The 72089-nt window shown below is 39.8% G+C and overlaps 4 protein-coding genes across 11 annotated transcripts; 1 reads left to right on the top strand and 3 right to left on the bottom strand.

Moving 5' to 3' along the window:
- Positions 1 to 1860: 1860 nt before the first annotated feature.
- On the bottom strand, positions 1861 to 21218 carry LOC311507452 (uncharacterized protein). 5 transcript variants are annotated; one of them, XR_014699725.1, is made up of 4 exons: positions 21184 to 21212; positions 20620 to 20681; positions 11503 to 13843; positions 8657 to 10560 (listed from the first exon to the last, which is right to left on the bottom strand). XR_014699725.1 is itself a non-coding variant. In XM_084571789.1 (3 exons), the coding sequence occupies exons 2-3, from the start codon at positions 20628 to 20630 to the stop codon at positions 2358 to 2360; spliced, it is 1617 nt and encodes a 538-aa protein (XP_084427915.1). In that variant the 5' UTR covers positions 20631 to 20681; positions 21184 to 21211; the 3' UTR covers positions 1861 to 2357. The 5 variants fall into 5 exon arrangements, 2 of the variants coding, with proteins under 2 accessions (XP_084427915.1, XP_084427914.1); XR_014699726.1 differs by lacking the exon at positions 21184 to 21212 and adding an exon at positions 14987 to 15185 and having other exon boundaries at positions 20620 to 20686; XR_014699727.1 differs by lacking the exons at positions 20620 to 20681; positions 21184 to 21212 and adding an exon at positions 14987 to 15310 and having other exon boundaries at positions 11503 to 12345; positions 12410 to 13843.
- An 8757-nt stretch (positions 21219 to 29975) lies between these two features.
- LOC311507757 (uncharacterized protein) lies at positions 29976 to 39106 on the top strand. Of its 2 annotated transcripts, XM_084572242.1 has the most exons (4): positions 29976 to 29994; positions 33484 to 33519; positions 34012 to 35619; positions 36610 to 39106. In XM_084572242.1, exons 2-4 carry the CDS (start codon positions 33509 to 33511, stop codon positions 38189 to 38191), a joined length of 3201 nt encoding a protein of 1066 aa, XP_084428368.1. In that variant the 5' UTR covers positions 29976 to 29994; positions 33484 to 33508; the 3' UTR covers positions 38192 to 39106. The 2 variants fall into 2 exon arrangements, with proteins under 2 accessions (XP_084428368.1, XP_084428367.1); XM_084572241.1 differs by lacking the exon at positions 29976 to 29994 and having other exon boundaries at positions 32979 to 33519.
- Positions 39107 to 49781: 10675 nt separating this feature from the next.
- LOC311507453 (uncharacterized protein) lies at positions 49782 to 55439 on the bottom strand. The gene is made up of 3 exons (XM_084571790.1): positions 55365 to 55439; positions 55132 to 55281; positions 49782 to 53199 (listed from the first exon to the last, which is right to left on the bottom strand). Exons 2-3 carry the CDS (start codon positions 55179 to 55181, stop codon positions 51615 to 51617), a joined length of 1635 nt encoding a protein of 544 aa, XP_084427916.1. The 5' UTR covers positions 55182 to 55281; positions 55365 to 55439; the 3' UTR covers positions 49782 to 51614.
- A 92-nt stretch (positions 55440 to 55531) lies between these two features.
- Positions 55532 to 61223, bottom strand: LOC311507451 (NLR family CARD domain-containing protein 3-like). 3 transcript variants are annotated; one of them, XM_084571787.1, is made up of 4 exons: positions 60570 to 61223; positions 59944 to 60048; positions 58292 to 58617; positions 55532 to 58061 (listed from the first exon to the last, which is right to left on the bottom strand). In XM_084571787.1, exons 3-4 carry the CDS (start codon positions 58563 to 58565, stop codon positions 56224 to 56226), a joined length of 2112 nt encoding a protein of 703 aa, XP_084427913.1. In that variant the 5' UTR covers positions 58566 to 58617; positions 59944 to 60048; positions 60570 to 61223; the 3' UTR covers positions 55532 to 56223. The 3 variants fall into 3 exon arrangements, with proteins under 3 accessions (XP_084427913.1, XP_084427911.1, XP_084427912.1); XM_084571785.1 differs by lacking the exon at positions 59944 to 60048; XM_084571786.1 differs by lacking the exon at positions 60570 to 61223 and having other exon boundaries at positions 59944 to 60256.
- Positions 61224 to 72089: the final 10866 nt, after the last annotated feature.

Below are 72089 nucleotides of genomic sequence, written 5' to 3'. Positions count from 1 at the left end.
TATAAAAACCTCTTCTTCTGCAATGATATCAGTTCAAAAACAACATATCTCAGCTGATAATACAGTTTTTTCAATCGCTAACAACATGTTTTGAAGTCCACTGTTGAAGAAAAAAAACAATCCAAGTCTAGTTCCAAGTTTGTTGAAGTGGTGCAAGTTTATTGGAGTTCCAGGTCATGGTGAGCCTACCGACACAGAGTGGGTCTGAGACCGGAGACTGACCCTGAATGTAGGGACAGAGCACAGATACACCCTGTCCCCAGATGTGGTTGCATATTGGTCAGTCGAGGGCAACTTTACACAGGAGGGTAAACTCAGCGGAGGGGCAGAGGTGGCTCCCAGACGTGGTCAGAACAAAAGGACAAAAGGACAAAGGAGTGACACTCAGGTAGTATGATCAGGAAACTCTGATCAGCAGGGGAGCAGAGGCAGGAGAGATCAACATATGGCTGGAATTGCCCCAGACGTGTCAATTTCAATGTCCCATCAAAGTTTACTTCTTCACCACCCAAGACTGGTACGTCTCTTCCTTCCACCCTATTCACCGTTCCTCAACCCCATAAAGGAGTTGTTTTCTGCATGGAGGTAGAAGGTTTATGACCGTCAGCCACATGACCAAATGTCCCTCCTTGAAGCCATGGATGCTGGCTGCAGGGACATCACAGATGATGATTGCCAAGGGTGGATCCGACATACCAAGCGGTTTTATCCCAGGTGCATCACCTTGGATAATATCAGATGCGATGTTGATGAAAACATGTGGCCAACCCGTGAAGATCGCAAAGATTAGATACAGTAATTTTATGCTTTTTTTAGTCCCCCCTCCCCCCCCCCCTTTTTATTTTATCTGGGCTTTTTCCTGTTGTATTTTTTGTTCAGAATGCTCTTGTGTGTTTCATGGATATTTTGTTGCTGTACTGTAAGCAATACTGTAAAACTTTTTATGTTCTATCATACTGTAAACAGTATTTCTACTGTGCCTCCTGTAGTAAACAGTAAAGGAAAAAAAAATGATTTGCTTTTTACTGGAATGCTTTTGAATGTGAACAATACATGTGGACATACAGTTCCCAACCAAGAAATTTAGTGTAAACAGGTCCTGTAACAGTGGATTGCATGTTTTGCATGCAAATACCTGTAAAACTGAAGCATAAAAGTCTATGCAGTTTTTGTAATGTCACCAATAGCCAGTATTTTGAAACCTGGTGTACTTTGATTCACTGCATGTACCTTGTGAAGTGAAAACAAGTGTCATTCTTTGACAGAATAATTTCATTTTGAGTCATATTTCCAGTGTTTTGGTATAAAGTTGGTGTGTGCAGAGAAAGATGTGTTCTATTTTGAAATGAAGAGTTAGTATAAATTTAACAAAATGTGTTTTTGACAAGAAAATTATCCATTTGGCCAATTGTGTTTTGTAGGCGTGAATTTGTGTTAAGAGTTTAGAAAAAATATCTTTAGTATGGGTAAGCGCTTGTTAGCGATTGAAAAAAACTGTAAACAATGAGGACATGATAAACACACTGGCGAACACTGGAATGAAACTTGAATATACTGAATGAAACTCTGAATATATGGTATGAAACTTTGAATATATGGAATGAACCTTTGAATATATGGAGTGAAACTTTGAACATATTGAAAGTTTTACTCCATATATTCATTCAATATATTCAAAGTTTCATTCAATAAGTTTCATTCCATATATTCAAAGGTTCATTCCATATATTAAAAGTTTCATTCCATACATTCAGAGTTTCATTCAATATATTCAAAGATTAATTTCGTGAATGGCATGCCATATATATATATATATATATATATATATATATATATATATATATATATATATATATAGATAGAAATATTCCAACTAGTCATTCCAACTAGTCATTTCAGCATGAACACATGAATAATCCAAGGTATCAATCAAATCAATCAGGACTGTTCTCTTCAAAAACACTGAAGTATTAAAGTTGGATGGAGCTCCAGCACAGCAGAAGATTTCTCCACTGTGTCTGAGTTCAGTGTGAGTAACATCCTCTGTACAAACTGATTAGAATGACAACAACAAGCCAGTAATATGAGATACAATCATATCACACTGATAGAACATTTTCCTCATGGAATACTTTTACTGTTGATACATGAAGTACATTTACTGAGAACTGATAACACTACTAATATGTTGGTGTTGTTACTTTGACTGAAGTCAATGATCTGAATACTTCCTCCACCATGTTTCTGATTGGAAATATGAACTGAATATTACACTGAACACAGTCACAGTGAAACAACTGATTCATGTTTAAAGAGAGTCGACAGCAGAAACATCACAATCATGATGTTCATCTACATCAATGAGTCTTTAACTTATTTTCCAGATCCTGTTTACTCTTCATGTATCTCAGAGCTGCTCTGGTTCTTTCATCCACTCTGTTTTTCATCTCCTCCAGTTTCTGGACCTTCTCTCTGTCTCCCCTCTCCTTCATCTTCTGAATCAGGAAGTCCAAGTGGACATGAGTGGACACTGAGTCAACATTCAGGGCGATCTGCTCCAGTTTGACAACATGTTGGTAGGCCTCATCCAGGAACAGGGACTTGTCTGATGTCAGTTGGTTCATTTCTTTCTCAAGATTTTCCACAAGGCTCAACTTCTTCTGACTCTCTGATTCATTCTTCTCATACTTCTGTTTTATTTCTTCTTCAGTTTTCCTAACTCTCCTCATCTTGGTCACATAGATCCACTTTTCTTTCACATGATCTGATACAGGACACTTGTTGGTACATGAAGTACAGCGACCTCCTCTCATCACCTCACAGTGTCTAGGTTTCCAGGCAATTGTACATCCAGGATAGTGACAGTTCTCCTCACAGACATTACAGCAGGTAGCTCCTTCATAAAACACCAACCCCCACATCCCACCACCAATAGTTACTTTATCTTTGTAGACCTCATCAACTTCTACAGTGAACTTTTTATTCCTCTTCAACTCTTCTCCATGTTTCTTCAGAGCTTCTTGAATCTGTTTGATCTCTGTCTGTTTCAGTTCAGTCAGGTTGATTCTCTCTTCCAGGTTTTGGATGCAGGCTGTCAGTCTGATACGTTCATTCAGAACATCCACAGTTTTCTCCAGTTTCTGAGGTTCAGTTTTTTCCAGAAAAGCTGTGAACTCTCTCATTCCTCTCATTGATATTTGATCAGCACCTTCCAGATTTTCTTCTTCTTCTGTTCTGTCTTCATGCTGACAGTTATTAAACAGGAAGTAAACAGGTTGATTCTTCTCATTTTTAGCACATTTAATTTTTGCAGCTCCAAGAGCTTCAAGAGCGTTTTTAGGTTTTCTTCCATCTGAGTGTGTGATGAGAGCTACGATGTTTTTCTCCAGATCTTTTCCAAACAGAGAAACCACTGAATCAAAGATGTACATCAGTCGATCACTGAGTCGATTATCACTGGCCTTCATCACCAGACCCACTGCATTAACTTCATGAACTCCATCCTCTGATCTAAACAAGTCAAATAATCTTTGACTGATGGTGGCATCATCTTTGATCCCTTTAGTGCTATTAAATCCAGGAGTATCGATGATGGTCAGAGAGTAGGGCAGAGTTTTATCTTCAAAACCAAAGATCTTGTACACGATTACATCTGATGTCTGACTTTCTGATTGTCTTCTTTTCTCGTCCTCTATGATCTGAAACCACACTTCATCCTCAAACTTCACTCCCATGGTGTAGTTGACCAGAGAGTTGATCAGAGTAGATTTTCCTGATCCTGTTTCACCAACTAGTAAGATGGTTTTATTGGTCTTATTCACATTTCTTTCTCCAACAGTCATTCTAGTCAGAGTTCCAATCTTCTCTTTCTTTGGTTTCAGCTGATAGACAGAAGGAGATCCTGGAGAGATCAGAGTACTTCTGGAGATGACGTCCCGATACCTTAATGAGATTTTAGAATTCCTGTGGAAGAAAAATTTAATTTTAAGAAATATTTATTCAGCACATTAGAAATATATACCTATTTACACATGCGTGTGCATGAAAACAATGTGTGGTTTGTTTGTTGGGAGTTTTCTTTTTGTGTATATTTTATTGCATATGACTGTGTATATGTGAGCTGGAATATCTTTTTGATTAAAGAGCAGGTATCAGGGTGTCTCCAGAGGAAACCATTGTATCCTATGATGTAACCTCCCTCTTCACGTGTATCCCCACCAGAGAAGCCACAAGAGTAGTAAGGGAAAGACTACAAAAGGATGACACTCCTTGGCTGGTAGGACCACCCTCACCCCAGACCAACTCTGCGTGTTGCTCGATTCTATTTCCAGTTTAATGGAGGATTCTACAGGCAATAACACGGCTGTGCTATGGGGTCACCAGTGTCACCTATTGTGGCCAATCTCTACATGGAGGAGGTCGAGACCAGAGCCCTGAACTCTTTCACAAGAAACACCCCCACCCATTGGTTCAGGTACGTGGACGACACTTGGGTTAAAATCAAGACGCAGGAAGCGGAGTCTTTCACACAGCACATCAATGCAGTGGACAGTAACATCAAGTTCACTCGGGAGGACATCAGCAGAGGTACTTTGGCTTTCCTGGACTGTCTGGTGCATGTGGACGAAGACCGAAGCCTCAACATTGAAGTGTATAGAAAACCCACCCACACTGATCAGCACTTATTATTTGATTCCCACCACCCCCTGGAACACAAACTAGGGGTCATCAGAACACTCCAGCACTGAGCACAGACTGTACCCACAAGACTAGATGGTAAGGAGAAGGAGCAAACATTAAACGGGCACTTAAGACATGTGGATATCCCAAATGGGCCTTTGTAAAAGGCTCAAAAAGATACCCCAAAAAGGACAGAGAGGAGGAGAACAACAAAAGGAAGAACATCGTCATCCCCTACGTGGCTGGAGTGTCCGAGAAACTCAGGAGAATTTTCAGAAATCACCGTATTCCAGTTTATTTCAAACGAGGAAACACACTTAGGCAAAGACTGGTCCACCCAAAAGACAAAACACCCAGGCAGAAACAGAGTAATGTGGTGTACGCTGTTCAGTGCAGTGAGGAGTGTACAGATTTATACATTGGGGAAACTAAACAACCCATCCATAAACGCATGTACCAGCACAGGAGAGCCAGCTGATCAGGAAACGATTCAGCGGTCCACCTACACCTGAAGGACAAAGGACACTCTTTTGAAGATTACAACGTCCAAATCTTAGCCAGAGAAGACCGATGGTTTGAAAGAGGAGTAAAGGAAGCCATCTATGTCAGACTGGAAAAACCTTCACTAAAAAGAGGAGGTGGACTGAGATTTAATCTGACATCTATTTACAATACAGTTTTAACTTCTGTCCCCAAGAAGTTTCAATCTCATTCACACCTTGACACTGGAGCCTCAGACGGACAAGAGTCGTTAGAGAACCATTCATAGGGAAGAGGACGGGGACAAAAACAGTCCCCCCTCAACAACAGGTAAGTACCCAGTCGTTAATGGAAATTAGCTGCAACGGTTTCTGGTTATTAGTTCCCTTTTTTTTTTTAACCTTTTTTGGATATAACAGGTATCAGAGTATTATTAGGGGTCCATGCAAACGAAGTTGCAGGAACCCTATTGATTTAGTTGCAATTGTTCTTGTTCTTCTTCTTCTTATAATGATTTATCTTTTTCTGCATAGCTAAAAGTGTCTGTTCAGGACAAACTACGAGGCGAAAGGTATCAAACCGGGTAACTTGGTAGAAGTCCTGGCATGTCACTTGGCCAAGGTGTCAATACACATGCCTACAGCGAGGTGGTGCTACAACAAGCCAATTTACGTTTTGCCTGATATCTCGAGAACCGTGTGCCCTCGAAACAAAATTCTTTCTCCCTCTGATTCTTTATATAGTCCTGGTTCTAATGGACTAGGCCACGCCCATTTTGGGGTACCATTTTTTCCCGCCATTTTGAAAAAATTGCACTTAAAATTAAATTCAACTCCTCCTAGCCCGTTCATCCAATTCTCACCAATCTTGGCATGTGTCATTTATGGACAAAGATAATGAAAAGTTCTCAAAAGAACTTTATCAGGGTTATTGATTACAAAGTTATTGGATAATTAGTTTTCATGGCGTGTAACAGTATAACTCCAAAGCTAATATTTTGTGAAGTATATACCCAAACTTAATCAAACTTCATATCATTGATAATAATATGATTCTGTACAAGCACTCCAACTTTTGTGACCCTTGGTCTCTAGGGGGCGCTACAAAAGCAACATTTCAATATCTCAAAACTGCAATACCTTCATGAAATGTTTCATACACAATCTGTTACGTATTGTGTAGACACCCATCAAGTTGTGTGACATCACGTCTGCAGGGGGAACTACAGGTGACACAGAAACATTTCATCTGACTTTAATGCATAAATATTAGCAACCATCGTTATTAGTAAAACCACACCACATTTGTAGTTGAGTTTTGAATCTGCTTCTCTTTTTCAGATGATCCAGTGAAGACACTCTGAGCAAACTGATTTCATGAAGCAGAGATTTTATTCAGGATTCACAGAAAACTGCTTCAACCAGGAGACGATTGAATGTGAAGAACAGAATATAGTGAATTTAAAAATCAACAACATAAAATGATCGAAATGTTTCCTCTCAGTCTGAGTCATCTGAAATATTCCAACTAGTCATTCCAGCATGAACACATGAATAATCCAAGGTATCAATCAGATCAAAGAACATCAGATTTCAGGACTGTTCTCTTCAAAAACACTGAAGTATTAAAGTTGGATGGAGCTCCAGCACAGCAGAAGATTTCTCCACTGTGTCTGAGTTCAGTGTGAGTAACATCCTCTGTACAAACTGATTAGAATGACAACAACAAGCCAGTAATATGAGATACAATCATATCACACTGATAGAACATTTTCCTCATGGAATACTTTTACTGTTGATACATGAACTACATTTACTGAGAACTGATAACACTACTAATATGTTGGTGTTGTTACTTTGACTGAAGTCAATGATCTGAATACTTCCTCCACCATGTTTCTGATTGGAAATATGAACTGAATATTACACTGAACACAATCACAATGAAACAACTGATTCATGTTTAAAGAGAGTCGACAGCAGAAACATCACAATCATGTTGTTCATCTACATCAATGAGTCTTTAACTTATTTTCCAGATCCTGTTTACTCTTCATGTATCTCAGAGCTGCTCTGGTTCCTTCATCCACTCTGTTTTTCATCTCCTCCAGTTTCTGGACCTTCTCTCTGTCTCTCCTCTCCTTCATCTTCTCCATCAAGAAGTCCAAGTGGACATGAGTGGACACTGAGTCAACATTCAGGGCGATCTCCTCCAGTTTAACAACATGTTGGTAGGCCTTATCCAGGAACTGGGACTTCTCTGATGTCAGTTGGCTCATTTCTTTCTCAACATTTTCCAAAAGACTCAACTTCTTCTGACTTTCTGATTTATTCTTCTCATACTTCTGTTTCATTTCTTCTTCAGTTTTCCTAACTTTCCTTGTCTTGGTCACATAGATCCAGTTTTCCTTCACGTGATCTGATGCAGGACACTTGTTGGTACAAACAGTACAGCGACCTCCTCTCATCATTTCACAGTGTCTAGGTTTCCTGGCCATTGTGCATCCAGGATAGTGACAGTTCTCCTCACAGACAGTACAGCAGGTAGCTCCTTCATAAAACGCCAACCCACACATCCCACCACCAATAGGTTCTTTTTCTTTGTAGACCTCACCAACTTCTACAGTGAACTTTTCATTCATCTTCATCTCTTCTCCATGTTTCTTCATCTCTTCTTGAATCTGTTTGATCTCTGTCTGTTTCTGTTCAGTCTTCTTGATTCTCTCTTCCAGGTTTTGGATGCAGGCTGTCAGTCTGATACGTTCCTTCAGAACATCCACAGTTTTCTTCAGTTTCTGAGGTTCAGTTTTTTCCAGAAAAGCTGTGAACTCTCTCATTCCTCTCACTGATATTTGATCAGCACCTTCCAGGTATTCTCTTTCTTCTGTTCTGTCTTCATGCTGACAGTTATTAAACAGGAAGTGAACAGGTTGATTCTTCTCATTTTTGGCACATTTAACTTTTGCAGCTTCAAGAGCTTCAAGAGCGTTTTTAGGTTTTCTTCCATCTGAGTGTGTGATGAGAGCTAAGATGTTTTTCTCCAGGTTTTTTCCAAACAGAGACGTCACTGAATCAAAGACGTACATCAGTCGATCACTGAGTCTGTTATCACTGGCCTTCATCACCAGACCCACTGCATTAACTTCATGAACTCCATCCTCTGTTCTAAACAAGTCAAATAATCTTTGACTCACCATTACATCATCTCTGATTCCTGTGGTGTTATTATATCCAGGAGTATCGATGATGGTCAGAGAGTAGGGCAGAGTTTTATCTTCAAAACCAAAGATCTCGTACACGATCACATCTGATGTGTGACTTTCTGATTGTCTTCTTTTCTCGTCCTCTATGATCTGAAACCACACTTCATCCTCAAACTTCACTCCCATGGTGTAGTTGACCAGAGAGTTGATCAGAGCTGATTTTCCTGATCCTGTTTCACCAACTAGTAAGATGGTTTTATTGGTCTTGTTCACATTTCTTTCTCCAACAGTCATTCTAGTCAAAGTTCCAATCTTCTCTTTCTTTGGTTTCAGCTGGTAGACAGAAGGAGATCCTGGAGAGATCAGAATACTTCTGGAGATGATGTCCTGATACCCTGAAGAGACTTTAGATTTCCTGTGGAAGAAAATTGTATTAATTCAGCACATGAGTAATATATACCTATTTACACATGCGCGTGCATGAAAATGAAGTGTGGTTTGTTTGTTGTGTGTTTTTGTTTTGTGTGTATTTTTTGCTTGTGAGTGTGAGCTGGAATATCTTCTGGATTAAAGGACAAGTAGCAGAGGATTATTATTATTATTATTATTAGTATAACCAGATCATCCTGGAGTTAAGTGCGTATACGGAAACATTCTCGTCAGAATCTTGGCCCAACATGTATCATTTTGGAATCAGTTTGTTTTTAATGGAAGTAATTTCTAGGAATGTTCTTCAGTTTATTTTAAATATACACAAACAAAATAAACAGCACATACCGTTTTTCTTGCACACCCATGTAAAACTAAAACCCGTATAAAATACTCATATTTAAACATAGTGTACAGATTTCCAACTTTCTCATAAAAGTATTTCTAATCACTAATTATAGCAAAAGTGCACTTTTTAAATGTTGCAGTTGGGTAGAGCAATCCGTTCTCTATATGCTGCATGAAAACAATAAAAAAGAAATGTGGCAAAAATATTAGACCTCGATAGTAATCTATTTTGCAGTAAATGTAACCTCAGACAAACTGCAGCATTTTGATTTAGTTTGGAGTCTTCAAAGATAAAAAGTTGATAAGAACAGACTCTCAGCCACACCAACTTACTAATATGAATTAATGAAAATATTCATGTTATCATTTATGAACTGAGTTTTGGAAAAGTCCACACATGTTGGTCTATTTGGTTACAAAGTTGAAGTCATGGAGACAGGGCACTAACTACTGGAGAAGTTGTAATTTAATCCAACACAGATTTCCAGTCTGCATTAAATGTTGGAAATATGACAAAATTAAAATAAGAAACCTTGAGCAGAACCCAGCTCATATGGTGAAAAAATCTGCTTGAAGCTGGATGGCTAGAGACAGGAAAAGAGAAAGAAGAGTGTTGGAGATGAGAGCACCAAGAAGAATGAGATGAATTCATGAATTCATCTGGTTAAAGCATACAGGCAACATACTGTATAAACACGATACAATCAAGAGTACAAGATAGAAAGTGTATAAAATACAAAGTATATTACTTGGGAGTTGATAATGGATAAAAAAAAGTAAAAAAAGAATAGTGCCAGCATTGAAAGTAGGTGAAAATGCTCCGAGGTGAACGTGTATTCAAATGAAAAATTAAAGAGATAACAAAGTCAGCTGACCTGATTTTCTCGGGCAGATCATCCCACAGCCATGGATACCCTGTCCATTTTTGTTTTTAGTTGGGCCCCTCTAACAGATGGTATACCTCTGCCCGAGGATCTCAAGATACGTACTGGTATATGTGGTCCTAAAAGTCAGTGATATAGCTGGGGGCATGGCAATGAAGACTTTTAAAAGTAATCAGTAAAATCAATTATTCATATGATCCCTTTCCATGGTTCTAGTAAAAGCCTAAAATCAAGGGAGTGATTTAATATTCAGACAGGCAAAAGTACTATTACAGTAACCGAGGCGTGATGAAATGAAAGCAAGTAAAATAGTCTCTATGTCTTTAAAAAATAAAATGCTATACAGACTAGCATATGAAAATGCTTTTCATTGCTTGAGAGGGTAAAATGGGACAGATTTTCAAAATGTCCAAAAGTGCCATAAAGTAGGCTTTCTTTCATAACTGTGTTCAAATGCAGTATAATGCACCTCTACACACTATAATAATGCTCTCAATCTAGAGCATTTACATTTTAGTCATCTGTTCAAAAATGTCACTGTTATTAGCAGTGTTTGGAATAACGCCGTTTAAAGTAACGGCGTTAGGTAACGCCGTCATTTTTTCAGTAACGGGGTAATCTAACTAATTACTTTTCTCGTCGTTACAACGCCGTTAACGTTACTGGACGTTAAATGCGGTGCGTTACTATACATCGATTGAATAAACTGTGTAATCCGAACGCACCCCTGGCTCACCGCTAGTGAGGAGGTGGGTTAATAACGAGGTAAGCGATTATGATTGGCTAAGGCAGAGTCATGTTTCATGGTAGCCAATCAGAGCCAGTGGTTTTACACACATGACAGCACACGCGCCACACACACACAACAGCTAAACAGAGATTCGATGAAGCAGCAGAGACGGCGAGTCAGGAGCAATCCGATGAAAAGTTGGCATTTTCAAGGTGGAGATATAAGCACTACTTCAATAAATAAAAAAATTAATTGTGGTCAAAGGGAGGAACGTGCATGTAATGTGTACATTATGTCCAGGAGCAAAGACTTTCTCGACATCCGTTGTAAGCAACTCTAATTTAATGAAGCATCTCACAACGACACACGCATCTACAAAGCTAGTGGCCAAAAACACAGATACCTCCACCACAGACGATAGCTCGCCGTCTAAACCCTACCGAAATATAAATATTATAAAAATAAATTTAATATAAATATAATTATAAAATATATATATAAATATCAAAAGTTATGTACAAACACCTGTCTGTTCTAGTCATTTCAACTGACTTGTGAAAACTGCTCAAAAAAATCCTAATTCTTTGACATATAGCAACTTTTTTTTTTAACAGTAACGCAAATAGTTACTTTCCCTGGTAACGAGTTACTTTTATTATAGAGTAATTCAGTTACTAACTCAGTTACTTTTTGGAACAAGTAGTGAGTAACTATAACTAATTACTTTTTTAAAGTAACGTTCCCAACACTGGTTATTAGTAAAACTACACCACATTTGTAGTTGAGTTTGGAATCTGCTTCTCTTTCTCAGATGATCCAGTGAAGACACTCTGAGCAAACTGATTTCATGAAGCAGAGATTTTATTCAGGATTCACAGAAAACTGCTTCAATCAGGAGACGATTGAATGTGAAGAACAGAATATAGTGAATTAAAAATCAGAACAACATAAAATGATCTGAATGTTTCCACTCAGCCTGAGTCATCTGAAATATTCCAAATAGTCATTAAAGCATGAACACATGAATAATCCAAGGTATCAATCAAATCAAAGAACATCAGATTTCAGGACTGTTCTCTTCAAAAACACTGAAGTATTAAAGTTGGATGGAGCTCCAGCACAGCAGAAGATTTCTCCACTGTGTCTGAGTTCAGTGTGAGTGACATCCTCTGTACAAACTGATTAGAATGACAACAACAAGCCAGTAACATGAGATACAATCATATCACACTGATAGAACATTTTCCTCATGGAATACTTTTACTGTTGATACATGAACTACATTTACTGAGAACTGATAACACTACTAATATGTTGGTGTTGTTACTTTGACTGAAGTCAATGATCTGAATACTTCCTCCACCATGTTTCTGATTGGAAATATGAACTGAATATTACACTGAACGCAATCACAATGAAACAGCTGATTCATGTTTAAAGAGAGTCGACAGCAGAAACATCACAATCATGTTGTTCATCTACATCAATGAGTCTTTAACTTATTTTCCCAGATCCAGTTTTCCCCACAGATACTGCAGAGCTGCTATAGTTCCTTCATCCACTCTGTTTTTCATCTTCTCCAGTTTACGGACCTTCTCTCTGTCTCCTCTCTCCTTCATCTTGTCAATCAGGAAGTCCAAGTGGACATGAGTGGACACTGAGTCAACATTCAGGGCAATCTGCTCCAGTTTGACAACATGTTGGTAGGCCTCATCCAGGAGCTGGTATTTCTCTGATGTCAGTTGGTTTATTTGCTTTTCAAGATTTTCCACAAGGCTCAACTTCTTCTGACTTTCTGATTTATTCTTCTCATACTTCTGTTTAATCTCTGCTCTAGTTCTATGGACTCTTCTTATCTTGGTCACATATTTCCAATTTTCCTTCACATGATCTGATGCAGGACACTTGTTGGTACAAACACTACAGCGTCCTCCTTTTAAAACCTCACAGTTTTCAGGTTTCCAGGCCACTGTGCATCCAGGATAGTGACAGTTCTCCTCACAGACAGTACAACAGACAGCTCTATTGAAAAATGCCAGCCTCTTCTTACCACCATCAATGGTTTGTCTTTCTTTGTAGACCTCATCAACTTCTACAGTGAACTTTTCATTCTTCTTCATCTCTTCTTCATGTTTCTTCAGAGCTTCCTGAATCCGTATGATCTTCATCTCTTTTAATTCAGTCCTCTTGATTCTCTCTTCCAGGTTATGGATGCAGGCTGTCAGTCTGATACGTTCCTTCAGAACATCCACAGTTCTCTTCAGTTTCTGAGGTTCAGTTTTTTCCAGAAAAGCTGTGAACTCTCTCATTCCTTTTACTGTTATTTGATAAGCACCTTCCAGATATTCTTCTTCTTCTGTTCTGTCTTCATCCTGGCAGTTGTTAAACTGGAAGTAAACAGGTTGATTCTTCTGATTTTTGGCACATTTAATGTTTGCATCTTCAAGAGCTTCAAGAGCGTTTCTAGGTTTTCTTCCATCTGAGTGTGTCATGAGAGCTACGATGTTTTTCTCCAGATCTTTTCCAAACAGAGACGTCACTGAATTAAAGATGTATGACAGTCGATCATTCAGTCGATTATCACTGGCCTTCATCACCAGACCCACTGCATTAATTTCATGAACTCCATCCTCTGATCTAAACAAGTCAAAAAGTCTTTGACTAATGATGAGATCTTCTTCAATCCCTCTGGTGTCTCCATATCCAGGAGTATCGATGATGGTCAGAGAGTAGGGCAGAGTTTTATCTTCAAAACCAAAGATCTCGTACACGATCACATCTGATGTCTGACTTTCTGATTGACTTCTTTTATCATCCTCTACGATCTGAAACCAGACTTCATCCTTAAACCTCACTCCCATGGTGTAGTTGACCAGAGAGTTGACCAGAGCTGATTTTCCTGCTCCTGATTCACCAACTAGTAAGATGGTTCTATTGGTCTTGTTCACATTTTTTTTACCAACAGTCAGTCTCGTTAGAGTTCCAATCTTCTCTTCTTTTGGTTTCAGCTGGTAGACAGAAGGAGATCCTGAACGGACCAGAATACTTTTGGAGATGATGTCCTGATATTTTGATGAGACCTTAGTGAACCTGCAGAAAAAGTTTAGATTTTACGCAGTGAAACTTTCTGCACATAATTTTCACAATCATTGTGAAAGGACGATATAAAACATAAAGAAAAGACTAAACATTCCAGTGTTAACTTTATTTTTCAAGCTCATTCAATGTTTACATTGACTTACATCTTCAACAGCTTCTTCCCTGCCACAGTCATACTGATGGCAAAACAATAACTACTGAACTTGTGCAAAAAATAACCAGACACTACCTCACTTTAATTACATGTGCAATAGCTGACTTAATATTATTATCTCTGTACAATGTGCAATCTGTTCTGTAGTTCCCTGATAAATGTGCAATAGTCCATCAGTGCAATATTCCCAATACTCTCTCTCTCTCTCTCTCTCTCCTCTCTCTCCTCCCCCTCACCTACGCCTCGCATTCCTAGAACCAGTCTAACCAGTTTATCTATTATTTATTACTCTGTCACCAACATTGCCCTCTCACCTTCATACTTGTTTATTGTAATATTACAGTTGCAGAGTGCTTCTATATTTTGTATTTATATTTTTTGTTGTATATTCATTCATTCATTCATTCATCTTCTATACCCGTTTAGTCCTGTTAAGGGTCACGGGGGTCTGCTGGAGCCTATCCCAGCTGTCATCGGACGAGAGGCAGGGGTACACCCTGGACAGGTCGCCAGTCCATCTCAGGGCCACACACAGAGACAGACAACCATTCACACTCACATTCACACCTACGGCCAATTTAGAATCACCAATTAACCTAATGAGCATGTCTTTGGACGGTGGGAGGAAGCCGGAGTACCCGGAGAGAACCCACGCAGACACAGGGAGAACATGCAAACTCCACACAGAAAGGCCAGCCGGCCCATGGATTCGAACCGGTGACCTTCTTGCTGTGAGGCTTTTTGTTGTATAGTGATTTCTATATTTATACTTCTCTTTTTAACTAAACTGTTGACTCTGTAAGAGCCCTGCACAAGAATTCCAATGTGCCTGGACTGTTGGTTTATGCACAAATGGCCAAATAAAGAACCTTGAACCCTTGAACCTTACATAGGTTTTAAAGGTAGGTTTTTAAAATCCATTAATACTTAACTATAAAATGAATGGTTTATACGACAGCCATAACATGATTACCACTCACAGGTAGTCATCATGTCCAATATTCGCCTGCAGCAAGAATACCAGTTCAGCTTCAACTTGCAGTTCCATGCAATGGCTAGTTGTAACATTGGATTAATTCGCCCAGACATGTTAGTGAAGAAGAAGGGGAAGAAGAAGAAAAAGAAGAAGGACAAGAAGAAGAAGAGCGAGTTGTTCAGGGCCACCTACAAGTTGATGCCCTAGAACAGAAATATACACCAATCAGCCACAACATTAAAACAAAACAAGCGGAGAAGTGAACAACTTTGCACATCCAAATAGCAACGGTAAGGGCTCAGTGTTATGACCCGGCTCGAGAGGCGCAACATAAAGTGAAGACACATGATGGAGTTACAAAAACAATGGTTTATTTCATCTACTTCTTCTTCTTCAGTAACTGCTTGTCCTGTGGAGAGTCCCCCCCCCCCCCCCCCCCCCGACCCTTCACAGGACACGCGATTACAGAAGATGAATGAATGAACTTTATAATAACTGCACACTATGACGCATTAGTAGACACTTAATTCACCATTTATAAAGCATTACTCCTACATCAATAGCTGTTAGTAAGGAGTTTATAAATGGAACTATAAAAGCTTAATTTATAAGCATCTCTTAGTTATCTAATTGGGAATCTTCAGTTTTAAATGCAGATTGTATCTAAATTTTGCCATGCTGAAAGATTTTATATGGGATTTTGGCACTCTGTGAATCACTTATGACACTAAATTTTAACAGTATTTACCCCTATAAGAAACCTTGTGACTACACCAAAATATTTTGTTATTTTCAAAATCAACAAAGTAAAACACTTTTGAGTAACATATTGCTCATTTAGTTTTTCTTGCTTATTTTGTTCTATTTTTGTCAGTTTTATATGAGACTGCAGATGCCTATTTTTTCATTGTATGTTAAATTTTAAGTTGAAAGTTAAGTTGTCCAAATAGCTCTTTAAAAAGCCTCCAATTGATTCAAAATGCCGCAGCAAGAGCATTGACAGGAATTAACCAGAGAGATCATATTACTCCAGTTTTAGCTTCTCTTCACTGGCTCCCTTTAAAGTCTAGAATAGAATTTAAAATCCTCCTCCTTACATACAAGGCCCTTAAAGGCCTAGCTCCATCGTATCTTAAAGACCTCATTGTACCATATCATCCCAACAGATCACTTCGGTCTGAAAGTGCAGGCCTACTTGTGGTTCCTAGAATTTCAAAAAGTAGAATGGGAGGCAGAGCTTTCAGCTATCAGGCTCCTCTCCTGTGGAACCAGCTCCCAGTTTGGGTTCGGGAGGCAGAGACTCTCTCTATTTTTAAGGTCAGGCTTAAGACTTTCCTTTTTGATAAAGCTTATAGTTAGGGCTGGACTAAACCATCCCTTAGTTATGCTGCCATAGGCCTAGGCTGCTGGGGGACAATGCACCAAACACATGTCCTCCTTCTTTCTTCTCTCTCCTCTCTCTCATCCTCCACTTTCTTTTCTCTGGCACAGAGTTCTTGTCCTCTAATTTCCTATCTACTACTAGTCATGCAATTCTGTGCTATTACTATGTAGAATGTTTACTGCTGTGTTTACTTCCTGTTACCTGAGCCTTTAAAAATGCTTTATAAGGCATAAATAGTTCTCATTTTTTAGGTCATGAAAATAGTTTACTAACAATCAATAAACGGCATATCCAAAAAACATTCAAATTTGAATGTTTTTTGGATATGCCATGACCTGGATGACTGAGAACCTTCACAGACAATAAATGGTGTATAACTACATTAATTAATTAACTATTAATTAAAGTAGGAATAGATTTATTCATTCATTTATAAACTATTTATTAACACACTTGTGTATAACTATTAGTATATGTGTCAATAATAAAATACATAAATGTATATTTAAATAGTTTGTTAATCCTTTACTTACGCTTTGTAAATGGTGTTACAGACCACAGATAACTCCTTAATAACCAGTTTGTAAATACTTTAATACTGAATTTATAAATGATAAAAAATTATAATCATTACTAAAGTACGAAAACATAATTATTAAACACGTTATAGAGATGGTTATAAATGAGGAATTGAGCATTTGTAGCTCCATTTATAAACTGCTTACTAATGCCTATTAATGTCGGAGTAATGCTAAAATTAGAGTTTACTAATGCTTTACTAATACTTCATTGTGTGCAGTTATTATAAAGTGTTTTATTATAATACAATACAGCATGACCAAACCTACAACACTGATATTCTCATCAACAAAGGTTTTAAGAAGGCTACAATAGGTTCTATTGATAAACGTATATCTGGAATTTAATGCAGTAAATTAAACAATATCATATTCCTTTCATTTTAAAATCCTCTGATGATGCTCACAAACAAATGCCTCTCTGTTTCTAAAAGGTAACTGGAAAAAGATATACAAATATTATTACAAAATATACTCACCTGACAGTTCATTAGGTACACCAGTGAAAACTAATGTATTCTAATGTAAGCACTAAATCATCTCTTCATGAAGGCTAAAGTATTTAGCACTAGCTTCACAATGATTCAGCTGAACAGGTCAATGTTCCAGGTAAAGTTTGAAGAATGATTATGGTGACAAGCATATTTTATGAGAAGATAGGAGATGTAGTTGTATGACTGAAACCAAATTAATTAGGCCTACCTCAGAATTTCATGTTTGTACATGATGTTTGTGTCCATACTGAGAATAGTTTAATACAGTTCATTTGTTTTTCACTGAAGCCTCCAGAGTAAATCTGTCCTTCTTACATAACAAAATTCAGATAAAAAATAAATTTTAAAACTTAATGAAGCACACCTCATACAAAGTATGTAAATCAGGCCAAATTAATGAAATTTCATTACTACAGTGAAACAACATTGGAATACGTTCCTATATTCCAGAATATTAGAATGAATGTTTTCATCTTAACTGTGTGTTAACATTGAAGCCATTGTTGTTTTTGTTAAAGTCGAGACAACAGAGTAAACATTGTTTAAAATATCTAAAAATATAAACTTACCAGATCATGTGTTGTACAGTTGAGTCTATCATGAGCAGGAAGTATGAAAGTGATCCTCAGGGTTATAGCTGACATTGCCTGATATTTTCAGGATCATTTGTAAAAACAGCGGAACTTCGTCAGGCATTCCATTGGTAGTGTGAACGCAATGTGTTCTGTGTCTCATTAACATCACTTATGCTCAGCAGGAGTGCTCTTGCGTTAGTGGAGTTTTGCCTCCATTCAGAAAAAAAACACTCATCCACTATTAGAAATGATCACATGAATAAGTGATGTGTGGCTCTGTGAAAGGCTCTGTTCATTAGTAATGAGAGCCTTTTAAAAGATTCTGAGAACCAAACTAAACAAGAAACAAATCTGAACTAGAATTAGCAAATAAAAATATTTAATATGAGTTCACGAGTGTGATCCTGTCATTAAATAGCATAATGGCATGTGATTAATTAATGATGCGTCATGTTGCTGTATGAAGAGCCATGTGTGGTTAAGTTATGTATTTTCTCAATCTCCGATGTCTTTATTTACTTTTATTACCAGAGATTATGGTACATGTAGAAACTTCCACGTCCACTTGTGTGACTGGGGAAAAGCTGGGTCTGCCAACTGAGTAGGAGATAGGACTCAAATATTTACAGATCACCAGTAGCGCCCCCTATAGACCGTATTACACGGAACTTGGTGGGCTTGTAAGGAGCCATCCACAGATTAATATTGTCAAATTTCAAGCAGTTTACTGTGGTGGTTTGTGAGATATAAACATGTAGTTGTTGTAGCGCCCCGTACAGCCCGAATTTCACAAAGCTTGGCATGATTGTAGCATATTGTAATGACAGTTTCATGAAGTTCATGAATTTCATGAAGTTAGGTACTGCAGTTTTTGAGATATTGAAATGTTGCTTTTGTAGCGCCCCCTAGAGACCAAGGGTCACAAAAGTTGGGGTGCTTGTGCAGAATCATTTATTATTATTATATTATATATTATTATTATCAATGATATTAAGTTTGATTAAGTTTGGGTATATACTTCACAAAATATTAGCTTTGGAGTTATACTGTTACACGCCATATAAAAACTAATTATCCATTAACTTTGTAATCAATAACCCTGCTATAGTTCTTTTGAAGAATTTTCATTATCTTTGTCCATAAATGACACATCCCACGTTTGGTGAGAATTAGATGAACGGGCTAGGAGGAGTTGATTTTGATTTGAGGTGTAATTTTTTTAAAATGGCAGGACAAAATGGCATGCAGAAATGGGTGTGGCCTAGTCCATTAGAACCAGGACTATGTAAGGAATCAGTGGGGGAAATCATTTTGTTTCTAGGGCACACGGTTCTCGAGATATGCAAAACGTAAATTGGCTTACTATAGCGGCACCTAGCTGTAGGCATGTGTATTGACACATTGGCAAAGTGACATGATAGGACTTCTACCAAGTTACCAGGTTTGATGCCTTTTGCTCTTGCAGTTTGTCCTGGGCAGACACTTTTAGGGAAGCAGAACAATAAGGCGAATAATAATAAAAATCACAAGAAAATCAATAAGGATCCTGCAACTTTGTTGCATGGACCCCTAATGAATTGCATGCAACCATCACTCTGAATGTCTTTTTATAGGTGCGTTGTCTCACAAGTGATTTGCACTGTCTGTATTGTATTGTTTATCTGTACACTTTCTCTCATTGTCTGCATAAAACTGCACACATGCTCTTTATGCTCAGACCCTGAGTCCTATGACTTCATGTAGGATCATCCTCTCATCTAACTACGTACTGCACCTGCTATATATGGTTAAAATGACAATAAAAACCTCCTTGGCCTTTATGTCAGTTAGATTTCAACTGTTCAAAGGTTCACCAGTGGCTGAAATTGGCAAAAAAATAAAACAAATGGTATTGTCATGGTAAGTGTAAATTTCTGAAGTGTTAAGTCTAACACATGTAATTAAACAGTTTTAATGAACTCATCCAGCTTCAGCTGTGTTGCACTTCAGGCTATTGGAGTTATTTTTGTCTAGTCTTCCAGTTCTTCTCCTAACGTGTTACAATATTGAACCAAAATCATTTTATACTGAACAGATTAAAACACATTACAACATCATATGTATTATAGGCCATCAACGGTAAGGAATCACCTGAACAAGTCAGAAAGCAGATGTGAAACTTCATAAAGATGGAGAGGTATAATCATCAGTAGCTACAGAACATAAGCAGAAACAAAGCTAGAGCAGTGGTTAAGAGGTACAGGAGGAGGTAGAGTATGTGTAGAAGGCATCTCATTGAATTATTCTCTGAAAAAGTTCTGCAAAAATGGTCCAATTAGCTTAAAAATGAACATTAAAAGGAGTTGGTCCCTTGACCTGACCTTTACAGCAGGATTTAGAAAGGACCACTTAACAACTGTGAGACTGTTACAGACCAACATGACACTGAACAAACGGGTTGTGTGTTGAAATGCCAAGAACTAAAAACAACAAACAAACAAAAAAAATGTATGATTGTGATCATCTCCTGTTATTTCCACAATATTTGATGTGAATCATATATGTGATTCTTATTTCTAATTATATACTACAACTGATTATAGTTGTGTAAGTGTTGCATGACTCACGCTGCTGACATGATGATGAAGTGATCAGCTGATGAACGATGAATTGGTGGAGATGAGGAGGTCTGGTTAAAAACATGCAAACAGTGAATTATATTTACATTCCTCTGTAACGAAGTTAAGTTACACAGTGAAATGACATCGTTGTATCTACATAGTTTAGCAACGAGCAATTAAAAAACTTTAAATATTGTCGATCACACTCCCACACATTTGCTAAATAGACAGTAATGTATTTTATAAGAAACATGATTGCTGCAAGAACCTGGAACCACAACAGATTCACATGTTCAGGTTGAGGAAGCTCCTGTCATGGAACAACAACTTCAATTTAGATAATGTCATAGTTACTGAAAGAGAGACACATAAATAAATGACTAATAATTTCATTGTCCCTTACTTCTATTAAAAGAATGTCCAAACTCATCCTGCAGCTGTTGTTTCATTGCAATGTTGGTGAACATGTATTAACCACACACATTTAAATGAAAATATCATTAAAAGATCTCTACAGAGTTGACAGTCCTGACTGTGAATGTTTCCTCATTCCTCTTTCTAAGATCTTACCTGGTGTCAGGAAACTCTGTGATGCTGACGAGTCAGAAAGAGCAGAGAGGAGTCAGAGCTCAGAGGTTTTATTCTCTATCAGCCGAGGGGGCGGAGCCTCTGTGGTCACATGACCTCACTGAAATCCTTCCTGCTTTATATAATCAACACATCTTAGGAGAAATATCTTTGAAACATTTGATTATGAACTGAGTGTAGAACAGAGTAAGAGGTTTTAAAACAATGACTTAACTCTGTTGGAGAATCAGCTTGTGTTTTTAGTGTAGTTTGATCTTCTACAAAATATAAAAAAAAGTTCATAGTTCAACTACTGTAACTGTGACAGTTAGAATCATGACAGCTGAGATAGTCAGTGACATCAACATCACTGTAACTGACTCTTTGTAATAAGGTTGTAATAATCTACTTTCTATTTTACACAATTAGGATTAGTTTGAAATAAATTATTTAATTCTTTTGCAATAACGTTTTACATATAATTACATAGAAGTTTCTATGTAGATACAGAGACTGAATGTATGTCTGAGGTTTGTTTTATGTTCTACATTATATTTATAATAAGGCCTGAATTTTATATAAAATTAGATTTACAAAATAAAATTATTTTGAAATGTTCTATCAGTGGAAATAATAAAAACATGATGAGTTTGGTGACGGTAAAACAGTAAACTATTATTATCAGATATTTGAAATGAAAGATATCTACCCTCTGTGGTGGTCAGGTGTCTTAGCATCAGCATCTTGACCAGCTGCATCACCGTGTGATTACAGCCTGCAGAGAGTGATGAAGACTGCTGAGAGGATCACCGGGACTACACTCCCGTCTCTGCAGAGCATCTACCATGATAGAGTCCATCACTAAGGACCCCACCCACCTCCAACATGGACTGTTCACACTTCTAGCCTCACAACCCTAGCCCAGTTTGCACATCGATAGTTTATATTTTGTATTATATGTATCTTTTCTATTTTATTTCTAAGGTATTTTATATTGTTAGGCATTTGGGTGGACGGCAAAACAAGAATTTCATTGTACAGGGAAACATGACAATAAACTCTTTGAATCTTGAATCTTTATAATGTTGTCCTTATTTAACTTTCTGATCTGTGTTCACCTGAAAGAGAAACCATCACAAGTTATTTCAGGACAGCTCAGTGGAGAATGTACAATCTGTTCCCATACTTCAGTGGCATAGACAAACACCACCATTAGGTGTATTTCCTGTTAAACAACATATTCGAAACAGGGATCGTTTCTGTCACGCCTTCCAAAATCAAAAGCAAAAACTGCTTCACAAAATACAAACACAGATTGATGCCAACAATGACAAACAGAAATTAAGGCCCAATAGCTGAATTGAAAATAAGATAAATGATGAATAAGATCAACAGTCCACCATACTGAAATGAAATGTTGTGCAGCTAAACGGTAAAATGCCAGTGATCAGCTGATATGATCTGCAGATGTTCGGGCCTGATATTCTGGATGAAAAACACCATTGGTTAGCCTTCACTTGCTGGGGACGTGTTGATAATGTCTCTATTCTGAATAATGCCAAGATGACCAATAGAACATGAAGTATATGAATGTTGTGAATGTTGCTAGGGCAGCCACGACCAGCAGAGCAAAAAGATTGGCAGCATGTGTATCAACTTAGATAGAACCAACGTCAGTTATACACTGCCTGGCCAAAAAAAAAAAAGGTCACACACTCCTTTATCTTTGATTCCAGCACATTCTCTGTATCATTGTTTCTATAATCTTCTCCAATGTCACCAGATTTATTTCCATCCAGTGTTTCATTCATTTTTCACCAAGATCTTGTATTGATGATGGAGAGTCTGACCACTGCACAAAGCCTTCTCCAGCACATCCCAAAGATTCTCAATGGGGTTCAGGTCTGGACTCTGTGGTGGCCAATCCATGTGTGAAAATGATGTCTCATGCTCCCTGAACCACTCTTTCACAATCTGAGTCCCATGAATCCTGGCATTGTCATCTTGGAATATGATACATTGATGGAATAACCTGGTCATTCAGTATATTCAGGTAGTCAGTTGACCTCATTCTTTGGACACATAATGTTGCTGAACCTAGACCTGAGCAACTGCAGCAACCCCAGATCATAGCACTGCCCCCACAGGCTTGTACAGTAGACACTAGGCATGATGGGTGCATCACTTCATCTGCCTCTCTTCTTACCCTGATGCTTCTCCACTATCCTTCCAGTTTTTAATAATGCCTTGGACAGTTCTTAACCCAGTTTTAGTAGTTTCTACAATCTCCTTAGATGTTTTCTCTGCTTGATGCATGCCAATGATTTGACCCTTCTCAAACAGACGACCACAGGATGTGTCTTTAGACATGGTTGTTGAAGACATGAGAAGCTCATTGCATCAGTTGGGCTTAAATAACTTGTTGTCAGCTGAAAGATAATCACCCATGCAGTAATTATCCAATAGGAGGCTTCTACCTGTTTGATTAGTTAAATCCAGGTGGAGACTTTCTTTTTGGCCAGGCGATGTATGCATGACTTACCAATTCATTAGAGCTTCAGAAATCTTTTATTTTCAAGGACAGCACTGATTTGTGAGCAAAGGAAGGACGTATAAGCAGAATATTCCTATTAGCCATGGTATTGAAGGGAGAGGCTGAGTTGCACTGACTGAGGATGTTGGAATAAATCTAAACAAAGTGGACAATAAGAAGATTATCTTCTTCTGTAACCACTTGCAGCTGTTGATTTTGGAGACGGTAAAATAATAAACTATTATTATCAAATATTTGAAATGAAAGATATTTACCCTCAGGGCGGCACAGTGGTGTGGTGGTCAGCAGTGATGGTTCCTTTCTGTGTGGAGTCTGCATGTTCTCCCTGTATCTGCGTGGGTTCTCTCCAGGTTCTCCAGCTTCCTCCCACCGTCCAAAGACATGCTGGTTAGGTTCATTGGTGATTCTAAATTGGCCGTAGATATGATTGTCAATGGTTGTCGGTCTCTCTCTCGTCCAAGGACCATGAACTCACTTGATAGAATTAAGTCAGGCTGGCAAATAGTACTCAAGTCTCTTACTGATGGTCACTGTTGTATACTTGTATTTTGTACTTGTAGTTATTGTTCTAGTGATCCTCTGCAGTTATACATATCAATAACAGCGTCAATGTGTTGGTGAAAAGATTCCTGTTCTCAGGGTGGACTCTTTGTCTTTGTTGAAGACATTTCATGGTGTTTATCTGTCTTTATCATCTGATCTCTGTCTATCATGGTTTGTGCCACTTAACAATGAAATAAAGTCTGTTGAGCAGGTAGAACTACATTGTACCACTGTGTCAACATCATTGTTGAGGGTGTGAAAGGGTACAAACTGTATCTACAGTATCAAGGATTATCAAGATGGAGCCTATCACAGCTGTCATTGGTCTAGAGTACTTGCAGCTGTTGATTTTGGTGACGGTAAAATAGTAAACTATTATTATCAGATATTTTAAATGAAAGATATTTACCCTCTGCGGTGGTCAGGAGTCTTTGTTTGTAATGTTGTCCTTATTTAACTGTCTGAGCTGTGTTCACCTGAAACAGAAACCATCACAGGTTACTTCAGGACAGCTCAGTGAAGAATGTACAATCTGTTGCCATACTTCAGTGGCATAGACAAACAAAGTCATCAGTTGTTTTTCATGTTAAACAACATGTTTGTAACAAGGATCGTTTCTGTCACACCTTCCAAAATCAAAAGCACAAACTGCTTGATGTGTGATGTTATCATATTTGATTCTGTCTGACTGACAGAGGGTGAGGCCATGTTCAGTGGGTTACAATCCAGACAAAAATACCTCAAATTACTACTGTAGAAACCTTATTTTCAAAACTGAAATAAAAACCCATGAGACCAAACAGAAATCAACATCACTGAAGACTTAACAAAAATGCAAACACACATCTATATGAAGGGCTGTTAGGGACAATATTCTGAATAAAATGCTCTCATACACACATGTGAAAAGTAATGGCCATCAACATAATAATCTATTAGTGTAGGAGTTAAATTGTGGTTGCTGTCGCCCACAACATAGACACATGGCACTGAGTTAAATACTGAAGGAATGAACTCCTTATATCTAGTTACAGCATCATCAGATAAACATCTACTGTAATGAAATGTCTTTTCAGTTCCTGTGTAATCCATTATTGTAAATTCAAATGTTATCATGAGATGATCAGACAAAAGACAGTTATGAGTAAATACTCATTTTCCTATTCTTCTGTTGTACCAATGAATTTATGCTGATTTGTATAAGGTTCTATGAATAACTCCTGTTTCTTGACTTAAAGAATCTGGGAGCAGACAGAACATTTATGGAGTTTTGCTAACCTCTTAACCGAACAGACCAACAGACCATAGTGAGCTAAAACAATCTTCAAGCAGTAACAGCGCATAGCACAGGAACAAGAAACCTTGCTTCCCTCCCCTGGGTCTCCTCATGATAATGGCGGCCTGGAGGATTCACAGTGAACTTAGTTGATAGAATAAAGTCAGGCTGGCAGATTATACTCAAGTCTCTCTGTGTGACTACAATGATCTAGGAGCTATGTGTGTGTGTGTGTGTGTGTGTGTGTGTGTGTGTGTGTGTGTGTGTGTGTGTGTTTGGAGAGAGAAAAATGTTTTCTTGGAAATAGGCTAATAGTCAGAATGTCTAAACCATAAATTAAGATGCTATGAATCAAGGTTACTATTAAAAAACATATTTTGAGGTAAATATTTAATTGTGCCAAATGGTGAAACAAGTATTTAATTGATATACAGTGTTGCTGTTTTGATGAAACACTAAAAGATGTTTAAGCTGTTGGGGCACTGGATGCATTGGTTGAAGTGTTTCTGCCAAAAATATTTTTCGTTGGGTTAATGATATTACTGAAATCTGGGTTTGTGAGTGTTTTCTACTGAGACTGTCTTACTAACGGTCACTGTTAAATTTTGTACTTGTAGTTATTGTTAGGGGTCCATGCGACGAGTTGCAGGGTCCTTGTTGTTTTTCTTCCGATATTTCTTCTTCTTCTTCTATTTCGCCTTAATGTTCTGCGTGGCTAAAAGTGTCTGCCCAGGACAAACTGCAGGATGAAAGGCATCAAACCTGGTAACTTGGTAGAAGTCCTATCATGTCACTTTGCCAAGGTGTCAATACACATGCCTGCAGCTAGGTGGCGCTATAATAAATCAATATACGTTTTGGCTCATATCTCTAGAACCGTGTGTCCTAGAAACAAAATTCTTTCTCCCTCTGATTCCTTATATAGCCCTGGTTCTAATGGACTAGGCCACGCCTATTTCCGCCTGCCATTTGTTTTTTTCCCGCCATTTTGAAAAGATTACACCTCAAATCAAAATCAACTCCTCCGCCTGTTCATCCAGTTCTCACCAAACTTGGCATGTATCATTTATGGACAAAGATAATGAAAAGTTCTCTAAAGAACTGTAGCAGAGTTATTGATTACAAAGTTAATGGATAATTAGTTTTTATGACGTGGAACAGTATAACTCCGAAGCTAATATTTTGTGATGTATATACCCAAACTCAATCAAACTTCATATCATTGATAATAACATGATTCTGTACAAGCACCCCAACTTTTGTGACCCTTGGTCTCTAGGGGGCGCTACAAAAGCAACATTTCAATATCTCAAAAACTGCAATAGCTAACTTCATGCAATTTGGCATACACAATCTGTAACATATTCTGTAGATGCCCATCAAGTTGGGTGACATTACGTCTACAGGGGGCACTACAGGTGACACAGAAACATTTCATATGTCTTTAAGGCCTATAACTTTTGAAGTAATTACCCAATCCTTATGCAACTTAGCAACCATCATTATAATATTCTTGCGTACAATCATGCCAAGTTTCTTGTAATTCGGGCTGTAGGGGGCGCTACAACGACTACATGTTTATATCTCACAAACCACCACAGTAAACATATACAAGCCCACCAAATGTCGTTGCTTTCGACCCTCCTGACGCTCATTCACTTCTCAGCCAAAGGATTCCTCCACAGACACTTTGCCTCCTTTCAGGCCGTGTCCGACCCACTTATGCCTCTGCGTCCCGCTCGGGGACGACTTCGCCACGGCATGGATCATAAAGGGGTCCATGCTCTACTTGTAGTTATCCTCTGCAGTTATACATAGCAATAACAGCGTCAATGTGTTGGTGAAAAGATTCCTGTTCTCAGGGTGGACTCTTTTTCTTTGTTGAAGACATTTCATGGTGTTTATCTGTCTTCATCATCTGATCTCTGTCTACCATGGTTTGTGCCACTTAACAATGAAATAAAGTCTGTTGAGCAGGTAGAAACTACATTGTACCACTGTGTCAACATCATTGTTGAGGGTGTGAAAGGGTACAAACTGTATCTGCAGTATCAAGGATTATCAAGATACTTACTGAACAAATGATAATACAACTGATTTTATCTTACCAAACGTATTAAGTTGAGGTCAGATATAGAGTCTGCTGTACATTAGACTTCTGCTGATCAGACCAACATTCTGCTGCAAAGTCTTTCATTCATTCATTCATTCATTCATTCATTCATCTTCTGTAACCTCTTGTCCTGTGAAGGGTCATGGGGGTCTGGAGCCTATCCCAGCTGTCATTGGTCTAGAGGTGGGGTCCATCCTGGACAGGTCTCCAGTCTATCCCAGCTGTCATTGGTCTAGAGGGGGGGTCCACCCTGGACAGGTCTCCAGTCTATCACAGGGCTAACACAGAGAGGCACTCACACCTACGGCCAATTTAGAATCACCAATGAACCTAACCAGCATGTCTTTGGACGGTGGGAGGAAGCTGGAGAACCTGGAGAGAACCCACGCAGACACAGGGAGAACATGCAGACTACACACAGAAAGGAACCAGTTGGCCTGTATCAGGGGCGGAGTGGCAATCGGGACGACCGGGACTTTTACCGGTCGGCCGGCCGAAGGATTTACGCAGCAGATCACAAATTGGTGGATTTTAGTGCCCCACTCCGCCCCTGGCCTGGATTAGAACCCAGAACTAATTACTGAAGTTTCTATAATATTAGATTTTCAAAATAAAATTATTTTGAAATGCTCCATCAGTGGAAATAGCATTGTTCTTATTATTCCTCCTCCTCACATTTCCCTTGGTAGTTGCCTTATTAAGTACTTGCAGCTGTTGATTTTGGTGACGGTAAAATAGTAAACTATTATTATCAGATATTTTAAATGAAAGATATGTACCCTCTGCGGTGGTCAGGAGTCTCTGTTTCTAATGTTGTCCTTATTTAACTGTCTGAGCTGTGATCACCTGAAAGAGAAACCATCACAGGTTACTTCAGGACAGCTCAGTGAAGAATGTACAATCTGTTGGCATACTTCAGTGGCATAGACAAACAAAGCTATCAGATATATTTCCTGTTAAACAACATATTTGTAACAAGGATTTCTGTCACACCTTCTAAAATCGAAAGCAAAAACAGTTTGATGTGTGATGTTATCATATTTGATTCTGTCTGACTGACAGAGGGTGAGGCCATGCTGAGTCAGTTACAATCCAGACAAAAATACCTCAAATGTTACTGTAGAAACCTTATTTTTATACAGGTTTCTACACCAAAGGACATGTGCAACATAATAAAACCTCAGCAAGTACAAAACTGAAATAAAAACCCATGAGACCAAACATAAATCAACGTCACTGAAGACACACACATGTGAAAAGTAATGGCCATCAACATAATAATCTATTTGTGTAGGAGTTTGGGTTAGGGTTAATTAAATTGTGGTTGCTCTACATGTGGCACTGATTTAAACACTGAAGGAATTAACTCCTTATATCTAGTTACAGCATCATCAGATAAGAGTCTACTGTAATGAAATGTCTTTCCATTAGACTTCTGCTGATCAGACCAACATTCTGCTTTCAGTGTCATTTCTGCAGGTCTTTCTAACAGTTCTCAAACAATGGTATGAAAAGAAAAGTAAACACACAAAGGAGTCAGGTGACAGACAGTACACTTAATAAGGTTACTTGACAGTCATTGACGTCCAGATTTAAATATAGTGAGCAAAAAAACTAACTGGGTATAGGATAGCACAAAGGTGAGCAGTGACTGGGTTGACTGGTTGAAAAGAATCAGGTATGTTGTTTATGAATCAGCTATGGCATCAGGTAATAGGTGGAATGCAGGAACCAGTGAAACTGCCTATCAGATCAGGAATGACAGAATCTGATACAAGCTGATACTCCAGACAAAACGTGCTGAATTGGAAATCGAATTAGTGAGATGTGGGTCCAGGTGCACTGAGAGGACTGAAAATAGCTGCTGGGGTTTTAAATGTGAGCAGAAGAAGCTGAAACAAACTGCAAGTCTGTCTGCAATGAGAGTCAGTGACCCTAGCTCTGGTAGTCAGATACTCTGACGATCAGCAGATGAAGATTTTTTAAAAAAGACACAAAGCAGCTGAACAAGAACAAAGAGGAACACATTCTTTTGCCAAGTTGTCCCGTAATGTACTTATTCAAAGAAGCAAGAATTAATATGATTCAATGTTGGTCCAGATACAATTTGTTGAAATTTAATGTGAGCTACTTGAAATATGTTGAAATGAGTTAATTAGAGAAATGAAAAACATATGTTTGTGGTATTGTTTGGTTTGACCCACACACTGTTTCTAGGAAATCATGTGACCACACAGTGCTTTCCTTCCTCTGCTGAGGTATAAAATGTCTGAGGTCTGACTCCTCCCTGCTCTTCCTGGCCCGTCAGCAACAGCAAACCGACAACAGGTAAGATCACTTCAAATGTCAAACGATTCAAAAACCTGAAAACAATTGACAAAACTAAACTAAACTTATTTAATAAAGTTAAAATGTTCACACAATATGAAAACAAACATCTCTTTTATTGTTAAAACTGAAGATAAGTTTCTGTTTTTCTCTTTTTTGTGCTGATTGTTTTTCAAAACCTTGATCAACTTCCAGATAACTATCTTTGCTGATAGCTGTTGGTTTTAAGTTTATTCTATTATTTAGATTACTTTTGGAGTAAATTGCAATTATCCATGTCACTTATCTACTTGCTGAGTAGATTGTTTTATTTCCATTGTCTCATTGGTCGGTCTGCTTTTGCAATCGTGTAAGAAAATGTTTAATTCTAGTTAATTTATTTCTTTTGTGTTGTGACTGTTAGTTCTCAGTTTTTATCTGTGACAGCACTGATAGAAAACAACGAGAATAAAAATACTGTCTTAAAGAACGGTTGATATTTTATGAGGGGCTGTTAGGAACATTATCCAGAATGAGCCTCTCTCACAACCAGAGCTGGTTCTGGCCTGTGCAGCTCTCTGGGTGAACTCCAGCCATTCCAAACGAAAACATTTCACAAAGTAAAAGTTCAATAAAACAAAGTTTAATATTACACACCCATTGAAATTAAACACTGAAAAATGCTCATAAATATGCACGCGGGGGGGGGGGGGGGGGGGGGCTCTGTGGATCAGTTTGGGATCTAGTGAATTTGGAGGCCAGGTCAGCACCTTGTGCTGTTCTTCATGTTTTTTTTTTTAGTTGTTCCTGGCTGCTGCCATCAAGGAGTGTCATTGCTATGGGGTGGGGGTGCCTGGTCTGGTCTAGGTGGGTGCTACATGTCTAAGTAACATCCACACCAATGAATGCCAGGTCCAGAAGTTTCCCAGCAGAACACTGAACTCTGAACTGTCACAAAATGGTTTAAATGTTATTCACTGTCAGTGGTCATAATGTTGTGGCTGATCAGTGTATATAAAAAAGTAATACAGAATAATAGAACTCAATTAGACAAGGTGGGTGGCTCCTTATCAAAAATCTCTGAAGTGAAACAAACACCGTATGTATGACATCCACTGAGTCTCTCACAATATCCCTAACTTATTGTGAGTAGTGTAATTACCCCTAATCTTGTATTAAAAGACAATACAAGTATACATTTTATATACAAGTCTCTTTTTGTTTTAGTTAAATACACAAACACCCAGTCCATACACACAGAAACAGGAACAAAATCAGTTTGCAGACCCACCCCTCTGTGTCTGAATCAGCAGAAAAAGGCAGGTTTGCCGCCCTCACAAAACTATGCAAAGCCCCCGCGTCCTGCAGAATTCTGACTGGAAACGTCTTGTCACTAATTAGTGTTACAAAACCATCAGACATAAATGGAGCGTAATCTATGTCAATGTCAGAGGTACCTACTGACTTGCACCAGAAACGGGGCCACTAATTTTGCTGTGTCAACTATGGGGTTAGGAACAGAAACAACCAGACCAACTGACTTCACCTGAGATCTTTTACCTTTTTCTTATAGCAGAGGACATTCCTTTTTTCCAGTTGCCTTCTTGCTGACAATAATTACATACATTAAAATAACTTTTACCCTTAGCATGCTATTTCAGCTTTGGAGACAAAGAATTTACTTTCCGGAATTTGTCACTCTGGTACCGCTCACCAAAGATGCGTTTCTGTTGCACATAATTGTCAGCCAGCACTGCAGCTTTGCTGGAACACATGATTTTGTGTTCATTAATATATGTTGTGATGTAATCTGGCACAGACTGTTTGACATAATTTGTCAAACGTTTTCACACCAGACAAAGAGCGCCAGCGTTTAAAATGTGAAACCAAATCATGTGCAAATTCCACATGTGCTTGTTTACTGGTCTTTCGCCACCCCCAGTAACGTTGGCGATATGCTTCAGGAACTAACTCATATGCCTTCAGAACAGCTGCGTTTACCAAACTGTAATCTTTACAGTCATCAGAGGATAGAGCAGTATAAGCCTCTTGGGCTTTACCTGTAAAGACACATTAGCAACATTAGCAACATTAGCGTTTGCTCTTCATCATGCCAGTTTCTTGAATCTGGAACACGCTCAAACATACAAAAGAAAGTTTCCACATCTTTTTTATTAACTGTGGCAAGAATCTCGTGTTACTTGTTAAATCAAAATGTGGACCGGTGCTCCCCCCATTAAAGCAGATGCACACATTCTACCATCATTAATCAATGCTAGTTTTTGCAATTCCAAATCCAATTTCATTGGTTCTGTATTTCATTCTTTCCAACTCATTTTCATGCTCTTAACTCATCAGCAGTTCTTTCTGCTGTTCAAATGTTAAGCCAGCCACAGAAGTACTTGCTCCTCTCTTACCTCCATCTGGCAGAAAACCACCTTCCTGCAGGTTAGCTTTTATGATGCTCTTCATGTTGTCCTTTGTGTGTTTGAGATTAAGTTCAGAGTAATGCTGAGCAATCTTGACCAACTAAAAATGGCAACATCCCAAAAACCCTGAATGTGATCCCGAGCCAGCGGCTCCAACCACTTTACCCGTTATACTAGGAACCCCTTGCAACAGATTCCTTATGAGATCCTGCTGCTACACCTAACAGAGGAGAACACCAGTCAATCTAAGGCCACAAAGAATTTAGCACTATGTGCCTTCCTCAAAAAGAAAAGAGCCAAAATGGATTAGATGAATTAAAGCTCTCCAAATTAAGAAAACATCATCATGTGTGATGCTCCACCAAAAACAGGATAGAAAAACTGCCATTACCACAATCTGATGAATGGACCAGCCCCCATTTTGTCATGACCTGGCTCAGAGGAGGGACAAAATGTGGAGACCAGGCGTGTCTTTAAAGTTAAATTTATTGATTGTTGATTGAACATTTGTGACCCTTGGTCTCTAGGGGGCGCTACAAAAGCAACATTTCAATATCTCAAAACTGCAATAGCTAACTTCATGACATCAACTTGCGTGACATCACGTCTACAGGGGGCGCTACAGGTGACACGGAAACATGACTTTAAGGCCTATAACTTTTGAAGTATTCACCCAGTCCTTATGAAACTTAGCAACCGTCATTGTAATATGCTTGTGTGAAATTTCGGGCTGTAGGGGGCGCTACAACGACTACATGTTTATATCTCACAAACCAGTCACAGTTAACTGCTTAAGATTTGACAATAATAATCTGTGGATAAGTCCTTACAAGCCCACCAAGTTTCATGTGAAACAGTCTATAGGGGGCGCTACTGGTCCCGCTCAGGGACGACTTCGCCACGGCATGGACCCCTTTATGATCGCTTGCGATCATCTAGTATTTTAGATAATCTTGGTCATATCCAAGACTGATTTGAAAAAGTGCCCCAGCCTCCCAACAATAGTTTTGCTTTAATGTTTAGCAAAATTAACTTGGTTTAATGAAAGAATGTATGATGTTTTGTCATGTGTTTTATCCAGATGCCATCACATCTGTTTGATCACCATGGCAACACAGTGAGTACCGTCAACACAAGAAACACCTTCATACCAGTACTAATAATAATAGGAGAGGAAGACCAACAGCAGTCAGTCACAACATCTAGTCAAATGTATGTGTTCCAGTTCAACTACGATTCATCTAAAATGAATTCAGTGCAACATACTTAAACAACCATTTCAGTAGAGACTACGGAGAGAGATTTTAGTATTTTTTTAAAGACTGAAGACTGGTAAATAAAATGGAAGTATACCAGGAACAACATTATAAATAAGAAAATACCAAAGGCTAAGTTATGAGCTGGACAAGGCAGACGAGGCATCAAACCCTGACCTATAGTGAACTATGGTTGGTAAAATTTGAAATATTTGAAAATATAAAAACAGACAGAACTCATGAGGAATATTGCAAAAACCGACCTACTGCCTCCCAGCAATAACTTATTATTTTTTTCCAGTTAAATATTGTGAAGCTTGGTTAATGAAATGTACTCTTTACTACTTGTGCAGGATCAGAAAAAACTCATTAAAATATGAGGACATCATCTCCAGAAGTACTCTGATCTCTCCAGGATCTCCTTCTGTCTACCAGCTGAAACCAAAGAAAGAGAAGATTGGAACTCTGACTAGAATGACTGTTGGTAAAAGAAATGTGAACAAGACCAATAAAACCATCTTACTAGTTGGTGAAACAGGAGCAGGAAAATCTACTCTGATCAACTCTCTAGTCAACTACACCATGGGAGTGAAGTTTGAGGATGAAGTGTGGTTTCAGATCGTAGAGGAGGAGAAAAGAAGACAATCAGAAAGTCAGACATCAGATGTGATCGTGTACGAGATCTTTGGTTTTGAAGATAAAACTCTGCCCTACTCTCTGACCATCATCGATACTCCTGGATATGGAGACACCAGAGGGATTGGACGTGATGTCATCATCAGTCAAAGATTATTTGACTTGTTTAGATCAGAGGATGGAGTTCGTAAGGTTAATGCAGTGGGTCTGGTGATGAAGGCCAGTGAGAATAGACTCAGTGATCGACTGATGTACATCTTTAATTCAGTGATTTCTCTGTTTGGAAAAAACCTGGAGAAAAACATCGTAGCTCTCATCACACACTCAGATGGAAGAAAACCTAAAAACGCTCTTGAAGCTCTTGAAGATGCAAAAATTAAATGTTCCAAAGATGAGAAGAATCAACCTGTTTACTTCCTGTTTAACAACCAACAGAACACAGATAAGACAAAGGAAACAGAGTTCGATTTAGAAAGTCTATGGAGTCTAACAGAGAAAGGCATGGGTCAATTCACTACCTTCTTGCAAAAAACAACACCTCAGCAACTTCAGACAACATTTGGCTTGAATGTCCCCATCAGACTGACAGCCTGCATCCACAATCTGGAAGATAGAATTAAACTGACTGAACTGAAACAGACAGAGATCAAACAGATTCAAGAAGCTCTGAAGAAACATGAAGAAGAGATGAAGAAGAATGAAAAGTTCACTGTAGAAGTTGATGAGGTCTACAAAGAAAAAGAACCTACTGATGGACAAAGTCGGTTGGTATTTTTTGAAGCAGCCGTCTGTTGTACTGTCTGTGAGGAGAACTGTCACTATCCTGGATGCACAATGGCCTGGAGTCCAAAAGGCTCTGTTGTCATGAAAGGAGGTCGCTGTACTTCATGTACCAACAAGTGTCCTGTATCAGCTCATGTGAAAGAAAGGTGGATCTATGTGACCAAGACGAGGAAAGTTCAGAAAACTGAAGCAGAAATAAAACAGAAGTTTGAGGAGAATAAATCAGAAAGTGAGAAGAAGTCAAGTCTTTTGGAAAATCTTGAGAAAAAAATGAATGAACTGACATCAGAGAAGTCCCAGTTCCTGGATGAGGCCTACCAATGTATTGTCAAACTGGAGCAGATCGCCCTGAATGTTAATTCAGTGTCCACTCATGTCCACTTGGACTTCCTGATTGAGAAGATGAAGGAGAGAGGAGACACAGAGAAGGTCCAGAAACTGGAGGAGATGAAAAACAGAGTGGATGAAGGAACCAGAGCAGCTCTGAGATATGTGTGGGATCAACTAACAGAATCCTGTGAAGCACATGAACAAATAATAATGTAGGTGAACACAGACAGCTGTGTAGGTAACAAAATCTACACTGCTGATGTTTAAAGACTATTAAGATGATTAATTATAAGTCGATGAAAAGTGCTGGAGATTTTCAATCAACAGAGCAAAATCTAAATCTGATCTCCTTTAAATTCCCAATGTGTATTTCAGTGAAACATCGACTTCTGGTTCATAATAATTGTTTCGGCTTGTTCTTCAATGTTTAAAGATTATTGCATGAGGTCCTGTTTGCTTGTTAGTTTGTAAGTGTGCAGATACCGTATTATTGCTGCTGACTGTTGAGTTAGACTCACTGATGCAGTTAGACAACAAGAATTAATGGACACAGCCTCAACGCATTGATCACACAAAGTAAAGTTATTTACTCGCTTATTAGCGAGATGTTTGATGTTTGAAGTTACTGGCTACTTTTCAGGGGAGAATAAGTAATATCTGATCTGGCACATTGGATGCCAACCTACAACTTTTATGTGTCATGTGTTGATGAAAATCATCCAATTCTGGAAAACTCCAAAACACTTAAAATGTTCAGTATAGTTCTAGGTCGACATGGGTATACATTAAACACATACACTGACTTTGTAGTGCTGCCCTGGAAAACAGCATCCAAACCACTTTTACCGATTTGCATCTCAAGTTATGAACCACAACAAAGCTAAATGTACCAGGCTGCAAGCTTAAAGTCAGCTGGACTTGTTTGAGTTTTCCTGAATGGGTTTCATACTTTACCAGTGGATTTTAGCTTTGTTTTAAGATATTCCATTACCTGAATGACTCAGAATCTTCATAGACACAACCATGATGTTGACAAAAAGTTTATCTGAGTTTTCAAAACCAACTCAAAAGTCACTCTCATTATTGCTGATTATTTTAGTAAATGCATAATTAACAAAATGTTTTTAATGTAATGTTTGACTCTATAAATAGTCAATTAGTTCAAACATGTCACAAAAAAATATTCTGCTTTTTCTCTGCAGAAACACAAACAACATCTCACCAAAATATCAGGACATCATCTCCAGAAGTATTCTGATCTCTCCAGGATCTCCTTCTGTCTACCAGCTGAAACCAAAGAAAGAGAAGTTTGGAACTCTGACTAGAATGACTGTTGGAGAAAGAAATGTGAACAAGACCAATAGAACCATCTTACTAGTTGGTGAAACAGGAGCAGGAAAATCTACTCTGATCAACACTCTGGTCAACTACACCATGGAAGTGAAGTTTGAGGATGAAGTCTGGTTTCAGATCGTAGAGGACGAGAAAAGAAGACAATCACAAAGTCAGACATCAGATGTGATCGTTTACAAGATCTTTGGTTTTGAAGATAAAACTCTGCCCTACTCTCTGACCATCATCGATACTCCTGGATATGGAGACACCAGAGGAATTGGACATGATATCATTGTTAGTCAAAGATTATTTGATTTGTTTAGATCAGAGAATGGAGTTCATGAAATTAATGCAGTGGGTCTGGTGATGAAGGCTACTGAGAATCGACTGAATGATCGACTGTCATACATCTTAAATTCAGTGACGTCTTTGTTTGGAAAAGATCTGGAGAAAAACATCGTAGCTCTCATCACACACTCAGATGGAAGGAAACCTAGAAACGTTCTTGAAGCTCTTGGAGCTGCAAAAATAAAATGTGCTAAAAATGAGAAGAATCAACCTGTTCACTTCCTGTTTAACAACTGTCAGCACGAAGACAGAACAGATGAAGAAGAAAATCTGGGAGGTGCTGATCAAATATCAGTGAGAGGAATGAGAGCGTTCACAGCTTTTCTGGAAAAAACTGAACCTCAGAAACTGATGACAACTGTGGATGTTCTGAATGAACGTATCAGACTGTCAGCCTGCATCCAAAACCTGGAAGAGAGAATCAGACTGACTGAACTGAAAGAGACAGAGGTCAAACAGATTCAAGAAGCTCTGAATAAACATGAAGAAGAGATGAAGATGAATGAAATGTTCACTGTAGAAGTTGATGAGGTCTACAAAGAAAAAGTAACTATTGATGGTGGGATGTGGAAATTGGTGTTTTTCCAAGGAGCTGTCTGTTGTAAAGTCTGTGAGGAAAACTGTCACTATCCTGGATGCACAGTGGCCCGGAATCCTAAAGGCTGTAAGGTTATAAAAGAAGGTCGCTGTACTGTTTGTACCAACAAGTGTCCTGTATCAGATCATGTGAAAGAAAGGTGGATCTATGTGACCAAGACGAGGAAAGTTCAGAAAACCAAGGCACAAATTAGGCAGCTTGATGAGAACAATGGAGAAAGTGAGAATCTTTTGAAAAATGTTGAGAAAGAAAAGAACCAACTGACATCGGAGAAGTCCCAGTTCCTGGATGAGGCCTACCAACATGTTGTCAACCTGGAGCAGATCGCCCTGAATGTTAATTCAGTGTCCACTCATGTCCACTTGGACTTCCTGATTGACAAGATGAAGGAGAGAGGAGACACAGAGAAGTTCCAGAAACTGGAGGAGATGAAAAACAGAATGACAGAAGGAACCATAGCAGCATTGAAGTATCTGTGGTGTAAACTGGATCAGGGAAAATGAGTTAAAGACTCATTAATGTAGATGAACAACATGATTGTGATGTTTCTGCTGTCGACTCTCATTAAACATTAATCAGTTGTTTCATTGTGATTGTGTTCAGTGTAATATTCAGTTCATATTTCCAATCAGAAACATGGTGGAGGAAGTATTCAGATCATTGACTTCAGTCAAAGTAACAACACCATCATATTAGTAGTGTTATCAGTTCTCAGTAAATGTAGTTCATGTATCAACAGTAAAAGTATTCCATGAGGAAAATGTTCTATCAGTGTGATATGATTGTATCTCATATTACTGGCTTGTTGTTGTCATTCTAATCAGTTTGTACAGAGGATGTTACTCACCTGCCTGTGAGATGGAAACAACAGCTCTATTGTACCACCTCATAGAGAATGATGACAAGGCTTGTATCAGTAATTTCCAATGATTATAAAAGCAGGTGACCTTTTGTGATCACAGCAGAGGACAAATCCCTTCTAACACAACATGATGGGAAAATGAGACCGGTTGCTTAAATATCTGTCTGTATAAACGTGATCTTATTATTCAAAACTGACACACGGTATAGACCACGTGTCAGAAGAGGAACGCTATCAGATCCCTAGATACTGGTTTACCAAGGAGTTCTCTAGTTGTAAATCTAAATATTAATCTAAATGCAATGACAATATTTCAGATGATTCAGGCTGAGTGGAAACATTTAGATCATTTTATGTTGTTCTGATTTTTTAAATTCACTATATTCTGTTCTTCACATTCATCCAGTCTGCTTGATGCAATTGTCAGTGAATCCTGAATAAAATCTCTGCTTCATGAAATCAGTTTGCTCAGAGTGTCTTAACTGGATCATCAGCTGCTTTTCAGTCTCTTCAAGCTTCTGCTGAACTACTTTTCTATAAATGTATTTTAACTGTGTATATTTCTCACAGTAATTTATGCAGCCTACGTAATTGAATTTTTTTTTTTTTTTTTTTTTTTTTTTTACAAATTTTGACAGAGAAGGTTTAACTGTCCTTCAAGTTAAATCCTACACACACCTTTTGTTTCTTCCTTTAGAGCAAGGGTCATCAATTATGTTTGTCCAAGGGCCAGACTTTTTCTTAGTAGACACTGTGAGATGTTCTTGTAAAATAAAAGAATTAATAAGTAATAAGTAATACATTATTATTTGATATATCAATTCTCCTGCCAAACGGACTCAAATTACCTGTACTGTAGGAAGCCACTATGGGGCAATTGTGATATTAATGTGAGGAAAGAGATATGGCTGTACGAGGCGGCTATTCAAAATAGGCTGACATCCAGACCTGGGGACATGAAGGATGCTCCTCTTCCTCACTAGGCTTTCCCTGAATTCAGTAATATTCTGGGGCCAGATGCAAAGCTCTGGTGGGCCAGATGTGGCTGCCAGCTGACTTTCACTGCTTTAGAAGATTCATTGAACTCAAAGTTCTTGAAGTTCTCTCGTGTTTTACAACAAATTTGTGATTTGAAATTTCAATTTATTTTCTATCAAATGTTATATCACTGGTCATCAGGTGTCTGACTTAGTGCTTGAATCTCAGTCAGTATGTCTCTATTGGAAGCTCCTTCTGGCTTTGATCAATCACATATGCACCACCACATCCTTTAATTTATCCCACTCTGTCACATCATCTGAGCACAGTGGAGTTGAATTTATTTCCAAAAAGAAAAAGAGCTAAGTATGCAGAGTTAGCAGCAGATGCAGAGCAGAATGGATGGAAGGCTTATCTCCGCCCGGTGGAAGTGGGTTGCCGTGGATTTGTGGCAAAGTCGGTGATTGCTCTGCTGAGTGAGCTGGGCATACGAGGGAGAAGCCAGAGGACTGCGGTTAGCAACATGTCCCGGGCAGCAGAGAGAGCCAGCGATTGGTTATGGGTACGCAGGAAGCATGCTAGCTGGGGAACTAGCTAAGGTAAGGATGGCCGCATGTAGGCCACGATCGATTTGTTTGTTACGCAATTTGTTTGTTTGTTACGTGTTTCGGCCCGTATCAACGGAGCGAATCATGGTAGGTTTGTTTGTTTGTTACGTGGTCCGGCCCGTATCAACAGAGCGAATCATGGTAGATTTGTTTGTTTGGCTCGTGGTTATTAGTTGCTATATTAGTTGTTGATAGACATCGAATGGTGAGGAAGACAGGGTTGTGCAGTGGCGGTGTGGAGGGGGGTGACTCCAGGATGCTGGAAGTCACCGTTAAGCCTTCTCGAGGTGTCGTCGGCCTAACTTAACGAAACATCGGTGAAAGGAGGTGCCCACTTGAAAACCCCAATGATATGCTGCATACTGCTGTTGCTTGCCAGTGCCTTCGGACAACAGGGACTTTGTGCTACTGACAGTATTCTCCAGCTTTTATTATTTATTTATTTATTTTATTGTTTTCTTGATGGATGTCTGCCCCGCCTTCCTTCGGTGTTGGTGGGAGGGGGAGAGACAGGATGCGCCTATCCCGGCGGGATTTGATTGATGGTGTATTGGCACCTCTCATTTCTTTTTCCTGTTCATCCATTGTGGTTGGTTGTTGGCGTTATCTAGGGCTGATTATAGGTTAATTGTCATATTACATGACTACAGGTTTGGTAGGGTCTCTTAGTTGAACAGGGCCTCTAAATGTGTTTTGCCTGGGATCTTGGCACAAGGGATTATAACATCTTATCCTGTGTATTACTGAATCCAACTAAATGTCTCTGAATGGTTGTATGACTACCCATTTAATGCAGAGGTATTCTCCAGAAAGGTATTTTTTCTGTATCGGTTGAAATGCTCCCTGATTCTGATAAACAGTGAATCTGGATACGACAGGATAAACATTTACTACAGTTTTTTTTAGAAACAGCATAAACAGAAAGAGTGTAGCTGGCTCAGAATTGGTATAGAAACACAGTAATTGGGCAACGCAGTGGTGTGGTGGTTAGCACTGATGCCTCACAGCCAGAAGGTTCTGGGTTCTAATCCAGGCCGACTGGTTCCTTTCTGTGTGTAGTCTGCATGTTCTCCCTGTGTCTGCGTGGGTTCTCTCCAGATTCTCCAGCTTCCTCCCACCGTCCAAAGACATGCTGGTTAGGTTCATTGGTGATTCTAAATTGGCCGTAGGTGTGAGTGTCTCTCTGTGTTAGCCCTGTGATAGACTGGAGACCTGTCCAGGGTGGACCCCCCTCTAGACCAATGACAGCTGGGATAGGCTCCAGCAGACCCCGTGATCCTTAGCAGGAATAAGCGGGTACAGAAGATGAATGCTCATAAGCCATGACAAAAGACAAAGAAATGCGGTAAAACATAAAGGTCAACTGATTTATTAAAACAAACCAAAAGAACCCATAAGAATTAATGAGATTTGAGGGTGAGTATCAGTGTGTCTGTTGATGGGTGCATGTTAGTGTATGTGTGTTGTTGAGAGGTGCTAACACAAATAGGCCAAAGTCAGCAGAACCAAAACCCTTGTTGGAGGAGTCCAGGTGGAAGATGAGAGAGAGAGTGAGGATCATGACTGCCTGGTTTTATAAGCTCAGGGAGACTGGCCAGGTGCTCCCAATTGCTCAAGATTAGACCCGCCCACTGAGGTACCTGCAGAAACAGACAAGACAAGGGGAAAACACAACACAGGCCCTAGTGGCAGGTGGCCGTCACACCCCCCTCCATAAGAAGGGATTCCAATCCCGGAATCCAACCAAAATACATAATCAGGACATTACAGCATATCCCCCCAAAAAACAACTAAAGTATATATAACTATGACATTTACAAAAGATTCTATATTTATTTGCCCTATATAGGCTATATGTATATACACTTTTTTTTTTCCTCAATCATACGACCAACTGACCTGATGCACTCATTTACCTCCAGCACTCATCACACCCTACCTCTTAGCAACCTGGTACCAAAGGAAGCAATTTAAGAGAGGAAAGGAGAAAAACAAGGACATAAGGAAATTAACATGCATTAGCAACTAAATTAAACATCGGAAGGATTAGTGATGAGGTGCTCTTGACAACGTGTCCAGCGCGTTGTCAGAGCCCTTGATGTACTGAATGTCTAACCAGACAATAGTAATGACCAACGGATTAATCTCTGATTTGGATACTGCAGAGAATTAAGAAAAGTCAAAGAATTGTGGTCAGTGTAGACCACCACAGACACAACACCAGACCCCACATACACATCAAAATGTGTCAAAGTCCATACCGGGGCGGCTGTGGCTCAGTAGGTAGAGCGGGTTGTCCACGAACCAGAGGGTTAGCGGTTCGATCCCCGGAATGTGCCACATGCCGAAGTGTCCTTGAGCAAGACACTGAACCCCCAGATGCTCCCAGTGCGTGGCACTGGTGTGTGAATGTGTGTGTGCTTGTGTGAGCGAATGGGTAGATGTGTCTCTGACTGTAAAGCGCTTTGAGTACCAATAGGTAGAAAAGCGCTATATAAAAGCAAGGCCATTTACCAATTACCATACCAAGGCTAGCACTTCTTTCTCGATGGTCGAGTAATTCAGTTGGTAAGAATTCAACTTCCTGGAAAAGAAGCTAACAGGCTTCGCAACACCAAAGTTCTTCCTGCTGCAGGACAGAACCTGCACCCACATGACTGGCGTCCACCTGTAGAGAGAACAGCGATCAAACTACGGTGCGGCAAGAACCGGAGCATTGCACATCATCACCTTTACTTGCTCAAAAGCTAGCTGACACACAGGAGACCAAACAAAAGTTACCTTTGCCTTTAGCAAGTCAGTAATGGGTGCTACTACTTCTATAAATATGAGCCAATCAACGCTGATAAATCCGTCTGTTTTGACTCCGACAAATGACCCAACAACACATTCAAATTACACAAGGACTCTGAGTTCTTCAGACGGCCCTGCAACACAGTGAGATCCAGACATGGCAACCCATCCTCCACCTCAGTTGCCACAGACTGAGGGGCATGGACAGCAGACACTCTGCCCACTGAACAAACTGGACATGCACCTTCCGAAGAAGACGGAGCAGCATCACAAGACTTTCTGTGTTGGGGAGTAGAGATGATATAGTTAAGCTCAGATACCTGCTTCACTACTTCATATTCACCTGAGAACTTAGCTTGCAAAGGTGAAGTAATTATAGGTAGCAGCGCTAAAACCCAGTCGCCCACACTGAACAACCGGCGCTCAGCACGTCGATCGAACATTTTCTTCATTCTACTCTGCGCAGAAGACAACTTCTGTTTTGCCAACTCCCCGGCTACATACAGTCTATGCCGAAAACCATTAACATAGTCAGTCAGGTTTTGTGGAGTTTCTGCTTGCTTCCACTGATCGTAGATCAAAGTCAGCGGGCCACGTACCCTGTGCCCAAACACCAAGTCATTCAGACTGAACCCAGTACTTTCCTGCGTGACCTGTCTGGCAGCCAGCAATAACCAGGGCAATCCTTCCTCCCAGTCTCTATCCATCTCAACGCAGTAAGCACTTAACAGGGACTTCAGCGTCTGATGGAACTGCTCTAAAGCTCCCTGGCTCTGCGCATGGTATGCAGAGGCTTTATTGTGTTAAATGTACAACAGCTTCATGATTGTAGTTAGATTGTAAACATACAATCTAACTTCAGTGTACTCTATACAGGTGTACGTGTGTGTGTGTCAAATGGCCGCTGGTTGTGGGTGTGTCAAGATGGCTGCTGGGGCCTTGAGGCCTTGAACACAAAGGAAACGAGATGGCTGCTGAGTGGGGACAATCATGTGCCATGTGCTGGCTGAATGCCTTCGTGGAATGTGATAAGAGTCTATGAGGTGCCAGGTTAGAGAAAGCATGGTTAGTTAAGCATGCAAGAGACCCTGAGTCTATGTGTTGCATAATCTAAATTAACATCAAATCACTATACTATAACAACTCAATATAAACAAACATCACATCAAATCAATGTTTCTAGTTCTCTGTTTAGCTGGAATATTGTGGGACTTGAGGTTTCCAGTCCCTCCCTTTTTTTCCAAGACACGTGGTTAACTTGGTTATGCATGGTGAGCTTCCGTAGCTCACCATGCATAACCAAGTTAACCACATGTCTTGCTTAGCTAAGATAGACGTTGTCACTGTCTGCTGAAAAATGATCATCTAAGCTGCACTCAGAGATGCTGCGATCATCATCTGAGAAGTCTATTGGCTGATCATACTGCTGGGCCATAATTTCGGAGTAAGGCTCCGACTGTGTGAATGCCTATCTCGGGGAAGCTGGCGGACATGGCGACAACGCTCAGTGTCCCTGTGTGGCCCTTTATCACCCCCCTTTGGTCTGTTGTGAGGATGATGTTTAAAGGTGGTAGATTGGGATGATGCCTTGGTGGTTGAGCTGGAGGGCTCAACTGTCTTCCCTCTTGCTCTGGAAGTGACAACAGTTTCCCAAGCCACCTGTGTCATCTTCCTGATGTCCTGCATGGAGGGGTCACCTTGATGTACACATGTCTCAAACGTTTGTAATAATCTCTAGGATGCTCATGACGGGTGTGTTTAATTTGGATGGGGCAAATCAATTAGGGCGTGGTCTAAATCCCTGACATAATTGTCAACATTATGATCACAGCTGTCTGGATCAAAATGTTCGATGTCTTTGGCAAGGAACTCTGGCACTTTAAAGCGGGGACACTGTGGTGTCCAGGCGGGTGCTTCACGTGCAACGGTTGAGGTCTCGAGGTTTCCAGTGTTTCCCTTTGTTTCCAAGACATGTGGTTAACTTGGTTATGCATGGTGGGCTTCCATAGCTCACCACCAGGTTCATGTCCCAACAACATTGTGCAGCGGGACCTGCAAAACCTTCATGCCCACACCCAAAACAGGAACAGAGGATCCAGTGTTGCTCTCCTCTGAAAAGGGCAGCACCAAAGCCTGGATAAAGGAGTCAAACACAGCAGTATCATGTACAATTTTAACTTGTACTTTTTTCTTACCTCCCACCAAAGAGACAAAGCCATCGGACACAAAAGGTAAGAAAGCATCAAGCTCACCAGACAAAATCTCTTTCATCTCTTCCTTTTCCAGATCAACCTTGTGCATTTTTGGCACCGACACCGCTAGACAAGCGCCTCTCGCCTGTCCCACCGGTTTGTTTTTAGCCTTTAGAGCAGACCTGGGGCCTCATGTACGAACGTTGCTTAAGTACAAAAACGTTACGTAAGTACTCGCTCACGTAAAAGTTCAGATGTATCAAGAGTGAAATGTCCGGGAATTTAGTACGTGGCTACGCCAACGACGTGGCTGGCGTAAGTAGGATTCTACAGATGTCGATCCTTTGGCGACACTTAGAGGTGATGCCGGGAAACTGTCATCAATGTGAAAACTATTACTCCGACCGATCGGGACTGTGCCGGTCGACCCTGAGCAGATCTATGCAAGCCGCGTGGGACGGAATTATCCTCATGTCAGCCAGGTATATCAAATACCCACAATGCATCTGAACAGGTCAACATTAAAGAGCAATTTGCAGCGAGAGACGGTTTTCTGACTGTAATCAGAGCTATCGACTGCACACACATTGATATAAAAGCGCCATCGCATGAATTTGTAAATGTCAACAGGAAACATTTTCATTCGATCAGTGTGCAGATCATACGTGATGCGCAAATGCAAGTAAACATTGTGGCAGCGTGCCAAAGAACACATTTTACGCATCTCCACTCCAGTGAGTAGCGTCTCTAATTCTATTTCTGTGAAGTTCTTCTTCTTTCCCGTCTTACTCATTCTTATGTTTTCGTTTTCTGATCGCGCAGAGAGGGGAATCTCAGGTGCAGAGTCAATTTAAATATAATTTCCATATTTAAAATGGGCGTGGACAGGGAGTTGCATATTTAAAAGGGGCGTGGACAGGGAGGAGTCGGGTACGTTCAATCGGGATGTACAAAGGAAATGTGCTTCGAAATGCTTCTAAATCTGAATTTACGTCACGATTAGAAGGAAATCTACGCAACTGTTAGTACATGAGGCCCCTGTGCATCTTACGGCCCGCAAGCCACATTCGGCCCTTTGGGCGTCTCTGTCCGGCCCACGTGAGGGTGCGGTCAATCCGAACATGACTGAAAAAATATTATATAATTTATGCCATTCATGCTTTACAATTGTGTTGCTTTTATTTTGAAAAGCAAGCCTTTGTTTTTTTTTATTATTTATGTGACACACGTGCATATTATGCATCCACGACGTGAGTGCGTGAACAGAGTGATGCTAGCCTTCAAAATGTCAGCTCACGCCAAAAAGCAAAAAGTCGATACCGAATGCCGCATTTTCAACAAGACATGGACTGCTAAATATTTATTCACAGAAGTCAAAGGTAAAGCGGTGTGCTTAGTTTGTGGTACACAGGTCGCTGTGTTCAAGGACTACAATTTGAATCGCCACTTCATGACCAAACACGAGGAGTGATGAAGAGCGCGTGAGGGAGTCGAATGCTTTGCTAGCTAAACTGCAAAACCGACAGGGATTTTTTACTAATCTTTGCACACCCAGAGCGGCTGTCAAGACAAGTTATGTCATATACCACAAAATCGCCAGAAATAGTAAGCCGTTTTCTAACGGAGAATTTATCAAGGAGTGTTTGGTGGACTCTGCAGCGCTAATATTTGGGGACGTGCCCCTCTCCCGACGCACTGTAACAAGGAGGGTGGAGGACATCATGGGGAATCTGGAGCTTCAGCTGAAGAACAGAGTGGTCAACTTTGACTATTTTTCCCTGGCTTTGGATGAGAGCTGTGATGTACGTGACACTACCCAAATACTCATCTTCCTACGTGGGATAACTGCAGACTTCAAGATCACGGAGGAGCTGGCAGCCATGCAGCCAATGAAAGGGACAACAACTGGAAGTAATTTGTTCATGGAAGTAAATGCATGTATGGACAAGTTGGGACTCAAATGGGGAAAGCTGGCTGGTGTGACAACAGATGGTTGTCCAAATCTGACGGGGAAAAATGTTGGACTTTTGAGGAGAATGCAGGATAAAGAGACAGAAATGAACCCTGAGCAGAAATTGACATTTTTGCATTGTATTATACATCAGGAGGTGTTGTGTAAGTCAGTGTTAAAAATGAACCATGTTGTTGATGTCACTAAAATAGTCATCAGGGTAAGAGCACTGAATCACAGACAGTTCGTTGCACTTTTGGAGGAAAATGAGACTGAACATCGCGACATAAGCTACCACACAGCTGTTAGGTGGCTCAGCCTGGGCAAAGTGCTGAAAAATGTCTGGGACCTGAGAGAGGAGATTCGGGTGTTCTGTGTGAAGAAAGGAAATGACATTCCTCAGCTTTCAGACACAGACTGGCTGGCAGACCTTGGTTTTGCTGTTGATGTGACTGCGCTAATGAATGAACTAAATGTCAGGCTGCAATGCAAGGGCCTTTTTGTGCATGAAATGTACAGCTTCTCTCAAGCCAAATGAAGGACAACATTATCACCCACTTGCCAACACTGAAGGAAGCCGCATCATCAGCTGATCACTTCAACAGGAACCTATCAATGTTAGAAGCACTGCATGGTGAGTTTCCAAGGCGATTTCAAGACTTTAAAACAGTTGAGAGTGAAATGCACATGATTTCCTCTCCCTCCGCCTGCATTGTGGATAATGCACCCAGTGATGTTCAGATGGAACTCATTGACCTGCAGTCTGACACACTTCTGGCACAGCACTTTAAATCAGTCTCACTGCTAACCTTCTGTGAAGTTTTTTTTTTTTTTTTTTTTTTTTTTTTTTTTACCATGGAAACAATCCTGAGATAGTCCCCCAATGTTGTCTACTGTGGATGCCCAGGGGCCTCATGTACTAACAGTTGCGTAGATTTCCTTCTAAATCGTGACGTAAGCTCAGATTTAGAAGCATTTCGAAGCACATTTCCTTTGTACATCCCGATTGAACGTACCCGACTCCTCCCTGTCCACGCCCCTTTTAAATATGCAAATCCCTGTCCACGCCCATTTTAAATATGCAACTCCCTGTCCACGATCATTTTAAATATGCAAATCTCTGTCCACGCCCATTTTAAATATGGAAATTATATTTAAATTGACTCTGCACCTGAGATTCCCATCTCTGCGTGATCAGAAAACGAAAACATAAGAATGAGTAAGACGGGAAAGAAGAAGAACTTCACAGAAATAGAATTGGAGACGCTACTCACTGGAGTGGGGATGCGTAAAATGTGTTCTTTGGCACGCTGCCACAACCCTGCAAACATTTCATCAACCTGGGGGTTGACGGCAGGTCTAAGGGGCAACCTCTACCGTGAAACGAGTTTAAAATAGGTCTAGGTTGCGCCTCGACCACAAACCAACTAGATGAAAAAAATAAATGTATACAACCAATCGGGTGAGAGCCCTTCTAGCCAATCAGAGGCGAAAAGGGCGGGACCTTCTACTTCAAACCTGGCAGCGGAACACGACTGCAGAGAAGCAAGCACGGCACGTACCGAACAGTGTTTTCGGTAAGTTCGTTGACATAAAACATTAGAGACGGTTTATATGTGTTCATATCATAGACTGTGGGTTCATATGCAACTTTCTGTGTTTTAAAAAGTGGCATTGACCGACCGTGCGTTATGTGTTTAACTGTCGAGTGGATTTCAAGCTAGCTGCTCACTCGGCTAACATGAAACAGGGCTCTGCAGTGTGCTTTCTGTCTAATATTCTGATATTTTTGGACTATTGGAGTTTAGAAATCCAGACATAAATCAATGAAGGACTTATACAGACCAGCTGACACGGAGGTGTCCAGAAAATGCATTTTTTCCCCAAGATAATTTGAAAATGTTAATTTATCTAAATAAAAGAACAATGGTAGCCTAATCTATTGATTAGCTGTTAAAATGTTAATATTCAGTGGATTGTGAACATAAAAATTTGACTCCCAATGCAATGCCTAATTGTCTGCTTTGTTTATCAACAATGCTTCTTCTATTTAAAATCATGTAATGTTTTTATTTTATCATTATCTGGGACTTTTTGGCCTATGTAAATATAACCAAAAAGCAATTTATGTCTGTTTCATGACTTAACATTCATGTGATGTATGTAGTATGTACGTAGGTGAATTAGATGGTAAAACAGTGTACAATTTCCCAAGATGTGTTTAAGAATTGTTAAGTAATATACTTCAAATGTTTTTCAAGCTTCACATGACAGAGTGAGGATCTCCACTCCACTGCATTATACAACGTCTGAAAACACCAGAATTGTTTTGTTATTTTAACCTGTTGCCATTTTCTGCAAATACATGTTCTAAATGACAATATTTTTATTTCCAATTTGGGAGAAATTTTGTCAGTAGGTTATAGAATGAAACAAAAGTGTTCATTTTACTCAAACACATAGCTATGAATAGTAAAACCAGAGGAACTGATCATTTTGAAGTGGTGTCTTAACTTTTTCCAGAGCTGTATGTGTAAGAATCATGTTGGTCTCATTATTTTTTAGTTTTTCAAGTGTTCTGATTGTTTGTGTAATAAAACTTTAAAGAAATTGCACTTTTGTGTTGTCAAACTTATAATTTCCCCCCAAAGGTAGGTTCTGTTAATACATTGTATTTATATGTGTTAATTTATAGCAAAAAATATTTTTAATATCATTTATTATTCATTAAATGTATTATCTATATGTAAACACTGTAATTGTTTTTACAGTTAATCAGTCAGTTTGAACAGATAACATTTCGACGTTGAACAAACGTTAAAACGACGTCGAGACCTAGACGCAGCCAGGGGCTTTAAAAGTAATGCTGAAATGAAGGTTGAAAAGACGTCAGATCGCAACGTCAACATCTTCTCTACCTGCATTTGTCAACCTCTTTTTAACTCCACTTCACTGCAGAAACAACATCTAAAACTCGACACATACAGCTGTAAAAAATATATATATCAGAATATTTACTGGATCGTTTTTAGAAGGTGAATAATGCGCGTTTAGAAGACATCTGTGTTACAACGGGACGTCGTGGAGACGTTGTTTACGACCGTTAAAAAGACGTCGAGGTTGCAACGCGACGTCGTTTCAATTTGCATTTCAGCATTACTTTTAGACCTCCTGGTGACGTGTACGTTTAGACGTCGTTTCAACCTTTATTAGACGTCGAAATGTTTGCAGGGAATGTTTACTTGCATTTGCGCATCACGTATGATCTGCACACTGATCGAATGAAAATGTTTCCTGTTGACATTTACAAATTCATGCGATGGCGCTTTTATATCAATGTGTGTGCAGTTGATAGCTCTGATTACAGTCAGAAAACCGGCTCTCGCTGCAGATTGCTCTTTAATGTTGACCTGTTCAGATGCATTGTATGGGAATCTGATATACCTGGCTGACATGCGGATAATTCCGTCCCACACTGCTGGCATGGATCTGCTCAGGGTCGACCGGCACAGTCCCGATCGGTCGGAGTAATAGTTTTCACATTGATGACAGTTTCCCGGCATCACCTCTAAGTGTCGCCAAAGGATCGGATTCTGTAGAATCCTACTTACGCCAGCCACGTCGTTGGCGTAGCCACGTACTAAATTCCCGGACATTTCACTCTTGATACATCTGAACTTTTACGTGAGCGAGTACTTACGTAACATTTTTGTACTTAAGCAACGTTCGTACATGAGGCCCCTGGTCTTTTCATATTGCTGAGCTCACCAGTGTCTTTATTCTCAGAGTTTAACAACCTATTGAATTGTCTTCTCATAATGTTTCTGATTTATCTCTGATGAATTCAGTTTATTTAGAAGATCCAGGGAAGACACTGAGCAAACTGATTTCATGAAGCAGAGATTTTATTCAGGAATACTGCTTCAACCAGGAAATGATTGAATGTGAATAACAGCATAAAGTGAATTTTAAAAAATCACAACAACATAATCAGAACCAATGATCCAAATGTTTCCACTCAGCCTGAGTCATCTGAAATATTCCAACTAGTCATTCCAGCATGAACACATGAATAATCCAAGGTATCAATCAGATCAAAGAACATCAGATTTCAGGACTGTTCTCTTCAAAAACACTGAAGTATTAAAGTTGGATGGAGCTCCAGCACAGCAGAAGATTTCTCCACTGTGTCTGAGTTCAGTGTGAGTGACATCCTCTGTACAAACTGATTAGAATGACAACAACAAGCCAGTAATATGAGATACAATCATATCACACTGATAGAACATTTTCCTCATGGAATACTTTTACTGTTGATACATGAAGTACATTTACTGAGAACTGATAACACTACTAATATGTTGGTGTTGTTACTTTGACTGAAGTCAATGATCTGAATACTTCCTCCACCATGTTTCTGATTGGAAATATGAACTGAATATTACACTGAACACAATCACAATGAAACAGCTGATTCATGTTTAAAGAGAGTCGACAGCAGAAACATCACAATCATGATGTTCATCTACATCAATGAGTCTTTCACTTATTTTCCAGATCCAGTTTACTCTTCATGTATCTCAGAGCTGCTCTGGTTCCTTCATCCACTCTGTTTTTCATCTCCTCCAGTTTCTGGACCTTCTCTCTGTCTCCTCTCTCCTTCATCTTCTGAATCAGGAAGTCCAAGTGGACATGAGTGGACACTGAGTCAACATTCAGGGCGATCTGCTCCAGGTTGACAACATGTTGGTAGGCCTCATCCAGGAACTGGGACTTCTCTGATGTCAGTTGATTCATTTCTTTCTCAAGATTTTTCAAAAGGCTCAACTTCTTCATGCTTTCCAATCTATTTCTCTCATATTTCTGTTTAATCTCTGCTGTAGTTCTCAGAACGCTTCTTATCTTGGTCACATATTTCCAGTTTTCCTTCACATGATCTGAAACAGGACACTTGTTGGTACAAACAGTACAGTGACCTCCTTTCATCACCTCACAGTGTCCAGGATACCAGGTCATTGTGCATCCAGGATAGTGACAGTTCTCCTCACAATGTTTACAGCAGACAGCTGCTTGGAAAAACAACCACCACATCCCACCATCAATAGGTTCTTTATCTTTGTAGACCTCATCAACTTCTACAGTGAACTTTTCATTCATCTTCATCTCTTCTTCATGTTTCTTCAGAGCTTCTTGAATCTGATTGATCTCTGTCTGTTTCAGTTCAGTCAGGTTGATTCTCTCTTCCAGGTTTTGGATGCAGGCTGTCAGTCTGACACGTTCATTCAGAACATCCACAGTTTTCTTCAGTTTCTGAGGTTCAGTTTTTTCCAGAAAAGCTGTGAACTCTCTCATTCCTCTCATTGATAGTTGATCAGCACCTTCCAGGTATTCTTCTTCTTCTGTTCTGTCTTCATCCTGACAGTTGTTAAACAGGAAGTAAACAGGTTGATTCTTCTCATTTTTGGAACATTTAATTTTTGCATCTTCAAGAGCTTCAAGAGCGTTTCTAGGTTTTCTTCCATTAGAGTGTGTGATGAGAGCTACGATGTTTTTCTCCAGATCTTTTCCAAACAGAGAAACCACTGAATTTAAGACGTACATCAGTCGATCACTGAGTCTATTATCACTGGCCTTCATCACCAGACCCACTGCATTAACTTCATGAACTCCATCCTCTGATCTAAACAAGTCAAATAATCTTTGACTGATGGTGACATCACGTCCAATTCCTCTGGTGTCTCCATATCCAGGAGTATCGATGATGGTCAGAGAGTAGGGCAGAGTTTTATCTTCAAAACCAAAGATCTCGTACACGGTCACATCTGATGTCTGACTTTCTGATTGATTTCTTTTCTCCTCCTCTACGATCTGAAACCAGACTTCATCCTCAAACTTCACTCCCATGGTGTAGTTGACCAGAGAGTTGATCAGAGTAGATTTTCCTGATCCTGATTCACCAACTAGTAAGATGGTTTTATTGATCTTGTTCACATTTCTTTTACCAACAGTCATTCTAGTCAGAGTTCCAATCTTCTCTTTCTTTGGTTTCAGCTGGTAGACAGAAGGAGATCCTGAATGGATCAGAATACTTCTGGAGATGATGTATTTCAGTGTCTCATTATCAGTCCTGCAGACAAGCAGAGTTTCAGATTCAGTCAACACTCCTGGCTTCAGTTTAGTGTTTTCATTTTCTCATTAGAGTCTCATTGACAAATGAAATCAGCTTCTAATAATTTTCACATATGAACCAGAAACAGGGTTACAGCTGCAGACCTGACGTTTGATTAAATCAGCTCACCTCATTAAATGAATCATACGTTTTTCTTAAGTATAAACTCTAAACCAATATGAAAAAACTTTCAGGTCTGCACTTGTGTGCCGCAAGGGCCGCGGGACCGCAATGCAGCTTCCCACCTGTTGGTGGCAGTGAGGCGTCAGCCAGTTGCTCCAATGAGCAGCAGTAGAAGTTTTTAAACGAAAAAATTAAGATGAAAGTGATGCCAACCTAGCCTGGCTGACGCGACTGCACATCTCAATGAGATGTGCAGCTGGTCTGGAAACTACGTGTTCATTTTCTCGTATTTGAGGCGTGGTTTTACAAATGCCTAGAGCCGTTTATTGGGCGCTACGAATGTCTATCAAATGCGCCTGGTAATTCCCATGCTGCCTTGCGCGCGATTCATAGCCAAAGCCTGTTGGTAGCAGAGCAAACACATCCTTCTTGGCAATGAAGTCTTTCAACGCCAAACGTTGCTCTTTTTTTAAAATAAACTTGCGTTCTAAGCTACTTAAAACACTGTCTAAGGCTGCATCGAACGGTAACGTTAGGTCCGCTGACATGTTGGATTAACACACTACAAGCTTCGGTGTCGCGCATAGACGTCGTCATCGTCTTGCTGCCCCCCCCCCCCCGTTCTGTGATTGGTTCCCTATCTCAGGCGCAAATATGGGCGATGGTTTCCAGACTGCTTTTGCAGCGAGAATGAAATCGCGCGCAAAGCAGTATGGGAACACCCAGGCTAATGCCAACCCCTCCTAAAAGGCTAAATTTGTGCGCAACCCTGACTTTATTAAGTTCGGTAATTTTTTTAGTGTGTTAAAGGATTGTTTTTTTAACTATCTGACTCGAACCTGAATTGAATTAGATGCATATTTTTGAGTGAACACATGCAAAACAAATTATCTTTTTTAGTATCTTCTTCGTAAGTGACAGTACCTCGACCAATGAGATGAGTGGGATTCCCGCTGTCAGCTAATTGGTCACAGAGCAGGAGACGGCCTGGGAATAAGTTTACCGTAAATGTTCATTCATTCCACTGACATTTTACAAACTATTTTTGATTCTCACGGTAATACGGGATACATTGTTTCTAAATACGGGATGATTCTGTTTTTCAAGGGACGGTTGGCAGCCTTATTGTGACTGTTGTTATTGTTCATTTGTCACAGATTTGAAGAGTAACTTCTTGTTCTGGCATGCAAAAATGAAGACTGCTAAATTGTCAAATTCATCAGTAGGTTATAAGGCAATATTTTAATTTGCACTTTATTTATATTTTATTTACAGTTGATTTAATTTGAAACTTTTATTAGTTTGAAAGTATTTATTTTGTTACCACAGAATAGTATTTATTTGAATTTCTCATCAGTTTTTTGAGAGTCTATCTAAATGTAAATATTGAGCCTTTATATTTTTTCTTGTAGCAACTTGATATGTTATAATTGCTATACTGTTCAGTGTTGTTGTATGTGCAGGTTTACATACAGGATATAAATAAATGTCTTTGCGATGGTCACAGTGTATCATATCATTTATTTCACAAGGTTTTAGCTTGTTAAACTATCACTATCTTGATCTAGTTATTGGTAACAAATCAAACCAAGACGCGGATCAATTAAAATGAAAGTGTTAATATTTGAATGGGCCCCGGACCACTTTGTACTGAGAAACCTGGGCCCCGCGGTCAAAAAAGTTAAGGACCCCAGTTCTAATCCCTATTTTAAGTCATTCATTTATCAGCTGGTGGATTATTGTGAAAATCAAGTATATTGATCTCACCACACAGTTGTCTGTGTACATCTTTGATGCAGCTTCCATCCTGACAGCATGTTGTTTCTCAGGTCCAACTCTTTCAGACTGGACGACTGGGAGCTGAGAACTGAGGACAGAACTTCCCAGCTTCTCTCTGAGAGGTTACAGCCCCTCAGCCTGAAACAGTGAGAACATATAACATTATGCCACTGTCCAGTGTTAGATAATGAAGCTGGCACATGAAGCAGCTGGATTCTGACCTGAGAGTCTCCAGTTTACAGTCTTGACTCTTCAGTCCAACAGACAACAGCTTCACTCCTGAATCCTGCAGGTTGTTGTTACTCAGGTCCAGATGTCTCAGACTGGACGACTGGGAGCTGAGAACTGAGGACAGAGCTTCACAGCTTCTCTGGGACAGATCGCAGCCATTCAACCTGAAGGAAAAGAAGAGAAACTACAACAAGGATGTCTGAGAAGGTTCTCCAGGTCATGGTATATCCAAAAAACATTAAAGAAAAGCAACTGGAGTTTCTAGAAGATGTTTCATCCAAGTAGCTCATTTAGTTCAAGACTCAGGAGAGACTGCTCATCAGGAAATGATTCAGTGGTCCACCTACACCTGGAGGACAAAGGACACTCCTTTAAAGATAACTACGTTCACATTTTAGCCAGAAGACAGATGTTTTGAAAGAGGAGGACAGGAAGACATCTATGAACAGTTGAGGTGGACTGAGATATAATCTGCCATCAATCTACAATACAGTCTGAACATCTGTCCTCAAGAAGTTTCACCCCCATTCAGAGCTTGAAACTGGAGCTTCTGACTGATGATGGGCTGTTGGAGAACCATTCATAGGGAAAGAGGACAGGGACAAACAGTCTTGTTCAACTACAGGTAAGTATATAATCATAAACAGATTCTGATCAAGTGAGTTTCTGATGTGTACCACCAACAGATGTTTAAACTCCAACTCCCCACCAGACCTTTAGAACTGAAGACTTGAATGAAACATCTTCTAGAAACTCTTCAAGTCCAGTTGCCTTTCTTTAAAGTTTTTGGATGTAACAAGGATATTTTTCTTATTTCTGGAGATGAATCACAACTGATATAGTTTCCACCTACAGCGCTTTGTTGGAGGCTTTGACCACTGGCAGCAGCCTCAGAAGAACCTCCTCTGAAGCAGAGTATTTCTTCAGGTCAAACTCGTCCAGATCTTCTCCTGATGACAGTAAGATGAAGACCAGAGCTGACCACTGAGCAGGAAACAGTTCATCTTTGGAGAGACTTCCTGATCTCAGGGACTGTTGGATCTCCTCCACGAGAGAACCATCATTCAGTTCATACAGACAGTGGAACAGATTGATGCTTCTCTCTGGAGATGGATGTTCTCTGATCTTCTTCTTCACATAGTGTATTATTAGCTGATTGGTCTGTGAGCTACTTCCTGTCTGTGTCAGGCCTTGTAGGAGAATCTGATTGGTCTGCAGTGAAAGACCCAGGAGGAAGCTGAGGAACAAGTCCAGGTGTCCATCTGGACTCTGTAAGGCCTTGTCAATAGTGATGCTGTGGATCTCTGGCAGATGAGTTTGTCTACAAACAGTTTGTAGACTTTGAGAAGGCTGTTGTGATTCAGCATTCATGTTTTTGGTATTAATGTCTGAGACCATAAACAGAGCAGCCAGAAACTCCACGATGCTTAGATGGACAAAGCTGAACACCTTGTTTCTGTCCGTCCTCAGCTGATACTCCTCTTTAATGAACTGAGAGAAGACTTCTGAAAACACTGAGATGTTACTGAAACTACTTCTGCAGACGTTCAGTTCTTCCTCAGAGAAGATCAGGTTGTCCTTCACCATCTGGTTAAAAGCCAGCTCTGAAAGAGTCTTAATGTACTGGATGCTTGTTTCTGGGCCATACTTTGGCTTCATGTGTCTGATCTGAACCACCAGGAAGTGGATGTACATCTCAGTCAGGGTCTTGGGCAGCTCTCCTCCCTCTCTGGTTTGCAACACATCCTCCAGAACTGTAGCAGTGATCCAGCAGAAGACTGGGATGTGACACATGATGTGGAGGCTTCGTGATGTCTTGATGTGGGAGATGATCCTGCTGGCCTGCTCCTCATCTCTGAATCTCTTCCTGAAGTACTCCTCCTTCTGGGGGTCAGTGAACCCTCTGACCTCTGTCACCATGTCAACACACTCAGGAGGGATCTGATTGGCTGCTGCAGTTCGTGTGGTTATCCAGAGGCGAGCAGAGGGAAGCAGTTTACCCCTGATGAGGTTTGTCAGCAGCACATCCACCGAGGTGGACTCTGTAACATCAACTGGCAGTTTTACTTTGGCCGTGAAGTCGAGCTGAAGGCGACTCTCATCCAGGCCATCCAACACAAAAACAAGTCTGTATTCGCTCTTGTCAAAGTCTGAGTTTCCTGACGTCTGCAGAGCTGTGAAGATGCTGTTCAGATCCTCCTGTTTCATGTACACAGTTTCAGGAACACATGTGTGGATAAGTTCTGCAAAACTCAGTTCTTCCTCTCTGAACAGATTCAGTTCACTAAACGCGAAGGGGAAAATAAGCTGCACATCCTGACTGCTTTTATCTTCAGCCCAGTCCAACACAAATTTGTGAACCAGGAAACTTTTACCAATTCCTGCCTCCCCAGTGGTCAGCACAGTTCTCATATTATTTTTCCTTCCAGAGGGGCGTGTGAAGATGTTGCTGACTTCAGGTTCTGCAGGTCTTCCAGATGCCATTTCAAAGTGACTGAACATCCTGTTGAAGTGTGTGTCTCCTCCAGCTGTGATGTGAAGCTGAGTGTAGATGTCATCCAGAATCTTCTCGTCCTTCTTTGTTGTCCATCCTTCTTGTTGGTGCATAAACCTGGTCTGGAGGTTCGACTGGAGCCTGGTCTTGTACCTCGTGATGAGTTGTGGAGGTTGTGGTTGTAGAGTCACATCTGAGTAGAACACAAACATGTTCAGAACAAAGTGTTTCCTACTAAGCAGCTTCAAAGCAGTAGGTGGTTGATAAGTAAATAGCTATCTGGATCTAGTGACCTCAGACTGAAGCTGGGTCTAAACAGGTTGACAACAGGTCAGTCACTGGATCCAGAACCTGGTTCACATGTAATGTACGGTATGGAAGATGATGTAGTATCAACGTGATGTTTGTTCTCCTGCAGCTTACCTTGTCCTGTGGGGCTAATGCTCGATAATTTCTCCACCAGATCGTTCCTGCTGATCTTCTTTAAAGTCTTCTTCATCACCTCCACAGACTGATGGCTGTAGTTCTCTACTATCTTATCCACTGTTTTCTGTCTGTCTGCATCGTCCAGGTGACTCTTTGGGATGAACATGGAACCTTCCAGGATGTCCGGCTGCTGCAAGTACCACTTGAACTGATTGAATTCTTCATGTCCCAACTCTTCCAGTGTCTTAAAAAGCAGCTCTTTCACAGCCATTTCACTTCCTCATTGGCTTCTTAAGGTCAAAGCTCTGGCTTCACTCTGGATTCTGTACGTGAGGAAAACTGTGTCATCTCAAACATAATTGGTCTGTAACCTTAAATATTCACCAGCAAGAAGCAACACAGCAAAAAGCAAACATTTCTTCTTACAAAATATTTTAGACTTTAAAGACTCAAAATTCAGCTTAATTCTTCATCATTGTGTTTTGACACAGAACACTTCAGTCAGTGTATTAAACAGTTAATTAGTTTTACTTTAAGTTTAAGTTTTGGTTACAAGCCACACAATGCAACTAAAAACCAATGTGACACATTTTAGAGAAAAAGTGTTCCCACCTCCAATCTAATGCTTACTTGAACGCTTTAATTTGATTACAGCACTCAGTTAACCTGGTCGTTACCATCCTACGTTTCCGCCCGAAATTTGATTTCGGTCTGGCACGGAGTCTGGCCAAATTGCACTTCCACAGTTCGCGTGTAACCGCGCGGTCCGCGCCAATCAGCGAACAGTTGAGTGATGAAGCGGAACTCTCCTGCCGAGTTGCTTGTAGTCCAGCGAAGCTTGTAGTTCAACAGCATAGCAACAATGGCGACGGAGGAAGAGACGCTAGAAGCCATCCGCGAAGTTGTCTCAACTCTCGAGAGCATCACGGAATTAAAACCAGAACAAGAGGCTTGTCTTGTCAATTTTATAAATGGCAAGGACGTCGTAGCTCTCCTTCCAACTGGCTTTGGGAAAAGTTTGATTTATTTAACTGGAGGCGGAAGTGGTAAGCGTAAGAGCCTGAACTCCGGCGCACAATATACGTCATTACCAAACGTTGCCGATTGGTTAAGGGAACTCCAATGATTTTAAACCTCAAAATAAGCATCCGCCCATTACGGAGACAGATTCCTATTACATTGGGCCAGACTAACGTGCCAGACCGAAATCAAATTTCGGGCGGAAACGTAGGATGGTAACGACCAGGCTAGCACTCAGTCTCTTTGCATGAGAGTCTTTCATCTTAATTTTCTGTAACCGCTTGTTCCTGTTCAGGGTCGCGGGGTCAGCTGGAGGCTATCCCAGCTGTCATCAGGTGAGAGGCGGGGTACACCCTGGACAGTTCGTCAGTTTATCGCAGGGCTAAGAGTCTTTCAGTTTGGCACATATTTAGAATATTTTTCCACGTTTCATAGCAGAATCTGTCACTCATCTCCTGTCCACTGCTCTACTCAGGTAGATTCTCTACAGGATTTAGGTCTTTACTCTGGCTGGATCATTCCAAAACATGAAGCTCGTATCACTGAGGCTATTCAGCTATTCAGATGACAAACAGCAGCCCCATGATGCAGTGACTACCATGCTTCACAGTGGGTGTGGTGTTCTTTACCTGATGTGTTGTGTTGGTTTTATGCCAAACGTAACTTTGGTCATAAGTTTGTTCAAAATGTTCAGTCTTAGTCTCATCAGACCTCAACACATTTTCCACATGGTTCTGGGAGACAGGATACAAACCGATGAAGACTGTAGAGATAGTTTTCACATGTGCAACCATTTCTTGTCAGAATGTTTAATGTTGTTGTTGTTGGCCTCTCGACAAACCTCCCTGACCAGTTTTGTCTTCTGATCAGTTTCAGAGGGACGTCCCGTTGTGTCATATATTCTCCACTTGGTGCTCACTGCCCTCATTCTGTTTCATGGTGTATTCATTATCTCTGCCATTTTGATTCATTCATGATATAACAAAACTACAAAGTTCTGACACACAAATCTGTTTTCAGTTTCTTGACTTTTCTTCTAATCTCTAAGATTTTTGGATCATTTTAACATTTGTTGAAATGAAACCATGTGAAAGCTTTAGAGGAAAAAATAATCACCAACGGAGCTGTTAACAACTCATAGATGTCTGAAACTCGACGTGACTACACACTGCTGTTACGTACTTGTACTTTCACTTTCACATTACATAAAGTTATAAACAATAATTCTCAACATTAAAACTGAAGCTTCACTCACCAAAGTCGCTTAATGTGACAACAGCAGGTTTCGTTAAAAAGTTCTTCTGTACAGGAACAAAACAAAAGAGAAAACTTATACTAAACGTATACTGAATACGACGGCAGACTATTCTTCTTCATCAGTCCTCTGTCTGCAGACTGACTGAGAATCACCGTCTGGAGCTCTTAACTTGTCTGACCAGCAGATCTACTCTGTCTCAGTTCAACCACAACAGCTCCAGCAGAACAAAGAGACGCCACATCGATGTGATTAAAATCAAACAACACACAGATCAGTCAACACACACTTCACACTGCTACAGAGGCTTTGACAGTTCTCTCTATCCCACAATGCACCTGTCTCCTGTGCCATAATGGTTGATTGTGAGTGTCCCCTCTATCAGCCAGAGTGGAAAACTGCAAGCCAACAGTGGGCTCTATTTGGAGAGAAGCTCCTCTGGCTGTCTCCCCTACACACACAGCTTTTATACAGATAATCTTGGTATGTGGATTCCATGGTAATGTGAGTACTATCAGTCCCTTATCACATGTTGCTCACAACATCCTCAGTGCAATGACCTTGCAAAGGCAGAAGAACAGGTGAGAAAACATTGTAAATCCAACCGACCAACCAAATTACACATAGGTTATACATTTAGTTGTGATTGTTATACAAGTCTATGTGTAACTAGTCTAAAGTTGAAGGTAAGGTGAGCATAGAACACAATCAGTGGTATTTTTCTATCACAGGTCCTCATTTAATTCAGCAGGGGACATGACGCCATGATTCAGGTTGAATTCTTCCTGGTTTAACCACTTGACTGTGTGGCGCTCTGACGCAGAATGCAGGAGAGATAATGAACACTGACTGTATGTCTCCAGATAATTACACAATCCAGGACCTGGGCCCGTATTCCTAAAGATTCCGAGAATCCTCTCAGAGCTCTTAACTTAGCCTAAACATTCCTAGCTAGGAGTCTTAGTTTAGCAGTGATTCCAGAAAATTCTCAGAGAACTCTGATCAAGGAATGGACAGAAACTCTGATCTTAGTGAGGAGGTTTGGTTGACCCCGTTGTGATTGGTTGATCCTAAAAGTTAGATAAAAATACACTTTTGGTGATAATAGACCTAGAATGGACGTCAGATCAATAGACTTAATGATAGAATCTAATCTCTATGAAGACTGTAGAATATTTTACAAATAAATAAATAAATAGTAAGCTATACTTTAAACTGATCCTACAACATGTGTGAAAACTCCCACTACCACAGTATTCACATGCTGATAGTTCTATTGATCTGCTTCCATTCATTCACCATGCTGGTCATGTTTCATCATCTGGTATCAACGAGGGTAAAATGTCTCAGCTTTCATCAGTTTCTGTGATTGCTAACCGGCCTAGAAGAAGCAGTGTTGGTTGGTGTTCAAATCTTCCACAAACCGAACAGCAGTGGAGAAGAAAAGAAGTACGAAACCAACTGGACAGAGGAACAGTGTTTGCTTCTGGATGAACTGGTCAATGAGAATAAAAGTGTTTAAGACATAGATTTGACTCTTGAAAGATTTGACAGGTTGATTTTTTCCTGTTGCTAAATACCTCAGTGTTGTGATGACTTTCATTTCCAGTGATATTGCGATTGTAACAAGCTTGATTGTCATTCAGTGTTTGGAGAATATCTCTCCTGTCTCTTCTTTCAGCCATTTTCTCCTCTGCTTCAGAAATTCCTAAACCTCCTAAAAGTCCTCCTCCCTGCTCTGAACAGATCTCACCTTAGGAGCTCTCTTAAGAGCTGAGATTATTTAGGAATACCTTTTATCTTTAGGGTCTACTCCTACCTTTGAGGGGAAATTCTTAGAAAACATCATGATTCTAAGAATTTTCTTAGAATTTGGCCACTAGGAGCAACTCTTTGATAAGAATCTTTAGGAATACGGCCCCTGGAGTCTGAATACATCCGGGTGATCAGGTTTTATTAACAGATAATTCTCCAGAAGTAACAATAAACCAGAGAGATCACAGTAAAGGACATTTAATATCATTTTAAAATCAATTTATACTGTACATTATAGTAGTGAGTTTGAAAACCAGTCCGGTCAGTCCACACAGCAGCATCTCTACAGTGATGTAGTACAGCTCCCTCTAGTGGTCTCTGTAGACCTCCTTACCTACACAGTTCATCACAGATTCTTCATGATTCTTTCATAGAGTCTCAGTTCTATCAGAGCTCAGTGTTTCTTTGTTGAGTCTGTGTCACAATCAACAGTTTCAGTAACAGAGAAACAGACGTTTATTGACTGAAGTTCAGCAGAAGATTGAAGAGACAGAAAATCAGCTGATGATCCAGTGAAGACACTCTGAGCAAACTGATTTCATGAAGCAGAGATTTTACAGTTTTTCTCGATTGTTTACACACAAAAACTGGTACTTGAGACACAATGACCACAACATGTAACTCGTGCACCAACCCCCTGAACCAATTCTGCTAAACTACAAGCACAATTCCTGCTTTACACTCAAATTGCTATTCTAAAACACACACTTTTCACAACACTACACACAATTCTCTGCATTTGGCACAATTTTCATGACGAAAATCTCTTGTTTTCACAAGGAACACACTACCATTCAAATTCTAAAGTTAAGTTGTCCTACTATGCACACTGACTCATCACATGGGTAAACACCTGTCACACAGGTTTACAATTAGCAATCAGAGCTTTAGCATAAAAAGTGCAACAGGTGAGCTCTGTTTTGGAGCAATGGATGCCAACACTGGAAACAGAGGCAGAGCCAGAGCCAGAGGAGTGAGAGTAAGAGGAGGAGGACAGGGAGGACGAGAACGAGGACAAGGAAGGCCAAGGACTGTAATCTCTGATGAGATCCGAGCCACTTTGGTTGACCATGTGATCAACCATGGTCTAACAATGAGGGTACAGCCAAATTTGAGCAGGTACACTGTAGCATCCATTATCCGGACCTTCCGAAATGAGAATAGGTAAGAAATCTACTCTCAATAGAAAATTGCAGTACTGCATATCAATACTGTACTCAATGAGTACAGTAGTACAGAAATGCCTGTGGACTGTTCTATAAAAATAAAGTATGTTTCAAGTATTTGGGAAATGTATTCCTACTTTGCATTCCTACACAGTATTTACAGTATTTGTTTGGCAGAACTGAAAGATTACCAACACAAGGTGGTCGGGAACGTCTTCTATCTCCTGAACAGGAAACTGAAATAATCAACATGGTCCTAGAAAATAACGCCATAACATTACGGCAAATACAAAGAAAAATAATAGAAAACAATGACATATTTCAAAATATTGATAGGGTAAGCTTATCAACACTGGACCGTGTCTTGCGCAGAAATAATCTGAGGATGAAGCAGGTCTACAGGGTGCCATTTGAACGCAATTCAGAGAGAGTCAAAGAATTGCGATATAACTATGTGCAAGTGAGTCCTATACAATCCCACAATTGATGCATACTCGCAACACTGTATAAATTACTGTATACATATTTCAGTATTGTAATCACAATGATTGTGTTTTACAATAGTGACCACTCCCATGTCTATTTCTGATATTGTCATGTGTGTTTCAGAGAGTCCTTGAGCTAGAGGTGGCTGCAGTGGAGCACCAGTTCATCTTCATTGATGAGGTTGGATTCAACCTCACAAAAAGACGAAGGAGGGGAAGGAATATGATCGGGCAGCGTCCCTGGCCAGCGCGGAGGGAACATCACAATGTGTGCAGCGATTACGCACCACGGTGTCATGCATCACCATGCTACCCTTGGCCCCTACAACACTGCCCATCTGATCACATTCCTGGACACGCTACACAACACACTCATTCCACCAGACCAGATAGATGGCCCAGAGCAGCTCAGGTACGTTGTAATTTGGGACAACTAAGTTTCCACCGGGCTGCTCTGGTTCGTAACTGGTTCATTGCCCACCCACGTTTTTTAGTTGTTTATCTCCCTCCACATTCCCCCTCCCTAAATCCTATTTTATACATTTTTTTCTGCCTGGAGATGGAAAGTGTATGACCGAAATCCACAAACGCGTATACCCCTTCTCCAAGCTATGGAAGACGCATGTAGAGATATAGCAGTTGATGCTTTTCATGGCTGGATTCGCCATGCTAGGCGATATTTCCCCCGCTGCTTGGCCAGGGAAAACATTGCTTGTGATGTGGATGAGGTGCTGTGGCCAGACCGAAACAGAAGACAGGATGCAGCATAGTTTTTTTTTTTTTTTTTTTTACTGTATACAGTAAATTCTTCTGTTTTGTATGTAGACCATTGTACAGTATGTGGAACTTTGTGTTGGTTGGGATGTACACTGTGTACATTGTTTTTGTGGGAAAAATAAAATATATTTATTACCGTGTATTTGTGTGTTCTGAGTATAAAAACAATATTCTCAAATATTTTATATTACAACACACTTATGTATATACTGTCTGTATATAGTGTAACACTGAACAAAAAAGGCCTAAGTCATTACGATGAATGGAGAAGTGTGTTTTACATTGAGCACATCAGTGTTCAACTGGTTCTTATAAATGTCTATTGATATGATGGTTTGTGTGTGTCATTTGAAAACAAAATACCATTTTGAGAAGAAATAACATTGTTTTGAATGTGAAGTTTAAATTTGCAGGAGAATTGAGAGGTTTTGCCCATTGTGTGTGTGTTTTTGGATTTGTGTGTAGAGTTCTGAGAATATGAGGCATGCTTTCAGAAAATGTGTGTAAACAATCGAGAAAAACTGTATTCAGGATTCACAGAAAACTGCTTCAACCAGGAGATGATTGAATGTGAAGAACTGCTGCTGTTAGGCTCCATGGCGAGCACTCCTAATATGTGTCTGTGCAATATGTCTATTATCTGTTCTATCTCTGTCATTTCTGCATGCTGTTGCAAACTGCAACTTCCCCATTGTGGGACAAATAAAGGTTTTCTTATTTATTCTTAATATGCTGTTCTAATACTACTGAGAGCTTTTTTATAAGTTGTTAAACTATTTTGTGTCCTTGTGTTTTGTAAAGTGTCCTTGTGTGTTTTGAAAGGCGCTTATAAATTAAATGTATTATTATTATTATTATTATTATCTTTCCAGGCTATGTGAGCTTCTTCAGAATTAGTGGAATGACAGATTCTTTCCATCTTTCAGACTGTCTGCTTTGAACTGATCAGCTGTGAATTATACCAGGGAGCTAGCTTCCTCCCATTCATCACCTTCTTTATCAGAGGAGCAACTAAGTTTAGAGTTGAACTAAGCGATGCTGCAGAGCCATCGACAAAATAATCTATTAGTGCAGGAGTTAAACTGTGGTTGCTGTCGTCCACATCATTGGCACATGGCACTGAGGTAAATAAAGAAGGAATTAACTCTTTATATTTAGTTACAGCATCATCAGATAAACATCTACTGTAATGAAATGTCTTTTGATCAGACAGAAGAGGGTTATGAGTAAATACTGTTAAACCTTCAGTTTCTATGTTAGGACCAGATCTAAGGTGTGATTAAAACAGTGAGTTGATCTTAGTTCATGTAGATTGTAGATTAATCATCATATCACATGACCGTAGGTTTGTTAGGGTTTCTCAGTTGGACTGTTCCTCTAAATGTGTTTTGCCTGGGATCTTGGCACAAGGGATTATAACATCTAATCCTGTGTATTAATGAATGTTCAGTCATCATCTCAACACATTTTCCACATGGTTCTGGGAGACAGGATAGTTTTCACATGTGCAACCATTTCCTGTCAGAATGTTTAATGTTGTTGGCCTCTCGACAACCTCCCTGACCAGTTTTGTCTTCTGATCAGTTTTAGAGGGACGTCCTGTTGTGTCATATATTCTCCACTTGGTGCTGACTGCCCTCATTCTGTTTCATGGTGTATTTAATGGACATTTTTGTAGCCCTCATCTGAGTGATACCTTCCAACAGTGTCTTCCTGTTGAAGCTTTTTAAGGTCTTGGTGCTCCATGTCTCTTATAGCAACATTCAGTTTAGAAGACCTCAGAAAACTTAAGAACAGCTGAGATTTATTTGGCGCCAATTAGAGTCACACCAGGTGAAGACAGATGTGAACTATGTTTGATGAGAATGTGATTCTGAACACAACCACTAAACGATCACACAACACTGTACACACTTATGCATAAGTTATTCTACTGTTTACTCTTTTTACTCTGACATGTGTCATGTTGGATTTCATTAGTCATTTTATTTTTGATTTATTCTTGATATAACAAAACTACAGAGTTCTGACACACAAATCTGTTTTCAGTTTCTTGACTTTTCTTCTGATCTTAGATTTTTGAATCATTTTAACATTTGTTGAAATGAAACCGTGTGAAAAGTTGAGAGGAAAAAATAATCACTGTTATACGGAGCTGTTAATAACTCATAGAGTTGACTAGTAGACTATTCTTCTTTATCAGTCCTAACTCATGCTGAAAGTTGTAAACACGTACATATTTATGTCACAAAAATATAACAGTAACTTGATAATAGACACAGGGTGAGCTTTACCTGGCCACAGGAAGAAATAACCACAGCTGTGATTTATGGTGTTTCCTCATCAGGTGTTTATCTGCAATGAGGGAGTTACTGTGATTTCTCCTGTGAGTGTGGGTCAGGTGGAAGTAATAGAGCTCAGATTACAAGGCTATCTGGATCAATTACAGCTCAACGATGGACTGACCATTTTACTCTCCAACTTCTTTTTAAGTAGCATTTTAGCCATTTTACATTTTGTTTTTTTTAGGGTGTCACAAGGCAACTGTCACGCTTTAGGTATTTATAAGAATCACCTGGTATCTGGATATTTACATCTGTCTCTATGTTGTGTATACGTCAATAACTAATGTCCACATTTCCCTAAAGAATCCACTAATCTAGCTACACAAAAGTTTCTACAATCTTTACTTTGGTTGAAGACGTTTCATGATGTTTATCTTTGTCATCTAATTACTGTCAATCACTGTTTGTTCCAGTCAATGAGGAAATCTGTTCAGCAGGTAGTTCTATATTATTCAGCTGTGGGTGTGAAAGGAGAACAGCCTGTTCTAACTGATAATAAATATACTGACTTAAACTTTATTCTAAACACTAAGGTGAATATTTTCTACAAGATGTACCAATTCAACAACATGAAAGAACTCAGTCTCTCTTATATTATATTGAGTCATTTAATGTTGCTGTACTGTAATGTGACAGTTTGACCCAAAGCTGTTTCATGGACAGAGGTGAAACAGATTTCATAATGTTATGTCTGATCAGTTCAGCAGATAAAAGGTGGAGTTGTAGAAACTGCTGCTGTGAACTCACATCATGTGTTCAAAGGAGCATCAAACCTAAAAGGACGTGGACGTCCACAGGAGACAACAGCGATGGATGATCTGAGGATCCTTTCAGTGATGAAACATTCACAACATCCAGACCAGTGAGGTACACTCTACGAGAGTAAAGTCTACTATTCATGAGAACAAATACAGATGACTGACTGCATTTTAGGGATGTCCATGGCTTCAGGGAGTCGTTGTCTGCAAAGGATTCTGGAGGAAATATTAAAATACTTACTCTTATATCCATGAAAAATGATTGGAATTGTTTTATCTATACTGTAAAATCCAATTAGTTATCATTACTTAAAGAAATCATGCAAACCGATTGCACTTAAAAAAAAAAGTGAAGAGAACTAGGCATTTTAAGTTGTACTAACTAGCATTTCCTTCGTAGAGTACACTTTTAAACGAGTTTAAGCAACTAAAACAATCAAGTAGAGTATACTTGATAACTTACTTTAGATGTACTCTTGACTTAGTAAAGACTACTCAGGAATTACTAGTTTAATCTACTCAGTCAATGCATGTGAAATATACTGTGTTTATTCATTATAACACACCTATCTAAGTTGTAAAATCTAAATTTTACGTTATATATTTACTTGAACAGCAGTCTGACTTACTTGCTAAAACCACGCAAACCGATTGCCTTGAAAAAGGAATTAAGTTTTACTTCAGCAATCTAAGTAGCTCAGATATGAAAAACAGGTCCCAATCTCCTAAAATAATCTGAATTACAATTAAACATAATAAATCATGGTAATAACACAGTTGAAAGTTCAATTATATCAATTGTTTTTTATTTTTCTTCCATTTATATCAACTTTTTTTTAAGATTGTCTTTAATGACATCCACGAAGCTTTAATACTGTAATATTAATAATACAATAAAGGCTTGAGAGGGTAATGGATCGCACACATGAATGGTAATACGTACATCTACAGCCTCTACCTTGCTGATGAACCCATGGAATGACAGTTTGAGTGGAGCGTCTTAACACAGTGAACATTAAAAAACAAACAAGTGAATCCACTCACACATTTGCAGTCTAACTCAACAAGAGATTTTTAAGACTTTGTAATTTTGGCGGGAGTTTGTTCTCTCCCAGGCCAAGCATCACTCTTTGAATGAAGCCAAAGTGTTTTTCATGGCTTCAGGGTAGTCTAAATGTAAAGCGTATGAAAGTCCAAACAACAGGCAAAGTGCCTCAGGTAGGTTCTGGAGATCATCCATTACAATACCTCCCTCAACAATGATGGCAGTAGATATTGGGTGTAGGTGGAATCAGTTGCACATCTTCACGGACAACAGTCAGCACCCTGACAGATATCTGAGCCCAGGTTTCATCAGTGTCACAATCCTGTAATGAAACCAAACAAAAACATTACATTACAACAGGTAAATGTTGGAAATTGTCAATTCAAAACTGTCACCATCTCATCTCCTTCTCTTTTCCTCTCCTCTCCCCCTCTCCTTCTCTTCTCCTCTCCTCTCCTCTCCCCATCTCCTACTCGTTCTTCTCTCCTTTTTAATCTCTCTCTCATGAGACACTGGTAAATACAAGTCAAATTTCCCCATAACTGTGTGTGCTCCTATTAGCACTTACCAAGCAGGTGTTATAGAAGTCGCTGGGATCATCACCAAGGAGAACAGGGAGGACTCGGAGTACAAAGGTGCGCACTGCCGTCACATCTGGTTTCTAGAAGTGGATGATGAACAAATTAAGCTCTAGATAATGAAGCATTCAAAGACTACAGTACAAAACAATTGTTGCAAAAAAATAAGCAGCAAAACAGCAACCTCCCTCCTTCTCCACCTCTACTTCTCCAAAATAGCAATCACTATTTGAAGTCAACTTACCAAGAAAAATAAAGACAGAAGAAGTCTTTAATAGACTTACCCCTGCATCAATTTGTTGCACCAACTCTTTCAGTGTCTGTCCCACACTTCCTTTCTTTGCCTTGAAGCTCTCAACAACACCTGCAACTTCTTGGTGACTACCCTATTGAACTCTGCATACACCTGCAACAAACAGCAAACAGCACCCAGCAAATAGGGCTGGGCCAATGTGGAAAAATGCATTCACTACTGTTAATAGTTTAATTTTATTAAAACAGTAATAGGCAGACTGTACCTTTAGTATTTAGTGACGAGGCAGAGTATTAGGGTAAACACGCACTTAGTTGTACATACACACAGGCGCACAGACAGGTCGCGCTGGACCGCTGCTCAAATTACCCCTACCTAAATGTGCTAAATCTCGTTAATTGTACAACGTTCAAATTACTGCAAACCGAACACAGCTACCGCTAACGTTAGCTAGCGCTAAAAGTCGTAGCAGTAGTTAAAACACATTAATAGACAAACTTGCTGGATAACTTACCTATTCATTTTCAGAAGTCAAGTCAGAAGGCTGCCCTCAGTGTCTCGCATTGGAGTCCCGGTCTCGGTCTACCTGGTCTACCTGTGTGCTGACTGGTGCGTTACTGAGCGGGAGAGACTCGTTGCTACTGCGCATGCGCACTTCTTCTTCTTCTTCTTTAAAATGCGCAGTTTTGTGTTTTTCACCATGCAAGTAACTGTTACTTCATAAATACCAGTAATAACTGCATATTCTTGATAACCTAGTAAAGTTAACTAAAATATGTACCTCAGGGCAGCTATTGGATAAGAGGAGGTCCAGTGGTGTGGTGGTCATCACTGATGCCTCCCAGTCTGAAGGTTCTGGGTTCTAACCCAGGTCGACTGGTTCCTTTCTGTGTGTAGTCTGCATGTTCTCCCTGTGTCTGCGTGGGTTCTCTCCAGGTTCTCCAGCTTCCTTCCACCGTCCCAGGGTCAGCTGTTAGCACGGTGCAACACGAGGGTGCTCCCAGGACAACGACCGGAGATCCCTGTGGAATTAAGGGGAAGGAGGAGAAGGGGAGAGGGCTGCAGAGTTACTATGGGGAACGTGAGCTCCTTCCCCAATAAGATGGAGAAGCTGACGGCGCTAACCAGGCTGCAAAGGAAATATCAGGAGTGTAGCATCATGTGCTTCACGGAGACGTGGTGAATGAACTGACACCGGATTCTCACGTCTCATTGGACGGATTCCAGATCGTGAGAGCGGACAGGAAGGCAAAAAAGGAATTTTAAGAAAGTGAAAAAAGCCTTGTATCAAGGAAATAAGTCTTATTTTTTGTCCAAAAAGAATAATACTCTCGTCAAGCATGTTTCACATTAGAAAAAAAATCTCATTTTAAGAAAGTATGACTAAGTTTTTCTTGATAAGATATTCCAGCTAATTTTGAGCTAGAATGAACCAGAAACAGTATAAAAATGTTTTACAATAAAACTCAGAGGAGCAACAAGATTATTAGACTTATTTTAAGAGTAAGACCATTTGTACAACTTCTCAATTTAAGAATGCCATGAAACAACAACAGTTCAAGCTTTTTATTATTATTATTATTATTATTTCATTGCAGAACATCTGAACCTGACAGAACCTGCTGCTTCATATCTAGCATATTAAGATGACAGCAGACTGGTCTATACAACATACAACATACGACATAATACAAATAACCATGCTGGACGTCATTCACACCTCTCTGAAAAACGAAGAAGAAAGAAGAGCAAATTAAATCCCAACAGTCCATCTTTAAAATTATTAGAGTACAATCTCTTTTATAGACAGCTGGGAGAGGCTCCAGCAGACCCCCGCGACCCTTAACAGGCGGGTACAGAAGATGAATGAATGAATGAATGAATCTCTTTTATAAAGAATAAGAATATTAAGAACAGTAACATCAACACAATGATGCTTTTCCAACGAATTAATAAGGCATTAAAAGCAAATTCAAAATTTGAAATTATCCTAACTAAATAGCAGAGAGCAAATACAAGGAATTATTAAATATCAAATTTCATAGATACAAGTCATGTTGCAGCTAATGGAGACTAATAAGGTAACTGTAAATTATTATTATTATTTTTTTTTTCATTATGAATATCACACAATGTTTTAAACTGCAGGCACCAGCCCAGATGTGCACCATTCAGTGAGAGAGAGGTAGGCCTATGCTTTGACCTCATTTCCAAGCTTGGACTTGACGTGCAGATAATCAACAAAGCCACAGATTAAATAAATGTAATAATGTTGTATGTGGATAAACCTGTGAAAGA

The sequence above is a fragment of the Chelon labrosus genome (genome assembly GCF_963514085.1).
Source record: "Chelon labrosus genome assembly, chromosome: 22".
NCBI lineage: Eukaryota > Metazoa > Chordata > Actinopteri > Mugiliformes > Mugilidae > Chelon > Chelon labrosus.
The sequence above is the reverse complement of the archived record's forward strand: the minus strand, read 5'-3'. Positions and strand labels throughout refer to the sequence as shown.

Excerpts from the sequence above, each read along its gene's own strand:
- LOC311507757 (XM_084572241.1), top strand. The coding sequence starts at position 33,452 with ATGTATGATGTTTTGTCATGTGTTTTATCCAGATGCCATCACATCTGT. Across the intron at positions 33,520-34,011 it reads TTGATCACCATGGCAACACA|GATCAGAAAAAACTCATTAA; the intron begins GTGAGTACCGTC and ends CTACTTGTGCAG. Across the intron at positions 35,620-36,609 it reads GCACATGAACAAATAATAAT|AAACACAAACAACATCTCAC; the intron begins GTAGGTGAACAC and ends TTTTCTCTGCAG.
- LOC311507453 (XM_084571790.1), bottom strand. The coding sequence starts at position 55,181 with ATGCTGTCAGGATGGAAGCTGCATCAAAGATGTACACAGACAACTGTG. Across the intron at positions 53,200-55,131 it reads TGTACACAGACAACTGTGTG|GACTGATAATGAGACACTGA; the intron begins GTGAGATCAATA and ends GCTTGTCTGCAG.
- LOC311507451 (XM_084571787.1), bottom strand. The coding sequence starts at position 58,565 with ATGGCTGTGAAAGAGCTGCTTTTTAAGACACTGGAAGAGTTGGGACAT. Across the intron at positions 58,062-58,291 it reads CATTAGCCCCACAGGACAAG|ATGTGACTCTACAACCACAA; the intron begins GTAAGCTGCAGG and ends TGTTCTACTCAG.